General features: G+C 43.0%; 1 protein-coding gene across 1 annotated transcript; it reads left to right on the forward strand.

Moving 5' to 3' along the window:
- The first annotated feature begins 255 nt into the window (after positions 1-255).
- On the forward strand, positions 256-40993 carry MINDY4B (MINDY family member 4B). Its single transcript, XM_068969126.1, has 12 exons — positions 256-362; positions 881-908; positions 2555-2722; positions 13176-13295; positions 14016-14107; positions 16575-16740; positions 17787-17852; positions 24322-24392; positions 26182-26254; positions 26835-26996; positions 38887-39067; positions 40851-40993. The coding sequence occupies exons 1-12, from the start codon at positions 256-258 to the stop codon at positions 40991-40993; spliced, it is 1377 nt and encodes a 458-aa protein (XP_068825227.1).
- Positions 40994-72089: the final 31096 nt, after the last annotated feature.

A 72089-nucleotide genomic window follows, 5' to 3' on the forward strand; every position in this document is an offset into this window, starting at 1 on the left:
CATGGTATCCATACAGTGAAGAAAAACAGAGAAGTATTCCACCCCTAATGAAAGTTTAATCATGATCTGATAGCAAGGTCTTACAAAAAGCCCAGAGCTGCAACTGTGTGGTGTGATCTCCTCATTGGTCAAAAGGTAGGGACTGCACACACGTCACCTGGGCATCTTTGCCAGCCAACTCTTTTCACTGCCAGTCTGCTCTCTCTCCCATTTGAACAACTTCCGTCTTCCAATTCTTTACATTATCTAATAGTTATGGAGCCCTCAGATGAGCCACAAAACTCCCAAGGGCTGGATTTAGAGGAGATAACTAGAAAGATTTTATTTCTTGACAAATGGAGGGAAATCTTTAGTTATCACCGGTAAGATGTTCTCATTTTCTCAACCCTCTAGAACCAGAGGGACTTCTTTTTTTTAATTTTATATATTTATTTTTGGTCTTTTGGGCGTCTTCCTTGGTACACTGGCTACTCTCTTATTGTGGTGCTCAGGCTTCTGATTGCAGTGACTTCACTTGTTGCAGAGCATGGGCTGTATGGCTCCTGGGCTTCAGAGCAGAGGCTCAACAGTTTTGGCGCACAGCTCCAAGGCATGTGGGATCTTCCTGGATCAGGGATGGAACCCCCGTCTCCTGCATTGGCAGGTGGATTCTTTACCACTGAGCCACCAGGGAAGCCCCCCTAGAACCAGGGGGATTTTACATGGCTAAACAACCAGCTTTTACGCTCGCTATATGAGAAGTCTCCATTACAGATTTACATTTAAAATGCTTCAGGTATAACTGTTTGCAGAAAAAGCATCCTAAGCAAAGTGGAGGTTTGAGGGAATAAGGGTTGAATAGACTGAGTAATTTTCTTGATGTTTTCTCTTTCATTTATAGGTTGGGAACCAATAATACAACTTCTCAGGTAATTACTTTTCTCAAAGCCAGAGTGTTTTCCTCTAGTTGCTTCTTCAAACAATCACATTAACAGCATAATCTCCATTTCTTCTGTGCATGTAATGTCACTCGGGCACTTGGCATTTAATGTGTGAAAACACAAAACTGGAAACCCTGTTGGAGATCTTTTCTTGTGCTTTCTTTTTTCATAAAAATCTCTTCTTACTTTTACTAGCTACTTTGCCCATATGGTTATTATTTTCAAAAATAAAAATCATATGAGAATCTAGAGTTCCTACACTTGTGAAATAGCACAGATTCTGACTTCCAAGTGCTTCAGTGATCCTGAAGAAAAGTAGTTCTGAAAATAGTTATCATATTGATTCAGCTCCTGAAAAGTTGTTTTCCTTCACCATCTTCAAATAAGGAAAAGATGACTGAATTCAGATGTTAAAAGGTATTTTAAAATCTGTTATACAATATAAGATGAAAGATGTTTTCCTCTCCTGTCACCTGAAAAGGTTAGAAGGTAATAGGCTTTGTATTTCAGATATTAATTCAATCACTGAACAAACTCTGCACAAAATATTAAGGTGATTTTCCTGGCATTAATGTATAATACAGTCAAACAACTGAATTATTAATATTTTAACTAAAGCACCTTGCTCCAAGTAACATATGATCAAAAACCTTATTATTTCTGCTGAAACTCTCTTAGCCAGTCTACAATACAGTCAGAGAGAGAATACTTCTATTTCAGTCCTAGAAGTATTAAATGGAGCTAGCTATCATTTGGGGGAATAGAAGAGTCAAAAGATAAAACAATCTTTGCAAGGAAAAAAATAAATAAATGTTGAGTTAAGCTTTCCACAAGGTGGGGGAAACCCCCTGCTACAAATGTAAAGATTTTCCATGTGATTTACAAAATGCATCTTATCCCATTAGTAGTCTACGACTGGGATGCTGTGTTTCTGAGATAAAGTATCTTAGCCTCTAGGAATCCAGAAAACAAGGAAGGCAGTTTCCTTCATGTTTCAGCTACCAATTGGTCAGACATGTTTCATGACATTAGGATAGAAGTCTAAACCAAGTGGAAGAAGAACTGATGCTATCTTATATTTAAATGCTGTAAGAATCAGTTAAGAAAAGTAAAAATGGATTTTTTTTTTCTTAAAGATAGGGAGTGGTTTTTTTAAGGAAGAAAATCATTGCACTCACTTGCTAGGGATCAGGAATCTGCGAGACGAATTAAAAGAAGGTAACCTGACTTTGTTTACTGGCCAGTTAACAATATAATGAGAAATACTTTGTATAGACTAGAAAGATTCATTCTTGTTTATAAAATGTTGTCTCCTCAAAACAAGAGACAGTAACATTTACAACTGTCTATAAACATAACTTCAAGTCAAGGTCTTGAAAGCATTAATTATGTTTCCATAGTTACTCTTAACCTCATCAAGTCACATAAAACTTGGGAGAACCCCTTTGACACAGACACTGGAATTTTTCTGCCTCTTTTATATCTATTTATGATCATTTTCAGACATCTCTAAAAGGGAGACAGCATTTTATGAACACTGATATTTCAGGGAGAAAGAGAAAAGAAGGAAAGCAAAGTAAAAGGTCATCACCAGCTGTTTGCTTTGTTTTTGGTGATGGTGGCATTTTACACAGAATCATGAAGGTGACCGTGTATCTGCTGGTGAAACTGAAGATGGAACAGGAAGGCCTCAGCCAAAAGGACAAGGACATTTGCCATCAAGTAGCCTTTGTTCTGTTCCCAAACCCTCTATCATCTCTTCAAAATCGGGCGGCTTTCCTGTCTCCCTAGCAATGGCCACGGTAAGTATAGCTTGTCAATTAAACATGAGACGAAACGTAATCTTCCCCAAACAACAAGGCTGGGGGAATCTAATCGGCTGTCATGTGAGAGTATTATGGAAGATAAGACGACGGACAGTTGTTATTGCTAAAGGAGAATATAATGAACATGACTTATGCATGGTATTTTTCAAGGACACTGGTGATGTTACAGTCTTTCCTTCCCAAACTCTGAGAGTCTCTCTTTATTGACTGCCTCAATTTGACAGCTAAATGTGAAGGCATGAAGGTGTTAAACTCAAATAATTGACCATATGAGGTAGGATGGGGTAGATGATAAAGACGACAAAGGTGGAAAAACGAGGTAGATGTGGGAGACAGGACCCCTGTGCTGTGTGGACAAAAGGAAGATGGGGACCCTTCCCCGGCTCAGTCCTGCAGCAAGCACATGATCCCAAGGAGGAAACACTTGCTGGGGTGCCAACTAATAGCCAGATTTGAAGCAAACCTAAAAGTTTGAGAATCCAAGTGGATCTGGAAGCTGCTGTTGCCAGGGACCACTTGCTCCATTCAGACCTTGACCAAGGTGGGGGCGAGGGGCTGAGGCAGAGACCCATCCATATCTCCTTGTGTGGGCTGGGGGCAATGTCTTGGCAAGTGGCCAAAGAACCAGCTGTTATGGTCAATGAGGCATGGTTGGGACCTGGGGAAGCAAAGCCAGGGATTGAGGAAAGGAAAAAAAGCACCAGTGAGGCTGAGCGATCCTTCCAACAGGATTGTCCTCCAATATCGCCCTTCCAATCACAGTGAACATCAGGGATCATTTCTCCACATTCAGCCCATCCCCTCAGACTATATTCTAGAGACCTAGGCAGAGGCCTCTCCTTGAGGCCCTAAGAACAAAAGTAGGAAGAGGTGCTTTCTTCCTGAGGACACGCTGCCCTGTACACCTGGATGTACTCTGAGAACACACCCAGGACCAGCCTGACCATCCAGGCAAAGACCAGCAAGGCTGCAGTCAGGCCACCATGGACAGGAAGTTCCACAGTCTGTGCCCCACAGGCAGGATCCCTGCTGGGAGGATGGGGTGGGGGCCGGATCCCTTTATGGGGGAACCTCACAGTCCCCACCTGCCTTGTGAGCCCCCAGAGGCCAAGCTGGCCCTTACTGCAGTATTTCCAACCTCGACCTAACCCATAACTGTCCCTCAGACTCCCAGATGGGACATCATCACACACAGACTATAGCCCCATGTTCTTCACCTTCATGCACATCCTCACAGGCTTCACGGAGCAACTCTCTCCACCACCAGAGTTGTGGTACAAACGTGCTGGGAGGCACGCATGCTCTTTCCCATCATCACAGACCTTTCTGCCTCAACCCACCTTCCCCCTTATGCTCGAATGCTGGATGCCCCAGGCAGACAGGCTGGCAGGGCCCTCAGAGATGCGATACTTGGCTCATTGGTGGCCCAGCCCCTGGATGGTGCTTTAACTTGTATCTCAGGCATCTAGCTCATCACTCTCCTTTTGAACAATTAAGACAGGTAAAGTGTCATCCTGTTAGAGTCTCCAGCCTCCACAGTTATTCTGCCTACGATGTGCTATAGGAACAGTAGTTAGGGCAACTGAAGTCATCCCTCAGTATCCTGGGGGATGGGTTTCAGGCACCCCCAGGGGAAACCAACCTCCACCACACTCAAGTCCCCTATGTAAAATTGCCTAGTACCATCGGTCCCCCGGTATCCTCAGAGACAGAGGGCTGAGTATATCTGTATTTCACTGTACAAGGTCTTTAATGAACAGTCTTTGTTGTTGTTCAATCACTCAGTCATGTCCAACTCTGTGACCCCATGAACTGCAGCACACCAGGCTTCCCTGTCCTTCACCATCACCTTGCTCAAACTCATGTTCATTGAGTCGGTGATGCCATCCAATCATCTTGTTGTCTGTTGTCCCCTTCTCCTCCTGCCTTCAATCTTTCCCAGCATCAGGGTCTTTTCCAATGAGGCAGTTCTTCACATCAGGTGGCCAAAGTATTGGAGCTTCAGCTTCTGCGTTAGTCCTTCCAATGAATATTCAGGGTTGATTTCCTTTAGGACTGACTGATTTGATCTTGCTGTTCAAGGGACTATCAAGAGTCTTCTCCAACATCACAGTTCAAAAGCATCAATTCTTTGGCGCTCAGCCTCCTTCTGTATGGATGGTCCAACTCTCACAAGGATACATGACTACTGGAAAAACCATAGCTTTGACTAGATGGACCTTTGTTAGCAAAGTAACATCTCTGCCTTTTTTTTTTTTTTTTTTTTCTGTCTAGGTTTGTCATAGCTTTTCTTCCAAGGAGCAAGCATCTTTTAATTTCAATCTTTAATAAACAAGTATTACTAGCCACCAATGAATTTCTATGGAGAAGGTCATTTTAAAATTTACACATATCAGGAAACAGGAAATAGACTACCTTTTATATGCAAAACAGAGAAAACTATGATTCTATACTAGTACTGTATTTGCCTGCAAATGCACACAGAATTTTCCAGAAGATTTCCTAAAATGTGACAGTGGCGGGGGGGAGGCGGGGGTAGAGGGACAAAAGACTTAGGGCAGGGAGAAGTCTCAGCATAGCTTTTTGTGCTCTCTGGATTTTGAATCATGTGTGTGGACAATCTATTTTTTAAAACACCATTATAGGACTTATCTGGAGGTCCAGTGGTTAGGACTCTGCGCTTCCAAGGTGGGGCATGTGTGTTCCATCCCTGGTCAGGGAACTGAGATCCCACATGCTGTGTGGCACAGTGCACTGTCCCTCCCACCCAAAAAAACAAAAACTGCATTTTTAAAAATGCCTTTATGCATTTTAAAAACAGGAATTAAAAAAAAAAAGAGGCAGTCACCAATGTTTTCAAAGTCTTCTAGTTTCTCCCTATACTGTGGAGGCCAGTGAGCCTGGGTCTGAATTCTCCCACTTGTCTACAAACACAGACATGATGCAATTGGAGACCTCCTCAGTGACTTTTCCAAGATAATTCTCTCCCTTTGGAAGAGGCTTGGAGACAAAAGAATCAGACTTGATGGAGTGTTAAGGAAGTCCCAGAAGAAGAGAGAATTGATTTTTCTTCAAAAAAGCTGAATTTGGACGAATTCCAATTATCAGGACCAAATGATAGTGTGTCCTTTAAACAGCAGCAGCATTAATTAAACACACCCTGGGATTTCAAGATGATGAGCCTTGGGACTCTGAATACGCATGTCCAGGAGTCAGTGTAGAAGCTTGATCAGACCAGTTCTAAAGGACGTTTCGGCAGTGTTGCCGCCTGGCAAATTTTCAGAGTGATTGGATCCTCATTCTCACATGAGAGCGCCTTTTGTCAGCATCCTGCTACTCTCGCTGTCCCCCTCCACTTGAATTGGGATGCATGGGACTTCCTGACATTGGCACACGCTTTTTGCTGGGAATCTGTTGAGAAAGTAAGGAGTGGGCAATGCACACAAGGCCCCTTCGCTGTCTCTAATTCTCCTGTTTCTTGCTTTTTGCTGCCCTATATCCAGTTCCACAGCCTTCTCCCTTCCCCAGCCTCACATCTTACAGTGTGTGTGGTGTAATGAATGGCCGGCCAGGCTGCCGACCAGGGTGCAATCTTCGGAGAAGGTGAGAGTCCTCCTCAGGGCTCATCCCCTCCCCCCATCTCAACCCTCCCCGCCCCCTCCCCACTACTGCTGCTGATCTTCCCACCAGCAGCAGCTTCCATCCTCTTCCAGAGCCAATCCTTCTGCAGAACCCAGCCTGGAACACATTCTTCTTGCCTCTTTGATCAGCAGCCAATAAACAAAACTAGGGGTTTGCCTAGCGGTTATTTGGAATGCCACCCAGCAGGATCATCTAAAAAATGTAATATGGGAGATCAAAATATTCTGGGGGAGACCCAGAAGAGTGAAGCTATAACAGAGGATAACAGGCAATGGGTTGGCTTTGGGTTACCAGAGCCTGGTGACTCCAGCATGTTGTTATTGTTCAGTCGCCCAGTCATGTCAGACTCTTTGTGACCCCATGGATCGCAGTACACCAGGCCTCCTTGTTCCTCACCACCTCCCAAAGTTTGCTCAAGGTCACGTCCATTGCATTGGTGATGCCATCCAGCCATCTCATCCTCTGAGGCCCTCTTCTTCTGCCCTCAATACTTTCCAGCATCAGGGACTTTTCCAATGTTCCAATTGTTCACATCAGATGACCAAAATACTGGAGCTTTAGCTTCAGCATCAATCCTTCCAATGAGTATTCAGGGCTGACTTCCCTTAAGATTGACTGGTTTGATCTCTTTTCTGTCCAGGTGACTTTCAAGGGTCTTCTCCAGCACCACAGTTCGAGGGCATCAATTCTTCATTGCTGTGCCTTCATGGTCCAGCTCTCACAACTGTATGTGGCCACTGGAAAGACCATAGCCTTGACTATACGGACGTTTATCGACAGAGGTCTGGCTGACCTTTGTCAGCACGGGTCTAATAGGTGGTCTAGAGTAGATGTTTATTTAATTAATTAATTCACTGCCTCTGGACAATCTCCAAGAGAAGCATCTCAGTACAGGAGAGTGGATATCATCCGTGTGCCCCTTCAGACACTTGTTCTAACCCCTTGCCACTCTGTTTACTGCCCTGGAGACTGAGCTGCACTCACTTCATCAATAGGGCTCCCTCCTCTGACTTCCTGTCGAGTTTGAACAATGGGAGCCCTGGAGGGAGGGATGGGAATGAAGTCAGCTTGAGCAAGCTGGCAGAATCCCATCCTTTGAAGGCAGCGCTCCCTCAGGACTCTTCTCTTCCTTCCCCACCTCCAGGTCTAGGAGACATTCTCATTCTTGGTAGCTCTGGCACTCTACATTAGCCCTTGTGGTTTCCCCACATGCAGCCATCATCTTTGTAAACAGTCCCTGAATTAAACTTTCCTCAAGTTGATTATCCTGACATGAGTGCCATCTGTTTCCTGCTAGGACCCTGAGTGGTGCCAGCTGAAAGGTTTGCATTTGAGACCTGGCAGTACCATTTACTAGCTATGTGACCTTGGGCATGCCGCTTCACTGTTTTGGGCCCCAAGTTCTTTAACTGTAAAATGAAAGGGCCAAATCAGATTTTTATTCAACAAATACTTCTTGCAAGCCTACTGTGTACCAGGTACTGCACCAGATGTTGAGAAACGGACAGTGAACATGACCAGGTCTAGAGATTACCACTCTACTTGGGGGGCTGATTTACAAATGTCTTAGGACTCACTAGTTCTACATTCCCTGATTCTACAATGGTCCAGCAATTTCTAAAGCAGGAAAGGATTCAGGAAAGGAGGTTCAGAGAGAATTATTCTACTTTAAGTTGTGAAGCATGGTGATGTGGCTGAGCAATGGATAGAGACAGGTGGTCACAGGGAAACTCTAAGCCCAGGGAGAAGGGACAAGGCAGTCAGGGTAAGGAAATGAATCTGTTGGGAAGAATGATCTGTGGGTGTGTGCATGTGTGTGTGTGTGTGTGAGAGAGAGAGAGAGAGAGAGAGAGAAATAATGATCATTATCCTTGTTATCATCACAGCAATCAGGAAAGAGAGGTAAGTATTCCTGGAAAACTAACAAAGTAAAGAGAGAAAAACTACAAACCCCACTGGACTGTGTTAAACAGTAACACTCATTACAGTCATTTATTAGGACAATTTACCATTTGTGTCTAGTTACAAGGCAGCATAAAATAGATGTATTGTTTACTGTGTGTCAGGTTAATCTTGTTGTAAATTATATTGATATGAAAGTCAGTGTTGGGGGGGATAAACTGGGAGAATGACATATACATACTACTATATATAAAATATATATAATATAAAGATACTCTGGGTCAGGAAGATCCCCTGGAGAAGGAAATGGTCTTTCCTTCTCCAGTATTTTTGGAGAAATATTTCCAGTATTTTTGCCTGGAGAATTTCACAGATAGAGGATCCTGGCAGTCCCCAGTCCATGGGGTTGAAAAGACTCGGACACAACTGAGCGACTATCACTCATATATAAAATAGATGTCTAATAAGGGTCTATTGTGGGTTGCCCTGGTAGCTCAAATGGTAAAAGAATTTGTCTGCAATGCAAGAGACCCGGGTTCGATCCCTGGGTTGGGAGGATCCCCTGGAGAAGGGAATGGCAACCCCTTCCAGGAGTCTTGGCTGGGAACTCCTAAGGACAGAGAAGCCTGGTGGGCTACAGTCCACAGTGTCGCAGAGAGTCAGACATGACTGAATGACTAACACACACACATAGACACACATACGGGGCCTATTGTATAGCACAGGGAACTCTTCTCAATACTCTGTAATGACATATGGAAAAAGAATCTAAAAAAAGAGTAGATATATGCATATGGATAACTGATTCACTTTCTTGTACACCCGAAACACAACATTGTAAATCAACTATACCCCAATAAAAAAATTGTTTTAAGTCAGTGTTACATAAGTAAGGTGGGTCATCTTCATTGCCATGCTGGCCAGTGGGGGCTGCCCTGAGGGGCCTGTAGCCCCTCTGCTCTACGCCTCCCCAAGATGCATCTGGATGGCAATGCTCCCTAAGTTGGAAGGGGCAGCTGGCAACATAAACAGGAGTTTGATTTGGCTTACTGAATTTTTCAGTTGAATTTGAATTCTAAGCTTTCTTAGTTCTGACGGTCTCAGTCTGTCACATTACCCACGGTTTCTCCTCCCTTACTCCTGCCAGTCTCTGGTCTTTTTCCATCTGGGCCGAAACTTTCTTCCATGCAGCATAAGACGTTCCAGCATAGACAGACTGTGTTTTCACAGAGGTAATAACAGCACTTATGGTTCCCAGAGTCCTTTCCATACATCTTCTCTTGTAGTGGGATAGCTTTCCATTTTAGGGATAGAGGCTGAGCCAGGGGTTATCCCCATTTCAGAAGAAGCAAAGAAAGTCTTAGGTTTGGCAATCGGTCAGCAAGGAGCAGAGCAGGGCTTCTCAATCCTGGAGTCAGGAGTGAGCCATTTTCCTTCTGTGCTATGCAGTCTTGATGTCAGAGAAACACTTTCCATCCATATGCAGTCCTTTGCCCAGGAGTTGGTGGCCCTTTTTGGTTAGAGTGCACATCAATTCTGTCTTCCAAGAGCAGCCTTTGTGTCGTCTGCTCCCTCCCCTTGACAGACACCGGACACATCATTTTCCCTCAAGGGCAGTTTTGGGCTCTTACTCACTCTGAAACGTATCTGCCTCTTTTTCTCTGTTGTTGTTCAGTCGCTAAGTCGTGTCTGATCCTTTGTGACACCATAGACTGCAGCATGCCAGGCTTCCTTATCTGTCACCATCTCCTGGAGTTTGCCCAAGTTCATGCTCATTTATTGGTGATGCCATCCAACCATCTCATTCTCTGTGGTCCCCTTCTTCTCCTGCCTTCAATCTTTCCCAGCATCAGGGTCTTTTCCAGTGAGTTAGCTCTTCATATCAGGTGGCCAAAGTATTGGAGCTTCAGCTTCAGCATCAGTCCTTTAAATGAATATTCAGGGTTGATTTCCTTTAGGATTGACTGGTTTGATCTCCTTTCTGTCCAAGGGACTCTCTTGGTACATACAGCCTTTGATGGCCTTGCTGTACTCCTTTTTCTCTGTTGAGACAATCTTTTCTTGCAAAGGTAGGAGCAGGGTGGCCAGGAAATAAACTCCAGCCACAGGTGGCACTAGTGGTAAAGAATCTGCCTGCCAATGCAGGAGATGCAAGAGACATGGGTTCGATCCTTGCATCTGGAAGATCCCCTGGAGAAGAAAATGGCAATCCACTCCAGTATTCCTGTCTGGAGAATCCCTTGGACAGAGGAATCTGGTGGGCTACAGTCCATGGGATCACAAAGAGTCGGACACAGATGAAGCGACTTAACATGCACGGACGCGTGGAAGCAGACCCTGGTTGGACGTTGAGAAGACCGTTCCAGATGCACGCTTCTCCTGCAGGTGTCCTTGGAAACCATCACGGTTTGCTCTGCGCACTGCTGAGAAGAGGTACTCTGACTCTGGATCAGTTGTGCTCCATGTTCCATTTGTCCACACTCTTCAGCTAGCTCCAAATGCCTGAGCGAGCTGCTCAAAACACTCCAGAATCAGATTCAAGGTACTTTCCAGTCTGAGCTTCCACTGACTTTCTGCCCCATGACCCTGGAACACACACATACACAATGTTCTAGTCTCACTGAACTGCTCACTGTCCCCAGATACCTTGGGACCAGGTATGTGCATTTGTAGGTCTTCCTCTCTGCCCCGCCTCCCCTCCTTTACAAGTGACAGGCCATTGTGTGGTCTGTTGCAGAGTGTGCGACGTGTCCCTGAGCTAGAGTATGGGGTGTTTGAGGCTGCGGCATTAAGTGACTTTGAATAACATGTGGTTGCATCATGGAGATTCAGGCCCCTCTTCACTCTGGCAGGCCAGGGAGAAGACCAGTTAAGGGGCAGGATGTGTTCACGTCTTCCTTTGTAGCTCAATTGGTAAAGAATCCACCTGCAGCGGAGGAGGCTGGGTTTGATTCCTGGGTCAGGAAGTGGCAACACACTCCAGTATTCTTGCTTGGTAAATTCCATGGACAGAAGAGCCTGCTGGGCTATAGTCCATGAGGTCACAAGAGTCGGACATGACTTAGCTCCTAAACCACCACCACTATCTCCCTTTTTAATTAAAAAGACTGCAGGGTTCAGTCAGAGACTTCATAGAGAATGGTTTCTAGCATGATTCAATAAGATCATTTTATTTCTATTATATATTTATGTATTTACTTTTGGTCACTATTCTGTACATTTTTTTTATTTTTAATTGGATTATAATTGCTTTATAATGTTGTATTAGTTTCTGTTGTACAACAACATAAGTCAGCTATATGTGTATATATATCCCTCTTCCTTGAGCCTTCCTCCCAGCCTCCCCCCATCCCACTTCTCTAGGTCATCGTGGAACACTGGGCTGAGTTCCCTGTGCTATATAGCAGCTTCCCATTAGCTATTTTACACATGGTAGTATATATGTCAGTGCCAGTCTCTCAATTCGTCCCTCCCTCTCCTTCTGCTACTGTGTTCCCAAGTCCATTTTCTATGTCTGCGCTTCTATCCTGCCCTGCAAATAGGTTCACAGGTACCATTTTTCTAGGTTTTGTATATATATGCATTAACATATGGTGTTTGCTTTTCTGTATTTTTTATTATGGCAAGTGACTTTGATTCCCCATTAAGGACATGGTGTAAAGGGTCCTTCTAAATATTTAAATAAACATTTTAAATGTTTTCGAAATTACCAAAGGGTGGCCCAAGCTAATGAGTGACATGAATTCAACAATGATCAGTACCTAACAATCACAGCAGTCATAAGGAAGGCGCATACAGGATTGAAGCTGGGAGGCGGCTCAGTCCTGTTAGACCGGGTGTGCATCCTAGCTCGGCGGCTTCTGGCTGGGTGATCTTCTGCAAATACCTTCCTGTAAAAGGAGGATAATTATAAAATGGTCATTTTATAATGGTCAATTTAAATGGTTAATTATAAAATGGAAACTTTCTCAAAGAATTAAATTAACATAATGAACGCAAAGCCGTTAGCCCAGTCCTGGCGCACAGAAAATGCTCAATAAATACTGGATGCCATTTGCCAGCCTCGTTCAAATGCCACCTCTTCCACGAAGCTTTCACTGACTGCTTCAGTCAGAAGTCTTCTTCACTCCTGGCACTTTGTCTAATGGAATGTCACACATTCTTTATTGGACGTGGTTGCAAAGTTAGACTCTTTACGCATCTATACCCCACATAGGACCTAACACATACTAAAAGATTCTTGCATCTCTGGTTATAAAGGCATTCCCTTTTTGTCATGTGTTTGGTTTACAAAGGCTTGTATCAAGCTTTCTGGGATTTTCTAAAAGGCCCTCTCTAATCTCAACATGCTGCAGAGTACCCAGAAAAGAACATAAAGATTCTAGGGCAAGAACAAAGGCTGCTTGGTGAATACCATTTACACCACTATCACACTCAGGTTACAATCATAGAGGCCTGCCTATTCCCTTTTTCCGGAGCAAGAGAGAAAGACCCAAAGGCAGGAGAGGTAGAGGTTCCAGAGTCATGGCTGGAGGGACAAGAGGCATGAAAACAGAACAGCAGTCTTATCATGGATGGTAAGAGCGAACAGGGAAGATGGCTGGCAATGGAAGGTGAGACAGACACAGGGACAAAACTCAGATGGGGACAACAGGTGCAGAGTTGACACTCTGGGCCTTCAGGATAAAGTGTCCTGAGTGAACCTGATGCAAACCTTCTGCAGAGGGCTGGACAATCACGCTCAGAGGCACAGAGTAATATGCTAACCTGACTCTAGGAAAGGGACAGGCCCACCTCCGTGATTTCACCACCTGGCTTAGGGCTGTTTGCTAAAGGCTGTGTCTAGGAAGAATACCCTTTGAACCATTTGTTCCCCTTTTTTCAGAAACTGCGCCAGACTCTCTTTGGAAATACCATCCAGGTCTTCAGCTCTGACTGGACAAAGGCTTATTTCCAGTTTCATGAGCCTTTTTCTGACCTGGCTTTCACATTGCAAGTGGGAAAGGTAAGCGCAGGTGATCTCTTTTTTAATCCTATGCTCCCTGTGTTTCCTTCCATCCTCCTCCATATAAATGCATGTTTTCATTATAATCAAATGTAGAAACATGTTTATAATTTAAAATGTAAATTTAAATGATAACAGACTTGGTGTGTTGAAAATTCTAAGACGCTATCAAGGATGTACTAAAGTCTCAAACTCCCCTCTACCCTCTTGCAAATTCTGCTTTTCCTAGCTCTTCTTTCAAAGTCCTAAGCATCACTAAGAATTTAGAGGTAGAGAGATCTAGGAATTTCTGACTTGTTTTAAAACCTCAACAATTCATATCATTGATCGTTAGCCACACAGAATTTCAAGAGCTAGCCGACTAGTTCCTTACTTCCTGCAAATCTCAAAGCTGAATGTGAGACAGGAGCCCAGTGAAGGTGGGACAGAGGAAGACAGACAGCCTGGGGTGCTGGCTATAATGCTCCACAGAGAAGCAAGTCACTGCAGGTTCTAGTCTGGCTACGGCACCCAGCCATACTCCATGGAGAGGTGTGGCATTGTAGAGTGCAGCGTCCTTTTGCTAAGCCTAGGGATGCTGTGCATCAAGAGGGCAAAGGCTGCCAAGAAGAATAAATGATGTCGTCCGTTTCCAAGAGTTCATTTTTATAATGTGGTCCCTAAGTGTTCCAATACCACTGTAAAGCCCTGCTCCTCACTATTCATCCACTCCCATTTCAGGGAGGTGTCCGAAGCATTCAGATGGCTGTACAAGGATCCATCATTAAATACCTGCTGTTTACAAGGAAGGGAAAAGACGGTAACTTCCTCAGGTAAGAGGCCTATAATAAGGACTCGAAAAGAATTAACCATTTTATGAAAAACTTTATGGGCTAAACAATCACCAGGGAAAATCCCCTGGGTTGCCTCAGGAAGGAGACTTGACTCAGAATGCAAAAAGTGGGGACTTACCTGGCAGTCCAGTGGTTAAGACTTTGCCTTCCAGTGCAGGGGATATGGGTTTGATCCCTGGAGAGAGAGCTAAGATCCCACATGCCTCACAGTCAGAAAACCAGAACATAAAACAGAGGCAATATTGTAACAAATTCAATAAAGTCTTTTTAAAAACAGTCCATATTAAAAAGAATCTTAAAAAATAAAAAAAGACAGAAATGGCCTTCGTTCTCCTAGAGGGGCTGGATTTCACAACTGGGGAGGGCTCTCCCAGAGTTCCCCTCAATGTTCAGCTGCAGGAATAATGCTGACAGTTTTTATGCTCCACCGCAGACCACCCTGACAGGTAAAATGAAGCACCAGGTCTCCAGGTGGGCTCAACTGACAACATTTGATGGGAAGCCCCAACCTAACAATTCCAGAGAGAGAACAAAAGGGGCGATGAAAAGCCTCATAAATAGAGAATTCACCCTCCCATTTAATCAGGCTGACAATGCACAGTGTTTGGTGGCTGTCTATTTTTTTTAAAGTCAGTTCAAATTATTTTGTTCTTAGATGCTAACAAGCCCCTATCAGGTGCAAGGCTATATGATTGCTATTAGGAGAAACAGAAATAATTAAAAGGCACCTACCTACCCTCGAGCAGGATAAGTTATCACCCAAAACAGGAACTGAATATCTCATCTATCCTAAGAACATGAATTGCCAGGTTCCTTAGAAGCAGAGCCAAAGATGGAAATTCTTTATGCAGATGATTTATTAAGGGAATGAATGTCCTCAGAAGAAACCCGTAAGAGAACAGAGTAAAACAGGCTCAGGAAGGAAGAGAAGTGGAGGAAGCAGGTGGTTGCCAGTGATGGCTAGGCTCCGCCTGAGCCATCGGAGCTCTCGGCGGTGGGGGTCGGAGGGGGGAACTGCACCATTTTCAGATAAGGAAGTGGGGCCTTTTCACCTCTCACCCCCGCTTAGGCATCTACTATGTACCCTCCTATGGGAAGGTGGCACAACTCCTAGTCACTACCAGGGAAGATGGCTCCAGGTCTTCAGAAAGTTCAGAACTATAAGTCACTAGCAGGAATACCCAAAGCAATGGCAGGATGTATCCACCAGCTGAGTAAAAGAGATCCCAAGCAGTCTAGATGAAACACATACATTTGCTATACAAATAGAAAGCATTTAGCACAGTACCTGGTATTAAGTCAATGGTAATGAATAACTGCTAGTATCCACCATCTCCATGAAGCCTTCTTGAATGTTCCCAGGCATAAGTTCTCTCTCCTTCCTCTGTAGTTTCCCAGCACTTTGTTTTAGTCTCATTCTACCTTGCACTGGGGTTTTGGAGTATGAGGCTCTTGTTACTCATTTCGGTATCATCATAGAGCTAGGTGGATTTTATAAATCATGGCTGAGTTCATTCACTAACCTCTATCATGTGTTTCTTCATTAGGACCACAGCTGTCAATGTTAAATATTTAGAAAATGAGCATAGCACAGATCTCTGATGTAAAGATTGGCTCTCATTTCCAGGGAAGTCGGACCCATTAGGATTATTTGACAGGGCCAATGGTTGAGGATAATCTAGTGGTTAAGTCAGGAGGCACACTGCCTGCATTCAAGTCACTGCCCTACTGCTGTAAAGGCCAAAGACTAGGGGCAGACTCCTCGACCTCCCTGTCTTCCCTTCCTCACCTCTAAAATAGGAGAAATAATAGTGTCCACCTCACAGCTTGTTGAAAGGATTGAATGAGGTGATATATGTTAGGTGCTTAGGACAATGCTGGACCCAGTGAGTGCCAGATGAGAGTAAATTACAAGTCACGAAGGGCAACCTGAAGGTGGCCTCAAATGACACGTAGGATGTGATCAGCCAGAAAGCAGACAGGACATGCATATTAAAGGCAGTGCATGAGAAAAAGCATAGAGGTGGAATGCAGAAACAACATCCAGGGGACCGGTCCATCTGGGGCAGAGGGTTTGCAAAATGGAAGTCTGGGAGATAAACCTGGGAGGACTGTTCGGGGTTGCACTTTGGAAGGGCCTGTGTTATGGGGTTAGAGAGTTTGGATGGAGCCTGACTAGAGTTCAGGAGCGAGGACAGTGTGGGGATTCGGTGGGGACCGTAATGCACAGGGTGGAGAACCAAGAGGAACAGTGTGCTGGGATGAGGATGCCCGCTCTGTGGGGACGGAGAAGACGAGACCCCCCTCGACATTCTCAGAGTGCAGGCTGATGAAGGAATCAAACAGAGCCATCCTGTACTCAGAAGCGTTCCTGAAAGTGGAGGCCCAGGCCCTTGGCTAGGTGGTGTTCTTTCCCACATGTTCCTCCCCTCCTTCTGCGTTGAAGTTTGTGCAGGATAAGCAAGCACGATCAGGACCACACGCTGGCGGCGGTACTCGCAGGCATCCTGTGGGCTGCAGGAGCAGCTCAGAAGGCCACCATCTGCCTCATTACTGAGGACACTTATGTTGCCCCAACTCCTGGCTACTCTGGGGATGGTTTCTCTGAACGGGTGAGTGTGCTCCTGCCCGTCCTGCCAGGTAAAGGTGATGGAGCCTAGGTGAGTACTAGACTTACCGTGGCAGTGGAGTTGGAAGCCCACTGCTGCTCTGGGGTGGACCTCTACAGTGTAAGCATCTGATGTGACCAAAGAGGCAAGGATCAAGGCCGTGAGGAACCCAAGCAGCCAAGACAGAGATGCTTGCTGTGAATTTCTCCTTCCAAAATTTACCATGATCAAGAATATTCCAGGGCCCTCCCTGGTGGTCCAGTGGTTAAGACTTCACCTTCCAATGCAGGAGGTGTGGGTTCAATCCCTACTCCAGGAGCTAAGATTCCCACATGCCTCAAAGAACCAAAACATAATAGTATCACAACAAATTCAATAAAGACTTTAAAAACAGTCCACATCAAAAGAAACAAAAAAGTATATTCCATACCTAACAGAAAAGAAGCAGATTCACAGAACACAAAGAACAAAGCAGTGTTTATCAGTGGAAAGGGAAGGACGGAGAGGCAACATAGGGTTTGGGAGTTAAGAGGTGAAGACTATTATGTATAAAATAAGCTACAGAATATATTATACAATATGAGGAATATAGTCAATATTTTGTAATAACTATAAATGAAATATTGCCATTAAAAATTGTGAATTGCTAGACAGTACATTTGTAATTTATATAATACCATGTATTAACTATAACAAAAACATTTTTAAAAAGAAAATCTCATGCCTGAAATTATCATAAACTACACTTTCATAACTAATCTTTTAAACTTGGCTAAATTCTACCTATTAGGAAAAAGATGTGTTTATGATTTTCCTTCTCAAGATACCGTATTGGTTTAAAACTGAGGAATGCAAACTTGAGACCGGCGGCCACCCAATTTTACCATGTATGTTTTACATGACCTTGGATAAGGTAACATGTCAGTTTTTAGCACTGTGATTTTGCAATGAAACAAAGAACTCCCTTGAGGTAATAACAGTGAGCTGACATCTTCTAGATGTGACTTTCATCTTCCTTTTCATTTTTATCTTCTGTTTCTGACTTATAGCTCCAGCTGTTTGAACTTTCAGACAAAGAAGCCACTGAGAAATTCATCTATGATCATTTACAATGTGTAAGTGTTTAAGTATTGAGGTAATTCCTTTATGTTGAACTGATCTTACAGGAATTTTCTTCCTTTTATAAAGTATATTTCTAATGATGCTTGTTAAGAAAACCAGGTCATTTTGAGGACTAAGAGAGGGCGGAATGAGAGAAAGAGAAGCCTGTCTCTCCCTCCCCACAATCTAGAGAGAGGCCAGATCACACACAGGCCTGCTCACAAATGCCTCTTTCTCCTTGGCTAATCAAACCCAAAGAATAATACTATAGAGGGCATATACAGCAAGATGGCTTTTATGGGAAGAGAAAATTTTACAGGAGTCTTGCCTCCTCTGAGGGATAAAACATAAAAATGGTAGTCTAAATTGCCAAAATGACCATTCACATTGGCTCAGAAAAATGACTTTCCATCTGAAAAAAGTGCCCCCCCTCACCTCTTCTAGCAGCCCCTTCTACACAGTGCTCTCCCCTGCAATGAGTCTTCTCCACCCCCTGGGTAGGCATGACACAAAGTAGGAGACAGCGATGGCTGAAAATGGAAGGTGCTTTTGTAAGATTCCTCTGCGGAGAAAGAAAGGATAGTTGGTTTTCCAAAGAATCAGAACCTTACAATGTAGCAGGGTAACTATAAATCCATGTGTATGTGGCTTGTATGGAAAGGGGAAATGTGATTCATGAAACTCAGAGCTCCATGCCTTTCAAAGGTCACAGCGATGGAAAACTTGAGCATGAGTTCTCAAACACACACTAGCAATAGATTCTTGGGTAAACTAGTCACCCCAGACCTACCTCCTCCATCAGTCGATGCAGAAGGCAGAACAGTCTCCTGAAAGATGTCTATACTCTACCACCTGGAACCCATGACTGCTTCATTACATGGTAAAGGGGAATTAAGGTTGCTAATCAGCTAACTTTAAAAATAGGGAGATTATCCTGGATTACATGGGTGGGTCCAGTGTAATTACAAGGGACCTTATATGTGGATGAGGAAGGCAGAAGAGAGGGGAAGAGTGGTGTCATATGAAAAGAGTATTACCCCTGTTGCTGCTTTGAAACTGGAGGCCATGAACCGAGGAATGTGGACAGGCTGCTGCAAGCTGGAAAGGGCAGGAAACACAGACTCTCCTCTAGAACCTCCAGAAGGAATGCAGGGCTGACGACAATTTTTTTTTTCCTTCACTTGGGTATAGTTGTTTGGGGCTTCCCACGTGGTGCAGTAGTAAAGTACCCTCCTGCCAATGCAGGAGATATGGGTGCTATCCTTGGGTCAGAAGATTCACTGGAGGAGGAAATGGCAACCCACTCCAGTATTCTTCTCTGGAAAATCCCATGGGCATGGGATCCTGCAGGCTACATGTCCATGGGGTCGCAAAGAGTCGGACATGACTGAGCACACACACGCACACGCATAGTTGCTTTACAATGTTGTGTTAGTTTCTACTAGAGCTGCTGCTATCTCAGTTTTAGACCAGTAAATCCCATTTCAGACTTCTGACCTCCAGAACTATAAGATAATAAAATAAATCTGTATTATTTAAGGTACAAATTTATGGTAATTTGTTCCAATAGCAATATGAAAGCAATCAAAGCCGTGTGATAGATTTTAAATTATCTGATGTGAAATGTTAGGCTAGAAGCCTGCTTAGGGACTCTCTGTTGCAGAGGGAGATGTCTAAGGGGCCACACAGAGAGGAACCATGTAAGAAATTACTTTCCAGCCCAAGAGAGGGAAACCCTTCCCTCTCTACCTTCCACCTCCTCAACTCAGCCCTGGGAGAGTCTGATTCAATAAGAAGGACTTTCACATCTGCAATGGTTTCTTAAGTGTAGCCAGAGCTGACAATTGGAAAATCAGAGCTAGAGCTATAGATAGGATTTCCCCTCAAAGGCTAAGGGTTGAGCTGGAATAAGTAATAAACAGAAGTGAAATCAGACTGCACAGTGCAAGTGGGTTCTGCACAAGAGCTACCCGTGTCAAGCAGACTCAAGCTGATCATTACCGTAGCTATGCTGGGGAAGGGCCAGCGCCATTTCCTGAGTGAGGAGGGATCTTGCTGCATAGATACCCCTCTCAAGGGCACTCCCAGACCAGGGGCTGCCTGTGTGACCAGCCTCCATCCAGACCTTCATCCAATGTCATTACTATCAAAAAACAACAGTTCTGGAGGTGGGCCGAGGTGTGGGAGATTGGGACCGACACATATACACCACTGATACTATGTACAAAATGGACAATGAATGAGGACATACTGTATAGCCCAGGGAATTCTACTCAATGCTCTTTGGTGACCTGAATGGCAAGGAAATCCAAAAGGGAGGGGATATATGTATATATATGGCTGATTCCTCTTGCTGTACACTAGAAACTTAATACAACCTTGTAAAGAAACTATACACCAAATAAAAATTAATTTAAAAAAAATTAAAAAAAATATCTCTGTGCCTATCTTGAGGCAGGGATCACAACTGAAGAACTGAGGGCTATATGTGCGAGCAGGCCAACTATTATTATGGGTTGAGTTGCATCACCCCCCTAAAAAAATGTGTGTGCCCCAGCAACTGCGAATGTATTCTTACTTGGCTAGAGGGTCTTTGGAGATGTCATCAAGTTAACATCAAGTCATGCTGGATGAGGGTGGGCCTCAATCCAATGACTTCTGTCTTTATAAGAAAAGAGAAATTTGGTCATAAACACTGACACATGCAGGGAAAACACCATGCAATAATGGAGACTAGAGTGATATATCTCCCAAACCAAGGATGCTGAGGACTGCCAGCAGCCACAAGAAGCTAGGAAGATACCAGGAAGGTTCCTTCTCTCGGGCCTTCAGAGAGAGCATGGCCCTCCTCTGACACCTTGATTTCAGACTTCTAGCTTCCAGAACTGTGAAAGAATAAACTTCTGTTGTTTCAAGCCTTTCAAAGAATAAACTTTTGCTGAATTTCTGGCCACTTGTAGGGCAGTTGTAGGAAACTCATACATCTACCATATAGGATGGGCAGTGTCAGTTCACCTGGTGTTGTATTTTTAAAACCTTGAGTCAGTGAACTTCAAAAAGAATCAGAAAATTCCATGTCAAAACCTAAAGGTTTAGCTCCTTCTGGCCAAATCAGAAAATCTGGCTGCACTAGACCTATATTCTATCTAGCATGCCCTCCATTAGTTGATATGGGGAGCAGTGACTCCCATTAAACAAGTCGTGATAGACTGAATGATGTTACCCAACTGGTCAAAAGGAACTGCAGATGAGATAAAGTTCATGGTCTCAGATGGAAGATTATTCTGAATTTCTCTGGTGGGTCTGATTAATCATAATGGTTTTAAAACAGAAAGAGGATGGCAGGAGAGTCAGAAAAAAAGGATGTAATAAGAGAAGCAGAAGAGAAGCTATGCAATGTGGGGTCACGAGCCGAGGAATTAAGACCACTGCTAGAAGCTGGACAACACTAGGAGGCACCATTTCCCATAAAGACTCCAGAAGGAACAGGGACTGACCAGCAGTTAGGATCAAGTCCAGAGATTCCAAGGGTGGACAGCTAGCCTCTAGAACCCTGAGATGATGGATTCCCATTATTTTAAGCCAACGAGTCTGTGGTCATCTGCTAAGACAGCAACAGGAAACTGACCCAACAGTGCTCGCCTCTGCCTCAGGCTCCACCTCTCCCCTTTTCTCTCACGCCCTGCAGTACAGCCATTTGGGTTCCCATCTGGCTCTGGTGGCACTGAAATTTGTTCTCATGCATGAGATTCCAGCCCTTGTTAGCACACAGATAGTGAAGCACAGATTAACTCACAAAAGGGAAAGCATATGCATTTTCACAGAAACCTTCCTGCAACTATGCCTTTAAAGAAAAGGCTTTAACCCTGGGCACTTTGAAAGCCAGCCAAGGAGCTTCTTCTCCTCAGCAGGTAGAGTACTGACACAAAGCCAAGATAAGGCCAACCAGTGGGAGGCCCTGAATGTGGGTGGATTATATCCTGGAGCTCACAGGGCACCTTCAGAAAGTTCAGAGCAGAAAAGTAACCTGGCCAAGAAAAGAGACAGGGAGAAGTCCCTTAGAGAGGGACAGATAGTAATTTTTCTGTGGTTCTATTAATAGCATGTTCTAAGAACCAAGGTGAGCAATGCCAAAAAAAAAATAGAGGGACACAACAGAATGGGAAAGACTAGAGATCTCTTCAAGAAAATTAGAGATACCAAGGGAATATTTCACGCAAGGATGGGCACAACAAAGGACAGAAACGGTATGGAACTAACAGAAGCAGAAGATATTAAGAAGAGGTGGCAAGAATACACAGAACTGTACAACAAAGATCTTAATGACCCAGATAATCACGATGGTGTGACCACTCACTTAGAGTCAGATATCCTTGAATGCAAAGTCAACTGGGCCTTAGGAAGCATCACTACAAACAAAGCTAGTGGAGGTGATTGAATTCCAGCTGAGCTATTTCAAATCCTAAAAGATGATGCTGTGAAAGTGCTGCACTCAATATGCTAGCAAATTTGGCAAACTTGGCAGTGACCAAAGGACTGGGAAAGGTCAGTTTTCATTCTAATTCCAAAGAAGGGCAATGCCAAAGAATGTTCAAACTGCTGTGCAAGTGCACTCATCTCACACGCTAGCAAGGTAATGCTCAACATTCTCCAAGCTAGCCTTCAACAGTACATGAACTGGGAACTTCCAGATGTTCAAGCTGGACTTAGAAAAGGCAGAGGAATCAGAGATCAAACTGCCAACATCTGTTGGATGATAGAAAAACCATGAGGACTCTAGAAAAACATCTACTTCTGCTTCATTGACTATGCTAAAGCCTTTGACTGTGTAGATTGCAACAAGCTGTGGAAAATTCTTAGGGAGATGGGAATACCAGGCCACCTTACTTGCCTCCTGAGAAATCTGTATGCAGGTCAAGAAAACAGTTAGAACTGGACATGGAACAGTGGACTAATTCAAAATTGAGAAAGGAGTATGTCAAGGCTGTATATTGTCACCCTGCTAATTTAACTTATACACAGAGTACATCATGCGAAAAGCCAGGCTGGATGAAGCACAAGCTGGAATCAAGATTATTGGGAGAAATATCAATAACCTCAGATATGCAGATGGCACTACCCTTATGGCAGAAAGCAACGAAGAACTAAAGAGACTCTTGATGAAGGTGAAAGAGGAGAGTTAAAAAGCTGGCTTTAAACTCAAAATTCAAAAAACAAATATCATGGCATCCAGTCCTATAACTTCATGGCAAATAGGTGGGGAAACAGTGGAAACAGTGAGAGACTTTATTTTCTTGGGCTCCAAAATCACTGCAGGTGGTGACTGCAGCCATGAAATCAAAAGACACTTGCTCCGTGGAAGAAAAGCTATGATCTACCTAGACAGCATATTAAAAAGCAGAGACATTACTTTGTCATCAAAGGTCTGTCTAGTCAAGGCTATGGTTTTTCCTGTGGTCATGTATGGATGTGAGAGTTGGACAATAAAGAAGGCTGAGCACTTAAGAATTGATGCTTTTGAACTGTGGTGTTGGAGAAGACTCTTGAGAGTCCCTTGGACTGCAAGGAGATCCAACCAGTCAATTATAAAGGAAATCAGTCCTGAATATTCATTGGGAGGACTGATGCTGAAGGTGAAGCTCCAAAGTTTGGCTACCTGACGTGAAGAACTGATTCATTGGAAAAGACTCTAATGCTGGGCAAAATTGAAGGCAGGAGAAGGGGATGACAGAGGATGAGATGGTTAGATAGTATCACTGAGTCACTGGACATGAGTTTGAGCAAACTCTGGGAAATAAAGAAGGATAGGGAATCCTGGCATGCTGCAGTCCATGGGGTCACAAAGAGTAGGACATGATTGAGTGACTAAACAATGACCAAAAAAAAAAAAAAACCAAGGTAGATACTGTACATTATTTCCTTCAACTTTTGCAATAATCCTAGGGAAAAGGTATTTTTATCTGCAATTACAGATGAGACTGAAACTCAGAGAAGCGAGTTGGAGTTGGTATAACAGAACTGGTTTTGAATTCAGGTTTCTGTAACTCCAAAGCTATTTCTAGAAAACTTCTCTGCTCCCCCTGAGTTTAACAGGGTAATGAGGAGGAATGCAGTGACTTGAGGGAGGCTAGATAAAGGCCATCCAGAGAAACTCCGAAGGGCTGGGCTAGGATGGATGCTGGAAAAACGGAGAGGGAAAATACACTAAGTCTTAGCCATGAGTCAGAGAGTCACGTGGTTTAAGTGGAGGAAAGAAAGACAGGCTGAAAACCAAGAGCATGATGCTGCCACTGGCAGGCCTGAAGCAAGGCAAGAGGATGCATTTGAGGGTGGAGATGACCTAGGGAGGCAGAGAGAGCTTCCACTGTCCTTTCATCGGCTAGAAAAGATCCCTCAGGCTGTAAATCCTTGAATTCGTGCCCACAGGTACACAGAGATGCGCTGCATTTAGACAAATGTGTTTTTCCTTTGTTTTCCAAATAGTTCAAAGGAGAAGGATGCCATGGCGTTATCTTATTTCTTTACAGCCTGATCTTCTCCAGAACATTTGAAAGGTAAATACTACAAATATTTGCACAGATATTTCCGATAGCTCTGGGGTCACATGAACTACGTTCTCCTGTGTTGGAAAGTATTTTCATGCCTTATTGGAAACATGAGAGCTATTTTTTTTTTTTTTTTCTAATAGACACTCTTCTGTTGATGCATCCTTTTCTGTAGCTGGTTTGGCTATATTCATGGGAAAGCGGATGTCATCAGAAAAGTGTGAATCTACTTTTCTCGCACTGTGGGAGGTTCCTTCTTGTGGTTATAAATATTGGCAGATATCATTCAGGCTTATTTGTACAACTTTCATAAATGAAAACAATTCATGATTTCTATATACAATAAAATATATACCCACAAATATTTATTTTGTCCCCATGAAATGCAAAGCACTGTTCTTGGCACTGTGGGATATGCAAATAAAACAGGATATGGCCCTGATCGCCTCTCAGGTTCTAGTTTGGCAAAACCCAGGTATACACATCCAGAGACTGGGCAAGTCCCAGATGGTACTTGGTATGTCAGGTGGTGTGCAAAGACAATGACTCTTAAGGGATGCCAGAGGAGGAAGGGTCCCCAACAGATAGGGCAGTCAAGGAAGGCTTCTTGGAAGGAGGAGACCTTCTTCTGGACCCTAAAAAAGGATAAGCTTTTGCAAGTCAGAGAGAGAGAGAAATACAAGACTTCCAGAAAGGAAAAATTTCAAACCTTGAAGCAGTGTTCCTGAAACTTATCATTTGCATATCATACTTTTATGATACATTATTATTTGCTTAACAATTTCCTTAAATCAACACACATTTGGGATTTCCCTGGCAGTTCAGTGGTTAAGACTGTGATTCCACTGCAGGGAGCAAGTTTTCTATCTCTGATGAGAGAACTAAGATCCCACATGCTCCATGGTGTAGCCAAAAAAGAAAAGAAGAAAAATTCAAAATCAGTACACATTTAAATATCCTCGTCTTAAATTTAATATCCTTCAAATAGTAATATGTTAATATATATGATCTAAATCATTTATTTGCTGTGCTAAAGAAAAAAATGTATTAACACATAAATGTGGAACTTTTTAAATGCTCATATCTATATCAACTAACATCAAGCCATACTTTAGGAAACACTGCCCTGAATTATATCTGATGCTTCACCAGTGTCTTTAGGTTTGATTCACAGAAGCATCTGACCTTCCAACCCTGTGACTAGGTTCATCCAAGAACACATACAACTCACACACTCAGCATCTCACTCTGGGTTACAGCTGAAGCCACTTTCCACCTTGATATTACATTGCCCTGGGTAGAACCCTGATCCCTGGTGCCCGATGAAACAGTGGAAACTGCAACCAAGAAATGGGATTAATGCCAAGCTGGTGTTTTCCCCTTAAACAGTCTGTTCAGCTCTGCCTTGGGCCAGCACTCTCTGGAGTGGTCACAAGTCACCACCCTAAGCCAAGCATCCCCTGGGATTCAGAGCAAACAGTTTCTCTGCTGAGTCCAGCATCCCCACAGAGCCCATACCGAAAGATTGTCACACGTGAGGTCTGTCACTTCTTCCTTCTCCCTCATCACTTCTCACTGGCTTCCCTCAATGGCATCAGAATTTCCCCAATCATCTCTATGGCCCCAGTCCTAGAAGCTTTCCAGGGGACAGATGGAAACACACCAGGCACATGGGAAGGACAGTGACCAGATGAGCTCATGTTAGTGCTCCTCTGTGTTGGGGGGGTGAAGGCAGGAAAGGCTGTGGGTCCCTGAAGCAGTCATGGTCTCTGAGTGCTGATGGTTCCCCATTCCACAGGCTTCAGAAGGAGCTGGACGTCTCCACCACTCACCTACTACAACCAAATGCTGGAGGTTTCCTGTGCAGGCAGGTAGGTTGTAAGACTACCTTTTTATTGTAGAATCTGTTATTTATTTTATTTTAAAATAAGGCTTTTATTTTTTTCAGTTAAGTATATTCTCTCCTTAAGTGAAGGGTGATCAAATTATCTTTGAAATACTAAGATGCCCCCCCTTTTTTTTTTCACTTTTCCACTTTCCATTACTGTCCTTTCTAGCTTACCTCTGAGAGTCTGCCATCCCTGAGAGTCTAGAAATGTCAGAAAATATCTTGACAAGACCCTCCTCCCCTCCAGAAATCCCTCATAACTGAAAGGAAAGCACTATAAAAATATCTTAGTTTCATGCATCTTAAATCACAATTATAGAAACCAAAGTTCAAGAAAATATTAAGGGCCCATGGGGAGTTATGGGGCATGGCTCAAGAAAAAAATTAATAAACTCCTATTTTAACTCTACCAAACATTTATAACATATGTTTTTCCAGAATTATATACTGTGGGATTTCATTCTTTTCACTAAAAATGGTAATCTTTGTGATTATGAAAATAAAAAAATTAAGTCCTTGTGTCAAGGTTATCTTTACACATATTTGTCAAATATGTCATCTAGGCAGTTTTGAACCTGATTTTAACTGGAAGAGCAAGTCCACACATCTTTAATGGCTGTCAGAAAGGAAAGTCTCAAGAAATATTACATGGGGTCCTGACCCGCAGCGACATCGGCTATTTGCAGTGGGGTAAGGACACTTCAGAGGATGACAGGCTTTCACAGGTAAGTGTGTTCCAGTTCTCAACCACACCACCAGTGTCTCTATTTGGGCATTTTGTGAAGTCTCTAGATTGCATGTGTCCATACTCAGCTGTGTCCAATTCTTTGAAACTCCGTGGGCTGTTACCTGTCAACCTCCTCTGTCCATCCCCGTGGGATTCTCCAGGCAAGAATACTGGAGTGGGTTGCCATTTTCTCCTCCAGGGGATCTTCCTGACCCAAGGATCGAACCCACGTCTCCTGCACCAGCAGGTGGACTCTTTACCACCAGCTCCATCTGGGAAGCCCTCATTCAAATCTGAGCTTACTTTTTCCTTTACTGCTTTACTGCATGCCTCTCACAAGCACATACAGACACACACAGAGATTTTTCCAGGTCTAAATGGAAATACATGAGCCCCTTGCTTTATATTTTGCTTTATCAATCTTTATGTACATAGAGTACAGGTGATACAAGTAATATGAAAATCATTTTTTAAAACAATACTTGAAGTATACAAATAAAGTCCCCTAGCATCCCCACTCATCAGAAATCGATACTGTCAGCTGACAATGAGTATCTTCCCAACCCTTTATTTAGGCAAATACAAATGCATATATTGTACCTATTACTCAGAGCTTTAAAAATCACTGAAAAAAAAGGGAACCTCACTTATGAATGCCTCTCAAAACACTTTCCAGCTCTGAGGATTTATAACCTCTGACAACCAGAATGTAGACTGTGCTGTTGAAAAGCACAACCAGAGAATTGAGTAAGATGTGATTCTACAAAAACAACCAGTAAAGAGAGTGAGGAAGCAAGTACACCCACCCGAACCACAAATCAAAGATGCTTCTGTGATATTTTCACAAAAAGTTCATCCTAAAACCTAGGGAAGGCAAGGAGGTTCTGTGAGAAGCAACGCTTCTCTGGAGCAACCCTGAAACTAGCTGGGATGGAATTCAATACGATGGTGATAAATGCTCCCAGGTTCAAGGCCTATCAGCGCCAAAGAGCCCCACTGCTCAGAGCCTGTCCTGTCCTTCACTCTGCTGGTTCAGGCTCAAAGTCTCTTTCACATGTACGGGACTTTACACTTAAAAGGTCTTTTTACATCTATCTCTTCATCTGGCTTTCCACCTACTGTTGGGTCCAGCTACAACGTGTTGTTCGTGAAATCAGCACATCACAACACACACAAATCATGTCTGATGGTGTTGGGAACGTGGCATCTGACTGTCACAGAATGACTGTATCTTTCGTACAAGTATGTCTTCAAAGTTTACTAAGTATTCCTTGAGTTTGAAATCTAGTCCATCATAGAAAAATGACAACAGAAACTAACATAACACTGTAAATCAACCACACTTCAGTTTGAAAAAAGAAAAAATGAGAAGTGACAGATAAACTAAAACAAATGAACCCAATCCATCACCCAGGGTCAGTTCTCTCAGAAATGCTTCCTTCTCTTTCTCATATAAATACGTCCTATTTTACTTCTGAACCCTGTCTTTCTCATGTAATACAAATGTCCTTATATGTCAATGAATATGTGTCCTTCATCATATTTAATGGATGCAAACATTTCCACTATATGAAACTGAAAAACTGTACTTTGAATATGTCCTAAACAGAGAATGGATCTGTTATTACTATAAAATTCCTAATTGCTTGTCCCTGATAATTTGGGAATTCATCTTAGAATTTGATGTATACAATAACAAGGAAAACTAAGCCAAAAATAGGGGACTTATAGATTTCATTATACATAGTTTTCTTTCAACCGCACAAGGTCACTTAATGTCCTTGGTTAAGCACTCTGTATCTATTAGAACCCAGGAGTAGGACAAGACTCAGTCTGGTAGGATACACTGGGAGCAAGTTTCAAGGAGTGAGGTACAAATTATTATAAAGTTCTTTCACAATATTATTTCACCATATCCTCACTACAAACGACAAAGATTTAAAACAGTGTTTCTCATAGTTCTGTTATCTGAGTAGGTAATTCACAAGCTCTGTCATATCTTCACACCACCTCTGTTGTTATTTGCTTAATATTTTCCTTTAAATGAACTCACTTTTGAAATTTGAATCTAACCTTTGCTATAGTGGGCTTCCCTGGTAGCTCAGCTGGTAAAGAATCTTCCTACAATGAGGGAGACCTGGGTTCGATTCCTGGGGTGGAAAGATCCTGGAGAAGGGAAAGGCTACCCACTCCAGTATTCTAGCCTGGAATCCATGGGGCTGCAAAGAGTGGGACATGACTGAGCGACTTTCACATACATATATACATTTTCTATAGCAGTAACATAAGCAATGGACTTGATACACTATTTCTTTCTAACACATATTAAATAAATAGGTAACCAGTTTTAGGTCAGTTAAAGCAGTTGTTGGAGAAGACTCTTGAGAGTCCCTTAAACTGCAAGGAGATCCAACCAGTCCATCCTAAAGTAAATCAGTCCTGAATATTCATTGGAAGGACTGATGGTGAAGCTGAAGCTCCAATACTTTGGCCACCTGATGGGAAGAGCTGACTCATTTGAAAAGACCTTGATGCTGGGAAAGACTGAAGGTAGGAGGAGACACCTGATTGAAGGGGACGACAGGGGATGAGATGGTTGGATGACATCACCGACTCAATGGGCATGAGTTTGAGTGAACTCCAGGAGTTGGTGATGGACAGGGAGGCCTGGCGTGCTGCAGTCCATGGGGTCGCAAAGAGTTGGACACGACTGAGTGACTGAACTGAGATGAAAGCAGTTTTAGGTTTATAGCAAAATTGTGTGGAAAGCACAGAGGTTTTCACATATTCCCTGTCCTTACACACGCATGGCTTCCACATTATCCTCCACCCGAGTGGTACATTTGTTACAGTTGATGAACCCACACTGACATGAACTAAGGTCATAGTTTATGCTATGGTTCACTCTTGGTGTTTACACTCTGTGGGTTTGGACAAATGTATAATGACATATATTCATCATTATAGCATCATACAGAGTAGTTTCACTGCCCTAAAAACCCTCTGTGCTCTGCCAAGTCAACCCTCCATCTCCCTCAATGATGGGTCTTTTTACCGTCTCCGTAGTTCTGCCTTTTCCAAAGTGTTATTAATACATAGTTGGAATCATAGCATGTAGCCTTTTTGGATTGGCTTCTTTCACTTAATATTAATAATATGCCTTTATATTTTTCCATATATTTTCATAGCTTGATACCTCATCTCTTTACAGCACTGGATAATATTCCATTGGAATATTGTGAATAATATTTCTATAAACAAATATTATTCCACTGATATATCATGGTTGATTTAGCCATTAACTTATAAAAGTACCTTGGTTGCTTCCCATTTTGGCAATCGTGAATAATGTTGCTATAAACATCCATGAGCAGGTTTCTGTGTGGACATAAGTTTTCAGCTCCTTTGGGTAAATATCAAGGCGGGGTGCAATTGCTGGATCACATGGTAAGAGTATGTTTAGTTTTATAAGAAGCTGCCAAACTGCCTTCCAAGGTGGCTGTACCATTTGACATTCCCACCAGCAGTGGATGAGGGTTCCTGTTGTTCTGCATGCTTGCCAGCATTTAGTGTTGTCAGTGTTCTGGATTTCAGCCACTCTAATAGGTATCACATTGTTTGCTTATTTGCATTGCCCTGAAAATAAGCATATTCTTATTTGCCATCTGTCTATTGTCTTTGGTGAGATGTCTGTTACTCTTAGGGAGCATCTAAAATTATTGGTGCTCAGGTCATCCTCCAGAACAGTGTCAGCTATATGTGTGTAGGACCTGTGTGAACACACAGCCCCATACTTAAGGCTCTGCTGTCACTGCCTTAAAATTCTTAACATTTTTTGAACAGAGGCCTCCAGTTTTTCATTTTTTACTAGACCCCACAAATTGTACAGCTGGTCCTAACCAATGACTCTGGTTTATCTGGCCTGGAGACTGTCTGGTAATCAAGGTTTTTTAACCCCTCAGGTGCATCCAGAGTTAGAAATCTCTGTTCTAGAGAAAGGCTGCTTAACCTCAGCACTACACACTAATATTTTGGAATGGATAATTCTTTGTGGTGGGGGCTGGCTTGTGCATTATGGGATATTCAACAGCATCCTGGCTTTTACCCACTAAATCCCAGTAGTACTGCCCCACCCCATGTGACAACCAAAAATGTCTCCAGATATTGCCAAATGTTCCCCATTGGACAAAACTGTCCCAACTGAACCACTGCTCTAAAAAAGGTGTGTGGGGAGAATCTCATTAGACTTAACTGATTAAATCCATGGTATACAGAATTAGAAAACTATCATTTCAAGTGAAATTACAACAAAGGGTATCTTCTTTCAATACTGATATTTCCTTCAAGTATGAGAAATGTTGACAGCTTTCCATTCCTTTTTACCAAGGTGTCAGGGGCAAGTTTCAAACCTTAAAATTAAACAGGCATTTGCTAAACAGTGACTAAGCTGCTCTGAGAAAAGGGACTATATCAAAGGCTATGCATCACAGCCCCAAAGAAAGTGAGATTGAGAGAAAAAGAGAGCTTCAGAGAATCAAGAATTCATAGCAGTCCAGTGCCACCATTTTCCCTGGATCACATATCTTTCAATACAAGTTAGCTCTGACCAACAGTGCTGCTAAGTCATGTTCTAAAGAAAATTACCTGCAGAGCCTAAAATATCTTCCAGTAATAAAATGGATGTTTGCTGGGACCTTAAATTCTGTCAAGAAGCCAAGGTCTAAGGTTTTAAAAAAAAAAAAGCAAAAGCTTTCTTGCTGGGAAGAGGGCAAAATGTAGCCAACCTCAGGACCACCATCCAAATGCCTGCTCACAAACTGGAAGTAGGGCAAAGGATGGTGAGATGCTGGGTTAGCTTTAAAATCTACATAAAAATCACATCTACAAAGCTTCCATCTTTTCAAGAAGTGACTAATGTGGCTTTTCATCTTTCCTTCTTAGAGTCAGTGTTCTCTCCCCAGGGAGATGCCTATGAATCCTGCCCTCAGTGAAAATTGCCTGAAATTGTACACTAATGGCTTGAAACCCAGAGGATGTTTATTATGTTGTCGCTGACGTGCACTTGAAGTTTGGTTTCAGAACAAATGTATTAAAGAGCAAATATAGGCTGGCAGGTAGTTTTACTTGAACTGCTGAGATATATGACTTTGTTAGGCATCTACATATGTACATATAAAGTTTATTTAACCTGAAGGTGCTTTTTTATTCTTTCTAAGGCAGCTCATTATATTCTGGGAAAAAAGCAATCTATAACTCACCAAATATTATCAAAATAATTTTTATATATAATGATTTTATATCTATAAGAATTTTATATTTTCCCATCACTCCCAAAGCTGGCAATTAAAGTATTTTTTAAAGCTCAATCAGTCCTGAAGACGGTATCTTTTAAAGCTCATTTAGTCATTATAGTCTAACAGCCACTTGTGCAGAGCACATACTGTGTGCTGGGCTCTCTCCAAGTCATTGGTAATAATATCTTCTTTCATTTAAACCTCATTTCTACTCAGAGTTACAATCGGTGTTAGTTCAAGTACAGGGGCTGTTGCGTGATCATTCATTTTTTTTCTTTTTATTGGGAGTATAGCTGCTTTACAGCGTTGTACAATGAAGTGAAACAGCCATATGTGTACATATATCCCCTCCCCCTTGACCTTTCCTCCCCTCCCCACATCCAACCCCTCTAGGTCATCACAGAGCACCAAGCAGCTGTTTGTTTCAGAGATGAGAAATCCCAGACTGAGAAAGGTGTAAGAAGGCCACCAACTAAGGAGGTGTCAGGGCCAGGATTCTGAGCCCAGATCTATATATGTTCCAAGGCACTTTCGGCCCACTGCCTGTCATGATCATCTCTACTTGTTTCTGATAAATACAAAACGTTTGTTCTGGGTAGGATATCTTTCAGAGGTGCTTCTGTAATCAATGTGCTGACATAAACATGTATGTTTGTATATAAGATCTATTACAGATCCTGCCCTCAATCTCCTCAGCATCAGGGTCTTTTCCAATGAGTCAGCTCTCTGCATCAGGTGGCCAAAGTAAAGACCAGGGACAGGAGAAGAAGGGGGCAACAGAGGATGAGATGGTTGGATGGCATCATTGACTTAATGGACATGAGTCTGAGAAAACTCTGGGAGATAGTGAAGGACAGGGAAGTCTGGCATGCTGCAGTCACGACTAAGTGACTGAACAATAAATTACAGATCCTCTGACGCTGGAGTACACATGGTTAGATAGTGGCAAAATCATGGCTCGGTCTTAGAATGCATGATGGTTGTACTCAATATCTAAAACTTTATCCACTGACTACTAGGTTAAAGCAGTGGTGAGTCTGAGTTGATTGTGAACTGCGGGTACTGGTGGCACACACCCTTTCAAGTATCTGTCACCCTTCACCTGTGGTTTGGCAGACTGTGTCTGTCACTATGCGCTAGGAGAACAAGCTCAGTGGTGCTCAGAGATGCGCTAACCAGAAGACTTATCTGATGGTAGTGCATACAGATACCTAATATTTCATAACCTTCTATCATAAAGCTTCTTGCAGCACAGCTGTTGGCTCAAAAAAGAACCAGATGTGGTTCGAGGGCAGTGCTTTAAGCATCATTGGATTGAGGACTTCACAGTTACTCCCTGCCCTTTCTGCTCTGAGGCATGGTGACTCTGAACAAGGATACGCCAAATGCATATAGGTATTGGAGCTAAGTGGTAAGAACCTGCCTGCTAATACAGGAGACATAAGAGATGCAGGTTCAATCCCTGGGTCAGGAAGATCCTCTGAAGAAAGGCATGGCAACCCACTCCAGTATTCTTGTCTGGAGAATCCCATGGACACAGGAGCATGGTGGGCTAAAGTCCACATGGTCAGAAAGAGTCGGATATGACTGAAGCGACTTAGCTCGCACATAAGCATTTTTTGGGTATTTAGGGACTCCTGCCTCGGGTAGGCCGGAGAAGGCAGTGGCACCCCACGCCAGCACTCTTGCCTGGAAAATCCCACAGATGAAGGAGCCTGGTAAGCTGCAGTCCATGGGGTCGCTAAGAGTCGGACACGATTGAGCGACTTCACTTTGACTTTTCACTTTCATGCATTGGAGAAGGAAATGGCAACCCACTCCAATGTTCTTGCCTGGAGAATCCCAGGGATGGGGGAGCCTGGTGGGCTGCCGTCTATCGGGTTGCACAGAGTTGGACACAACTGAAGTGACTTAGCAGAAGCATCAGCAGCCTCGGGTGGGCATTCTAAATCGGAAGATATGTAAGCACTGGTAAGAGAAACCTAGTATAAGAAGTTTTCTGAGTTCAAAAGAAAATCAATGTGCTGCTTGGCAGAACCTGCTGTCGCCATGAAACCCCCTCATCCGCCACTGCATCTGTCTTCCCTAAGTGAATCTCTTCTAACTCGGTGATAAAATTGCAGAGATTGCAAAAACGCACGTCTTTCGGTCCCAATGTCACAGCCCAGTAGGTGAGATTGAAAAAAAAACAACAAAAAAGGAGCTCTCATTAGATGACATGCAAGCCCCCCAGAACCCACCAGACTGACAGTTTGTGCAGCACACAGCCAGCTCCCTGCAAGAAGAGGCACTATTTTGAAGCCTCCCATCACTTTTCTATTTGAAGATACAGGTTTGAGTGTGCAGTTCCAATACCTAAGTGAGAACATAAAGTAGTTTGAGTCTAACACCATCTGGAAAACCTTAGGAGGTTCACATTATCTTTGCACCTGCCACCGAGAAGAAAAATCAACTCTGATTTTTAGAAGGAACGGAAGCCATTTAGGTCTTGCTGGAATTGTTCCCCCGACAGCCCTGGCAGAGCGCATCACCTCTGAGTTCTACCTTCTTCCCTCTTTACATTTTTCCCTTTAAAGAGACTGACAGGAAGAAATCCAACACTGAAAGTACCAGATGAAGCTCCACCCACTGTTCTCTACCCCTGAGTCGCTGGGGTAGCGCCTGGAAAACACGACAACAGCCCTGCAAACTGGCTAAGAGAAGCTACATCAACTCGTGTTCCGGGTGGCAGAGATGAGAGCCAGACTGTGAAGAGCCACGCGTGTGAATCGTCACCAGGAATCGGTGAAGAAAGCACAACATTTCCACACCTTTCTCCCAATCAGATCACCGGATGGGGGTCCTGAGACTTCACCACCAAGCTCCTTACGCAGAGGCGCATTCCCGGAGCCATTGTTCTGGAGCCGGCCTGCGCCTGCGCTCAGTCACTGTCCTGTCCTACTCGTTTGCGACCCCGTGGATTGTAGCTCACCAGGTTCCTGTGTGTATGGGATTTTCCAGGCAAGATACTGGAGTAGTCTGCCGTTTCCTCCTCTAGGGGAATCTTCCCTGACTCAAGGATCGAATCAGGTCTCCTGCATTGGCAGGCGGATTCTTTACCACTTAAGCCACCACATGGACAGATGGATCCTCACTCTCTGGTGCTTAAAATTTGTCCCTTCTTCCTATCTTTGTAACTTTACCTTCAATGACACCTGCTATGAAAGGTTTGATTGCCGCATGGAAGGCTGAACTGACTGGGCTTATTACACAATAAGTGAATTTAAGGAGAAAGGTGTTTTATTTATAGCACCACTCTATCACAATTTAATTTCCTTTTTACCATGGCAACTTGAGGCAACACGCACAAATTCTGCATTGATGACATCTCACCAGTAAAACATACTTAGAATTCTCTTTCGTGGGGAGGTTAGCTGATAAATTGTGTCTATCCCAAAGCAATACAAATTCTTAACTGAAGATGCCAGTCAAACAGATTCCATGGTGCATTGAGGAAAGGGCTTTGATATTTGATTGGGTTCAGTTGGGAGGTGCTCAGTTTTGGTTCTGCAGGACTCCGTTTAAACCAAGCATGTTCTATGCTGTAACCTGAGGCTCACTTCTTGGAGTTAAAACCCAAAGTGCTGTGACAGACATATTTCTCTTGACCAGAATCTCTCAGGGCAAGTGGGACTCTGCCTGCTCAGTGTAGGGTCTCCAAATGGTCACTCTGAATGCTGGAGATTGTTATATTTATGACTCCTTTGTTTTCCTCCTACTTTAGTAAGATCATGAGTAGCTTTGAGTTCAGGAGAGAAAACTGTTGCACTGTTGCATAAAATCACAACAGTGCAGTGGCCACACCTTACAGAGTATGAATCTGAGCTCCAGCTGAATTTTGCCAATGTCACAAAGATTTTGTGAAACAATATCATGTATGTCTACAGTCAATTACATCCACCCACACATCACTTACAGGAACTTTCGCTGATTTAAAATCAGCCAGAATATGCATCTGCAGTTAAAATGGAGTGGCATTTTATTACAAACAGCCCTCAGTTTCCTAATTAGCTTATCCATATTTTCAAACTTAATAATTCCAAGTCCTGTGAATCATATTTTGATTATACATAACCTTAGTACTATCGCAAGAAGGCCTAAGAAAGAGCTTATTTTATAACTAATGAATGGTGATGAAGTTCTTTGGAACTTGGGGGGTGGATTCTGGGATGTAAATACATGGGGTTGCTTCAATGGCACATCCTCTGTGTTTTATTTCCAATGTAGCCAGTGGGAGACTTGCCCCAAGTTTGGTGTATTATACTCATGTTATACTCAGTCCAGGGAGGGCTGGTGTTGATGTGAGCAGATGAGCATGCCCACTATCAGTGTGTCCAGACTGGGGTGCTGGGCTTACACCCCTTTTTTCAACTATAAACTAAAACTGAGGTCATTTCTTTTAAACACAGTAGTATAATTTTTCTCCAGTAGCTAAAGAGTAAAGTTTAAAGACAAAAGCACCTCTGATTCACCCACTCACCCACAACTGAAGAATTTCAACTCTAGAAGAAGGAAGGGATTTGAATAGAATGATTGAGAAATCAAAATGTCAAGTTACTAGCCTTTATTACTTGGGTTGACAAAACTCGCAGTCATTTTTTCAAAGCTGGATTTTCCACGCAACAGACTTTGTTCCTGAACACACAGTACAACTCTGAGGACCGAGAAGAAAAGAAACAGAATAGAATTCTTTTGTTATGGGAAGATATGCCACAGCTGAGGGTCCAGAGCTCTCCCTGACATCGTGGGGAATGATGGGGGTTTCCATGTAGCTCACGTTAATCTCTTTATGTGTGTGTGTGTTTTTTTTAAGTGTTTTCTAAAAAACATTAATGAGTTTCAATGGCATTAAAAAAAATATGTGCTTCCCTGCCTCTTTAAACAAAATGGGAGATATCATCAAGCAAAACACTATAACCCTGATTCCCTCATGTGTTTGGACTGCAAAGAAATCAAACCAGTCAATCCCAAAGGAAATCAACCCTGAATATTCACTGGAAGAACTGATCCTGAAGCTTCAATACTTTGGCCATGCAAAGAGCTGACTCATTGGAAAAGACCCTGATGCTGGGAAAGATGGCGGGCAAGAGGAGAAGCTGGCGACAGAGCATGATATGTTTAGGTAGTATCACTGATTCAATGGACATGAGTTTGAGCAAACTGGGAGATAGAGAAGGACAGGGAAGTCTGGCATGCTGCAGTCCATGGGGTCACAAAGAATTGTACATAACTTAGTGACTGAATAGCAACAACCAACGTCAGGGGTTACTGGAGTATGCAGGATCCTTTACAAGTGAGCCTCCCAGAGTGGTGCTTTGGTGAATCTAATTCACTGGCCTGAGAATTCAAGGCTGAATTGACAGTTGCCTGGAAAAACCAGAAAACAAGCAGATTAAAACACTGAACTTAGGCTTCCCTGGTGACTCAGTGGAAAGAATCCACCTGCCTATGCAGGAGATACAGGTTTGACCCTTGATCTAGAAAGATCCCACATGCCACAGAACAACTAAGTCCATGCACCACCACTATTGAGCCTGTGCTCTAGAGTCTAGGGGCTGCAACTACTGAAGCTCATGTCCCTGAGAGCCTGTGCTCCATGAGAAGCCGCTGCAAAGAGAAGTGCATACACCACAACTAGAGAGAAGCCCCCACCTGCCGCAACTAGAGAAAAGCCCACGGAGCAACAAAAATCCAGCACAACCAAAAACAAATAATTTTTAAAAATAAGGAACTTAATATTATACGTAATATTGAACTAGTACACTCAGCTCTAAGTACATCTTCACAGTTGATCTACATGTTAACATGCAGATATGTGTATATCTGTGAGCGTGTTTGTGTGCGTTCCACTCATCTCCCAGAAGCTTTTTTCTGTATTCAAAATATCCTCTCTTTCCATATTCTAGGCTCTTTTTCCTATCTATGATCTAAATGGTTAGTGCTGCCAGAATGACCACCTGCTGAATGAAATACTGTCCTATCTTGGGAACAGAAATAAGTACACTAGTCAACAAAAAGACCAGTTCAAGTTCTCATATTCCATTCCACACTTCTATTTCAGTCTATTTATTCTCCATCTCACTAACAAACCAAACTGAGATGGTTCCACCAGCTCCATAAACCCACCCTCAAAATGTTTTAAAATAAAATCCATGAAGAGAAAAACTGGAGCATCACCACCACACCATTCATAAATGCAAATTCATTCATGAGAAAGCCTTTGTTTGAAATCTGCCTGCATGCACAGTACCCTGCCCAGCTACAAGCGCAATGCCAAGTCTCTGAGCTGCTTTTAAAAAAATTTTTTTTAAGGCTTTATTGAATTTGTCACAATACTACTTCTGGTTTTTGTGTTTTTGTGTTTTGGCTATGAGGCATGTGGGATCTTAGCTCCCCCTTACCAGGGATCAAACCCACACTCCCTGTATTGGAAGGCAAAGTCTTAACCACTGGACACCAGAGAAGTCCCCAAGCTGCTTTTTGATCTTGGTGACATGTGTTTTCTCGTAGGCCGCCAAATCTAATGTTCATCTGCGTTCCTTTCTCCTCTTGCAGGTGGGCAGCATGCTGAAGACTCCCAAGTTACCTGTCTGGCTGTGCAACATCAACGGAAATTACAGTGTCCTGTTTAGCACAAACAGGCAGCTTTTATCAGACTGGAAAGTGGAGCACCTCTTTGATCTGTATTTCTACAGTGGCCAGCCCGCACAGAAAAAGCCTGCGCACCTTACCATAGGTGAGCGCTCCAGACCCTAGTGCTCTCAAGCTTAATGTGCTCAGAGAGCCGAGGCTGTGCTGGTTTACAGCTCTGTGGATGCTTGGGCTAGCTCTGCAGGAGGATGTGGAGGCTTGATCTCTAAAATGAAACCTAGGCTTCAACGTCATGGGTCTAACCTAAGCATTGTAACCTTGGGGTTCCAACTGATGAATTCTAATCCCAAGATAGAGTATCAGATGACTGATCATCCCAGAACACAGCAACTAAGCTGAGAGTACATTTGCATTCAGATCAGTTCAAAAAGCATTTTTGAGGCCTACTAAGCACCAGGCATGTGCCAGACACTAGGAAGGCAAGAAGGTACAGTCTTGGCAGAGGTTCTAGTGTGATCATACAAGCCATTTCATTTCAATTCCCACCATGTTTAAAAAAAAACCAAAAACCATGAGAAAAAAGATTAACCGTAAGATGTCTTTAAACACTAGCCTTTTGGACAAGGGAATAAACATGATGAAACCAGGAGCCCGTATATGCTACCAAGGCACCATGCATGGAGCCTTGCTGATTTGGTGTCTGACTCTTTGCATTTAGTATCACAGGTCTGCCTTTAGCCAACTTTTCATTATTACGACTGCATTTAGAAGAGTATTTTAGTGACTGTTTTGTCCGTGTAGCTCCTCTTTTTCTTTAATTATGAGAAATTTATATTTGTGTGTATTTGTATACACATACATGTGCTTAGTCGCTTAGTCACGCCCAATTCTTTGCGACCTCATAGACTGTAGTCTGCCAGGCTCCTCTGTCCATGGGATTCTCCAGGCAAGAATACTGGAGTGAGTTGCCATGCCCTCCTTCATGGGATCTTCCCAACCCAGGGATCAAATCCAGGTCTCCCTCATTGCAGGTGGATTCTTTACCATCTGAGCCACCAGACAAACCCAATACATACATACATACATATATATATATATGCACAGGCACGTGCGTGTGTGTGTATATATGTATATATGACCCCAGAAAAATGTATATTATATATATACACACCCATTTCATTTAGTGGAACATTGCCAATACATTCCTTAAGATACATTATTGTTTCTACTTTTCTACTATTATCGCTTCTACTTTACTCTCTTCTTTGAGGAAAGCACTGGGATTTTTTTTTTTTTTTTTTTTTATTAGCTCACACACACAGCAAGCATTGTGTTCCAGGCACTGTGTTGAAAGCCTTACATACATTATTCCATTAAATCCTCCTAAGAGTCATCTAAAGTAGACACTATGATACTTATTTTACACAGAGGAAACTGAAGTGGCCAAAAAATGATTTCTAATGGATGAGGTTGAGAGATACTAAGTACCTTTCCAAAGGTCATTTGCGACAAACTTGGGCCTTGAACTCAGTTCTAGATCTACTCACGAGAATACTTGCACTTCACCCCAAAATGCAAATGTACTCTTAGCATTGAGAAGGTCTCTCTTTCCTTATTTTTCCCTGACAACATTTGGTGATTTATTGATACACCTATCTCTATGTGTTCCATCACGGGGCGGGACCACACCATTACATGACATCAATACTGAGTTTTCAAAATCTACAACAACCCAGACTATCATGGACACGTCTTGTATGGGGCATATCTACACACCATCTACTGGAATCCCCATCAGCTCACTCACTTCTAGGAACACAGCTTGCTGAGCCCAACTCCTGCCCACTCATCCTATTTTCCTTCCTTCCTGGCTGCTTCTGAAATGGTATACATAGGCTGGGGTCTAAATGTTGACTATTCCTTCTCAGACACTCACTCCCATCACTGGGAAAGTGTCCAACACGAAGATGAACACAGACCAGGAAGACAGTTTTCCCCACTGGAGATGGTGATCAGAACCAAGTGGAGAGATGCCACCATCAACTGGAATGGATCTGTTCCCTTTTTCTAAAGAGGAAGCCAAGATGTACAATGAAGTCTGAAGCATCAGCACTATGGGGACACAAAAGCCTAACTTGGGGAAGGCCATTTTAAGCTTATGTTCCTTATTCAGAAGCCCCACCCAAAACACCCCCATAAGCAGTATGTTTTTTCTTTTGTCGCTATGAACTCTCTGCAGTTGCTATTGGTATTGTTGGAGACACACAGAACCCTTACTTCAGGGTCTGGAAGGTGTATCCTTTATGCTCATATAGACTGGTTCCTCATTTTTATTCAAAAGAAAAACTGAAGTCTCTTTCCTCCAAGTTATTTCCAAATTCCTCTCTCCTCAGTGTGATTCTCCCTGGGGATTACGGAAGGAGGGGGCTAGCTTTCATCTGGGGATGAAGTCATCAGTAATAAATCATTGGATTTTTAGTTATGGCAAGAACTCAAGCCTTCTCAAAGATTTCCTGGTATGAAGAGCATTCCTTTCCAAGGTTACATTTCAAAGTGCCCACATTAGCAAGTTCTTGTCATTAAAATAGTAAATGGGCTTGAAGCGGGGGCTATTCCTGGTAGGCTGGCTATTGTAGTTGGCTGTGGGTGCAAACCATCCTGTGAGCACACAGGAGACTTTCTTTCCATCAGTGCTATGTTTGCTTAATTTCTTTATAAGTTGAATGTAAATAATGGGTGTGTGCTCAGTCAGGTCCAACTCTTTGCGACCCCATGGACTGTAGGCGGCCAGGCTCCTCTAATCCATGGATTTTCCAGGCAAGAATACTGGACTGGGTTGCCATTTCCTTCTCCAGAGAATCTTCCTGACCCAAGGATCAAACCCACGTCTCCTGCATTGGCAGGTGGAGTCTTTACACTGAATCGTCTGGGAAGCCCCTGGATATAAATATACAGATGGACAAACATACACTGAGAAGCCTGATTCCTAACCAAAATAAAGTTATATACAAAAGTAAAATCTCTTCTTCTGTCAGTGTTCAAAGGGAAACCATTTCTTTTTAGAGCTTGATCTTTCCCTGTTCTGTTGAATGCCTATACTTTTTCTGAAGAAATACACAGAGCAAGATATATATTCTTTCTAAAAGAAGCCCATGGGAACCATTTAGACCTTTCTCCTACCCACCCCACTGGTCTACTGACTCACAGATGTAGGGTTTCTTATTCACAAGCCAAACTTTAGTTTGCAAAGAACAACTTTTCTGCGCCCATTTCCAAATTAATTTGCTAAATGCATTTTCTTTTGGCCCCAAGAACAATGTTTTAACTTAGGAAGCATGTAGAAAATGAAACTTCAAGGTGAATCATAAATTATGTCAAAAGAGAAAGCCAATTTGGCTTCGATTGCCGATTTCAGTATCCTTATCACTGATGCTTCTATTTGGGATTTTAAATACATCAGACAAATGAGTGGATCCTAATAGATTCTCAGCATATTTCTTAGTCTTAGCAATGTTGTGCTTTTCCTGAGGTGCAGGCCTGTTACGGTTTTATGAACACTGACTTATTTCTAATTAAATCTCCCTTTCGGTGTGGACTACTGGAAAACTTAGAGCCTAATGAGAACCATGGCGAGTATATCAGTCAGAAAGCTCCCAGCCACAAGTAAGAGAGCTCACTAAAACTGTCTCACGCAGTGAGGACATTCCTCTCTAACAGGAATGAGCCAGTTAGGGATACATGTGGCTCTCCCAGGTCAACCGTGGTTCTCCTCCAGGCCTGAGCACAGAAGTCTCAGTGCCAGGACATAATCAGAGCTCTATAGAAGGAAAAGGGGCAGGATGCCTGTGGTGTAGACTGTGGTGTGGCAGTGTTGCCTGGCAGTGTATTAGTCCTTACAAAAGGTGCTTTGTCGATTGGCCTCATATCTGAATCTACTTTCTATTTCTACTCTATTTTTCTTTGGATTTCTTAATTGATTTACGTGTGCATGCTCAGTTTTATCCAACTCTTTAGGACTCCATGGGCTGTAGCCTGCCAGGCTCCTCTGTCCATGGGATTTTCAAGCAAGAATAGTCGAGTGGGTTGCCATTTCCTCCTCCAGGGTATTCTTCTGACCTAAGGATCGAACTCATGTCTCCTGTGTCTCCTGTATTGGCGGGCAGATTCTTTACCACTGAGTCATTGGGAAATTGATTTATAATTTATGTATTTAGCCATATTTTATATGCTGTTCTAATGTCTTATTATTCCTGGAACAAACTTATTAATAAGCAAACTAATAAAGATTAAGAACATGTTTTATATATAGTTGTATAATCATTTTGACACAGAAAGGTGTTAATCACTTTGTATGTCAATGTTCTGTGAAATGAGTATTTATTTCATCTTATAAACAATATTTTTACTTTTTTGGTAAGGTGGAAACATGTTTGTTTTTTTTTTAAGTAGCTAGAAATTTCCTAGGACCATCAGTTCATCTTTGAACTCTCTGTGTTTTGAGATAAATGACTTTAATTGTCTTGTCAGCTACTAAAACATGAAGCAGGAAAATGCTATTCGCTTGAAGACAGAGATGATAATTCTTCTGAATAGTTACTAAACTGAGTGTCTCCTTAGTGAGACCATGTCCCTGAGGAGATGGCAAATCCTTTCGGTTTGTCCCTCAAAATTATTGTTTCTTCTTGGCAAAGACGTATGTATCATTTTGTCACGTGTAACTTCACCAATGTCACAAGACTAGGTGGGACCAAGCCAGGTCGCAGGCAGGCCTGAAATTCTCTGGTCATCTCCAGGTTATGTGCAACCCTTAGTTACACCTGAGCCTAATTTTATCTACGAGTGAGTAACACAAACTATCTGCTTCATTGATCACAGCTTTGACATGGCAAAGAGACTGTGTAACTCAATGAAGCTAGGAGCCATGCTTTGCAGGGCCACCCAGGCCATACGGGTCATAGTGAAGAGTTCTGACAAACTGTGGTCCACTGGAGGGGGGAATGGCAACCCATCCAGTACTCTTACCTGGAGAACCTCACAGACAGTATGAAAAGGCAGAAACATATGACGCTGGAAGACGAGTTCCCACAGGTCGGAAGCTGTCCAGTATGCTACTGGGAAAGAGTGGAGGGCAATGACTAACAGCTCCAGAAAGAATGAAGTGACTGGGCCAAAGCAGGAATGATGCTCAGCTGTGGATGTGTCTGGTGGTGAAAGTAAAGTCTGATGCTGTAAAGAACATTATTGCATAGGAACTTGGAATGTCAGGTCCATGAATCAAGGTAAACTGGACATAGTCAAGCAGGAGATGGCAAGATTGAAAATCAACGTGGGAAAGATTGAAGGCAAAAGGAAAAAGGGGTGGCAAAGGACAAAATGTTTAGATGGCATCACTGACTCAGTGGACATGATTCTGAGCAAACTCCAGGAGATAGTGGAGGACAGAGGAGCCTGATATGCTACAGTTCATGAGGTCTCAAAGAGTCAGACAAGACTTAGTGACTGAAAAATAACACAGACTATGGGTATACGCTGTGGACTGTTGTGATCGCCTTGTCAGGGCCTTAGACATACAACTGTTCACTCATTCAGGGAACTTTTTAAACATCTCCCATGTACCAGACACTCACCTGGGTGCTAGAGAGATACAGTGAGCAACACCAGCCACAGGCCCTCTTCTCTCTGGAGCTCTTCTGAGGTGAAGGCACTCATCAAGAAACCACTGTGATGAATAAAACTTGAACTGAGATAAGTGTTCAGAGGGAGGGGATTCATGGCATGCAAATAGCTTGTAACAAAGGCCTGGAAGTTCAGGGAAAGACATCTCTGAGAAACAGACAGTTAAACTGAGGTAGGCAATGGCAACCCACTCCAGTACTCTTGCCTGGAAAATCCCATGGATGGAGGAGCCTGGTAGGCTGTAGTCCATGAGGCTGCTAAGAGTCGGACACGACTGAGCGACTTCACTTTCACTTTTCACTTTCATGCATTGGAGAAGGAAATGGCAACCCACTCCAGTGTTCTTGCCTGGAGAACCCCAGGGACGGGGGAGCCTGATGGGCTGCCGTCTATGGGGTCGCGTAGAGTTGGACACAACTGAAGTGACTTAGCAGCAGGGAGGCTAAGTGGTGAGAAGCAGGAGAGGGGCAGAGGGACGAGCAGGTGCCAATCCCTGCCTCGGACGAGTTCAAGAATCAGAGAACCAGTGGGACTGCCATTTGCAGAATGCGAGGTGCAGCGTGGCTGAGAAGCAGCTGGAGGGGCAGGGAAGGACACACCCTAGGCATTGTAGATGAGGAGGCATGGGCAGCCTTGGAAGGTTAAGTGGCCTGGGAAGATGTGCGTTCTGAGATGTCTCTGTGGAGAGTGGAGAGTATAGAGAGCCCACAGTGGACATAGAGACTAGTTAGAAGACTACAGCGGGGATCTAGACAAGAGGTGACCAGAACAGAGTGGTGGCAGTTAAGGCAGACCAGAGTGGGCCACTCAAGAGAAACGACTTGTGGGTCAAGCAGAGAAGGCCGAGGCTGAACTGGGGCTGGGTGGGGCAGGACATGAGGGAGAAGGAGGCATCAGGAATAGTTTCTTAGTTCCAGGCTTGAAAGTTGGATGGATGTTTGTGCCTTCATTGAATTTTAAGACACACTAAAAGAATAGCAGGTTAGGAGGGAAGAAATCCCAAGCTCAGTCTTGGATGAGAAACCATGATTCACGTGGAGAGGTAGAACAGCCGGTTAGAAATAAGGTTATGGATCTCACAGGAGCGGTTTGGACCACAAAAATACATTCGGGAGGCACTGAGGGTGAGGAACATGGTGGTAGGGAGGGAATCTGCCTGAGGAGAGTATTTAGAAAGATGGCCTGAATCTGAGCCCGGAGGAACCCCATTGTTAGTGGTCAAGTAAGTTCCAATGAGCCTGGAAAAGAAGCAGAGAAGCAACAGCTAGAGACACAGGAGGTGACCCTCAACTGATATCTAAATAAAAGGTCTTTTCAGTGACTCTTTATGTCAAAACTCAACCAGAAAGAAGGGGGTCAGGAAGATCCCTGGAGAAGGAAATGGCTGCCGCTGCTGCTGCTGCTAAGTTGCTTCAGTCGTGTCCGACTCTGTGCGACCCCATAGACGGCAGCCATGGCTACCACTCCAGGATTCTTACTTGGAGAATCCCATGGACAGAGGAGCCTGGCGGGCTATAGTCCATGGGGCAGCAGAGAGTCAGACATGACTGAACTCTTACGTGAGGTTCAAGGCTGAAATTAATTCTGTTGAATGCATTCATATCCCATCCCTTTCCAAGAAGGACACGGGGTGGCTGATAACTAGGAAACTTTCAGGAGAATTTGGTATGTCCTGTTTTTTTTTCAGTTATTAAATCCAATTTTAAAAACGTCTCACCACTGTCCACAAGGTGGTGCTATGAGAGTGACTTTTTCAATCTCCTCATCAAAAATAATTATCAAAGTAAATGTGGTCAACTCAGGTACCATGTTAAAAAAAAGGCAAACAATTAAAAATGGTGTAATGGGTATTAATCTTTGTGATACTTTGAAGTGCTGTCACTAAGCATGGTGGGTAGTACTGCTCTTGTCTTCCTTTCTCTTCCACTCCAACGGGGGCTGAAAGCGGGTGGGTAAGGCACAGCAAGAACTGTAAATGTTAGCTCTAAAATACCCCCATTTGCATCACCACCTTCTTGGTGCAGACACCACTAGACTATTAAATAGCTGCCCAGGTGTTACCCTCACCTTCTTTTTTGTCCCCTTCTATTAATAATTGTTTTTCAACACAATAGTCAGTTATCTTTTAAAATTTTGACTTTGATCATATGATAGAGCCACTTTTATTGACATTGGACAAAAATGCCAAAAGTCTTAACATGATCTCCAAGAGCCTGTGGGATTTAGCTTCTGACTCATCTCATGCCCGACTCCTGGTCATCACCATGTTCTCACCCAAGCCAAGCTCACCGCCAGCGGAGGGGCTCTGCACATGCTTTTCCCTGTGCCAGCAATGATGCTCACCCTGATCTCACTCTGCAGACGTCTACTTGAAATCCACTTTCTCAGACGGGCCTTCTCTGACAGTATTCCCATCTAACATCCCCCAATTTGCCTCTCTTAGCCCCTTGTTCTACTTTTTATCACTCTCTGTGGGGGGTTATAATTACACACTTATTTGTATGTTATGTGTTAAAATGCCTGACTACACCCTAGCACAGTGGTTCTCAAATTTTTTGGTCTCAGGACCCTTTTATGTTCTTAAAAATTATCAACAACCCTGTTTATCAGGGTTATTCTATTAATATTTATCCTATTAGAAAGTAAAGCTGAACATTTGTTTAAAAATCTATTCACTCATTTTAAATAACAATAATAAAGCTATTATATGTTAACCTAAAATAATATCTTATGAAAGTGAAGTGAAAGTCGCTCAGTAGTGTCCCACTCTTTGCAACCCCATGGACTATACAGTCCGTGGAGTTCTCCAGGCCAGAATACTGGAGTGGGTAGCCTTTCCCTTCTTCAGGGGATCTTCCCACGCCAGGGATCAAACCTAGGTCTTCCTCATTGCAGGCAGATTCTTTACCAGCTGAGCCACAAGGGAAGCCATCTTATGAAAAACAACTATATTTTCCAAAGGAAACAGCAGCATTACTTTACATTTCCATAAATCTAGTCAATGGCTAGCTTAATGTGAGATGGCTATATGTTCTCATATCTACCTCTTATTTCAATCTGCTGTGATTTGCTTCTAGGCTGAAACACATGAAGAAAATCTGGTCTTATGTATTTAGCTGGAAAACAACAGAAAATGTAATAGCCTTGTGGTTATTCTTCTTTGATACTACACCAAAACTCTACAAGTAGTTATTTCTTTAAAAGTTCGTTGCAATGTGGAAAAGGAAACTGTATTAATGAGCTTTTCAAACTCTGTTATATTAGAATCTATTGGTGTATCTTACACTCCCAATCCATCTTTCCCATGCATTAGTCATTTGGAAAATACTGGCTTGTTGAATTATGAAGATCATGAAATGTGGTCATATTTTATAATGCCATATCAAAAACTCATATTAGTTACTAATGAACTATTGCCACATGAAATAACATGGATGGAGCTCATAAACATAATGTTGAAGGAAAGAAGCCAGACAGGAAATACGCTATATGGTTACACTTATATATAGTTCAAAAATGGACAAAAAAATTAGTCTGTGGTAATAAAGGTCAGGAGGGTGGTTACCTTTGGGAGCAGCAATCAGGAGGGGTACAGAGAGTTGTGGGGTGCTAGCAATATCGTGAAGATTCAGACACGACTGAGTGACTTCACTTTCACTTTTTGCTTTCATGCATTGGAGAAGGAAATGGCAACCCACTCCAGTGTTCTTGCCTGGAGAATCCCAGGGACGGGGGAGCCTGGTGGGCTGCCGTCTATGGGGTCGCACAGAGTCAGACATGACTGAAGCGACTTAGCAGCAGCAGCAGCAATATTAAATTACCAGGTCTGGGTATTGGTTACACAACTGTGTTCACTTGCAAAAATTAATCAAAACTATACATTTAAACTTATGCTCTTTTCTATATATATATTGTAATTAATAAAAAATATTTTTTCTGGACTAGGACATTTGAGGATAGACAAATATATCAATGGAAAGGAATTATGAGTTCAGAAATAAACCCTGAATTTCATTATCAATTGATTTTTGACAAAGAGGACAAAACCACTAAATGGAAGAAAGAATAGTCTTTTCAATAAATGATGGTGGGACAACTAGATATTCACATGGAATAGATGAAGTTGAACACCTGTTTCATATCTCACACAAAATTTAACTCCAAGCAGGTCACTGATTTAAACGCAAAAGCTAAAACTATAATTCTCTTAGAGGAAAACATAGGAATAAATCTGTGATTTCATACTAGGCAATGGTTCAGTTCAGTTCAGTCCAGTCGCTCAGTCGTGTTCGACTCTTTGCGACCCCATGAATCGCAGCATGCCAGGCCTCCCTGTCCATCACCAACTCCCAGAGTTCACTCAGACTCATGTCCATCGAGTCAGTGATGCCATCCAGCCATCTCATCCTCTGTCGTCCCCTTCTCCTCCTGCCCCCAAACCCTCCCAGCATCAGAGTCTTTTCCAATGAGTCAACTCTTTGCATGAGGTGGCCAAAGTCAATGGTATCTCAGAAAAAAACTGGCTTAAAACTCAACATTCAAAAAACAAAGATCATGGCATCTGGTCCCATCACTTCATGGGAAATAGATGGCGAAACAATGCAAACAGTGACAGACTTTATTTTCTTGGGCTCAAAATCACTGCAGATGGAGACTGCAGCCGTGAAATTAAAAGATACTTGCTCCTTGGAAGAAAAATTATGACCGACCTAGACAACATGTTAAAAAAGCAGAGACATTACTTTGCCAACAAAGGTCCATCTCATCAAAGCTATGGTTTTTCCAGTAGTCGTGTATGGATATGAGAGTTGAACCATAAAGAAGGCTGAGCACCGAAGAACTAATGCTTTTGAACTGTGGTGCTGGAGAAGACTCTTGAGAGTCCCTCGGACTGCAAGATCCAACCAGTCCATCCTAAAGGAAATCAGTCTTGAATATTCATTGAGAAAAGATTGATAAATTGGGCCTCTCAAAATTAAAAACATTTGTTCTTCAAAGAACACCATCAAGAAAAGTCAACCACAGACTGGGAGAAAATATTTGCAAATCATGCATCTAATAAGAGACCTGTACCCAGAATATATAAAGAACTTGCACTGTATAACTCAATAATAAGAAGACAATTCAATTTTAAATGTGAAGTGATTTGAATAGAGATTTATCCAAAAAAGATGTACAAATGGATAAATAAGCACACAAAAAAAGATCTTTAACATCATTATCCTTTAGGGAAATTCAAATCAACACCACAAGAGACACTACTTCACACCTACTAGAATGGGTGTAATTAAGTGTTGGTGAGCATGTTGATTGCTTTATGCTAGTGGAAATGTAGAATGGTGCAGCCACTTTGGAAAGTAGTTTGCTAGTTCCTCAAAATGTTAAGCATGCAGTTACCGTGTGTTTGTGTGTATGTGTGTGTCTATGCTCAGTCGTGTCCAACTCTTTGAGACCCCATGGACTGCAGCCCACCAGGCACCTCTGTTCATGGTGTTTTCCAGGCAAGAATACTAGTGTAGGTTGCCATTTCCTACTCCAGGGGATCTTCTTGACCCAGGGATTGAACTCACATCTGTTACATCTCCTACATTGCCAGGTGGATTCTTTACCACTGAGCCACTGGGAAGATCCCACTTTACAGTATTAGTTAGCAATTTCAAATTTCACCCCTAGATATGTACCTCAGAAAAACAAAAGCCTATGTCCACACAAAATCTTGCACACAAATGTTTATATCAGCATTATTTATTATAGTCAAAAAGTAGAAACAACTCAAAGGCCCATCAACTGACAAACACATAAATGATACATTGTGTTGATAGATCATACCGTGGAGTCTTATTCAGCCATAAATAGGAATGGCATACATAGATAACCACATCACAGTTGACTATCACATAGATGAACGTCAAACAGTTATGCAAAGTGAAAGATGTTAGTCACGGAAGACCACATACCGTATGATTCCATTCATATAAAATGGCCAGAATAGGCAAATCTATAGCGGCGGGAAGTAGCTTAGTGGTTTCCCAGGACTGGGAGGGGCTTCCTGGTGGCGCAGATGGTAAAGAATCAGCCTGCAATGAAGGAGACCCGGGTTTGATCCTTGGGTTGGGAAGATCCCCTGGAGAAGGGAATGGCAACCCACTCCAGTATTCTTGCCTGGAGAATCCCCATGGACAGAGGAGCCTGGCAGGCTACTGTCCACGGGGTCGCAAAGAGTTGGACACGACTGAGCGACTAACACTACCACACACTAGGGCTGGGAGAAGGAGAAGGTAGGCTAGGATGGGGGGAGGGTGACTGCTAAAGGGTACAGGTTTCATTTCAGGATGATGAAAATGTTCTAAACTTAGGTCACAGTGTTGAATACATACTCTGAATATATACTGAAGAACAGCTAAACAGGTACACTTTAAGGAATGTACATTATATCTCAATAAAGCTGTTTGTAAAAAAAAAAAGAGCTATTTATAAAGGGTACTATTAATAACATCATTTATTTGAAAGGGACCATAGTAAAAGAATAAGGATCTGACAGGTCTGCAAAGACAAAAAGCTTTTACCTCTGACCAACACGTTTTGAGAGGCATGACTATGTCTAGGGAGGAAGACGGTGAAAATTTCAACATCACTCCCTCCCCAATATAACCACACAGCTCGCTAAAAACAAACTGGCATTTGGTCTGTTTCACACCTGAAATCAGACCCTCCCCTACTTGATGAAGCTGCTTCACCTCTAATTAGCTTTTATTTTGCATAAAATTATAAACCCACTAGGAGGCGGGCAACCATGCAAATGGTCCCTTCCTCTCCCAGAGGACCCCAGCTTCACTGCACTCCTTTCCCTTCCTGCCCTGGGTGTTTGAATGGCTGACCACCATCCATGAGAGAAGTGCTGCAGGGAACACACAGGTTACCCCTCAGCCCAAGAAGCCACAGGGTGCAAGAACTAATCAAACTTGACCAGACAGAAAGACAGGGCCGCCTTGACGGGCAAAACGAAAAGTAGCAGGTGAGCAACCTGCTTGACTGCTGCTTAGAGGTAAGAGAGAGTCGCTAACTAAGCAACTTTAAATCACCAGGGAGGACAGAGATACGCAAACGAGCTGGCTTAAGTGAACTCAGCTGTCACCATAGAAAGTATAATAGCCTCTGGCTATGGGCTGCCTCCCAGGACAGTCTCGGGGTGCACTCAGCACCAGGTCACTGGGGAGGTAGGGTGTGAGCAAGCGCACTATGAGTCACTTCTGAATGCTGAATGCAGCCAAGAGGAACATCAGAGATACTTCAGAGCCTGAATTCCCAGGGTAATAAAAAGGCAGAAAGTTGTTACATGCCCATAGCTGTAATTACCACTTAAAGTCGTTAGCAGCTGCCCCGGCTATTGGTGTGTAAAATGAAAAGCCAATTTGGAGTCTTTTCCATAGAATGAGATTTCCTATTTCAAAAAGGGAACAGTGCACCACAGAAAATACATTGCTCCCTGTAATGATCTAGGTCACCTTGCCCTGTGTGCTCAGGTTGCGGCTGCCAGCATAATGGAGGAATGAAATCAGTATCCAAGAATTTAAGAGATTCAAGGATATAAGGTGTGATGGGCCTCCTTGCTCTGTCCCTCAGTGTGCTACCCCTTCCCAGGAACAGTCAAAGAAATTTTTGCAAACAACTGCCAATCCGATGTACAGGCCATACCTGCCCTGTTTTTATTTTTCCACTTTGTATTAAAATATATATTATTTTTCTGATTTTTTTCTACTGTAGGTTATTACAAGACATTGAATATAGTTCCCTGTGCTATCCAGTATATCCTTGTTGCTTATCTCTTTTATACTTAGTGTGTATATGTTAATCCTGAACTCCTAATTTACCTTCCCCACTTCCCCTGCTATCCCCTCTGGTAACTGTAAGTTTGTTTTCTATTACTGTGAGTCAAGAACCCTTAAAGCCATCTATCCCCTCCCATTCTTCTCTTTTCACACACTGCCTTATGAGTCATCTTTGCCCTAACAGACAGATACATTCAATCAGTCATTTGATGTTGATAGAAAGGCATCTTTCAGTGGTCTAATCAAGACAGTTCACTTTTTGGATGAAAAGAATAGGGAATAAAGCAGGGGTGCTGCTGATGGGGGTGTGTGTGAGAGACAGAAAAACAGACAGAAAGAACCTCCGGGAGATCTCAAGACAGACTGGTAAGGGGCAAGCTGCCCAGAGAGCTAAACTGAGAAGAAAGAAAACAGCAGAGCCACTGAGTGCACGTGTGTCTTTTAGAAAAGACGCAGCAGATACCTGTTTAGTCAGAAAAGCTGACTTCTTGTAATTAGTCTGCCTTGATATTTTATACCAGAAGAAAATAGTATTCCCTCCTTGAGCTCCAGTTTTCTCATTTTTAAATAACTACAACCCACCTTCTACATCCAAAACCAATAGGATGACAGCAATTACAGTAACTACTTTACGCTCCTTCAGACAATAGTGAAACAACCACCAAAATGAAAGTCGCCCAGTCATGTCCGACTCTTTGTGACCCCATGGACTATATAGTCTGTGGAATTCTCCAGGCCAGAATACTGTAGTGGGTAGCCTTTCCCTTCTCCAGGGGATCTTTCCAACCCAGGGATCAAACCCAGGTCTGCTGCACTGCAGGCGGATTTTTTACCAGCTGAGCCACAAGGGAGGCCCCCAAGGAAAGGAAAGAAAAAAAAAGATTCACGCTTTAGTGGAAGTTTAATAGTTAAGAACTTGGCATACATTTTAAAACACAATGTGTCTGTACTTTAAACACAAGGTGTTAAAGAGCATAGTGCTTCCCTGGTGGTTCAGTGGTAAAGAACCCATCTGCCAATGCAGGATGGTGCTGGAGAAGACTATTGAGAGTCCCTTGGAAAGCAAGGAGATCAAACCAGTCATTCAGGAAATCAACACCTAACATTCATTGGAAGGACTGCTGCTGAAGCTGAAGCTCCAATACTTTTTGGCTACCTGATTCGAAAAGCCAACTCATTGGAAAATACCCTGATGCTAGGAGAGATTGAGGGCAGGAGGAGAAGGGAGCAACAGAGCATGAGATAGTTGGATGGATTCACCGACTCACTGGACATGAATTTGCGTAAACTCCAGGAGATAATGAAGGACATGGAAGCCTAGCATGCAGCAGTCCATGGGGTTGCAAAGAGTTTGACACAACTCACTGACTGAACAGCAAACAAATGCAGGAGATGCAGGTTCAACCTCGGAGTCAGGAAGATTCCCTGGAGAAGGAAATGGCAACCCATTCCAGTGTTCTTGCCTGTAGAATTCCATGGACAGAGTAGCCTGGCGGACTACAGTCCACAGGGTCACAAAACAGTCGGTCACGACTCAGTGACTGAACAACAAATTATTAAAGACTATACATAATGTTTCCTAACACTGACAAGTCCACACTCTGCCAGTTGCTTTCTCTCTCCTCCCCACTCTTGCCTTGCCAGGTATAAAGAGTGTTTAACAAATTTAAAAGTAACCATTTTATTCATGCAAATGCCTTGACATAATTTGGATGTTTTTAGAGCATCAATAAACACTCCGCACTGCCCATGAAATGATACTAGCATTGTGGTAATGGGAACATGATGATCCAAAATTAAGTTTGTTATGAAGTTACAACAAGGGGCACCTTGTGCGTGCAATTTACAACTGGAGGAAAGGGCTTTTCCCTTAAACTCCACGGAATGGAATTTGATGCAAGACAGCAGAAAGGTTGAGACTTATAAAAAGGCCACTGTCCACATGGACCGGATACTTCCTCCAACACTCCTGCACTTGAATCTTCTGCAAACACACCCCACCTCCACCAGAGTCCCACACCCTGGGAACACCTCCCTTCCTTCTAGCATCCAGGAACAAAGAAATACCCGCTGCAACCTTCCTACTAGGTCAAATTCCAAGAGTCCGCTGCTAGAACTGGAGGTTCATACTCAATCAGAAGTCTCATACTCCCACTGGTTACTATATACATTTCTTTAATCTCTGCTTTAAATCCCCACTTGAAAAGAACTTCAGAATTTAGTGTTGTATTGGAAATGCTGTTTACAGGGCAAGGGAATCACAAAGAAAGCACATGGTGAATTTCCAGACTAACTAATCTCGGCACTATATTTTTTTAGTTCATAATCAAAATGATATCAAATGGATGACATTTAAATTGTGTTAGGTTTTCAAAATGCTTTCCCATGTATCAGCTATTGTAAGCTTCACAGTGATCTTGAAGTTAGATTTAATATTCTGTTTTCCAGTTGAGGAAGTAGATTCTGAGAAAGTAAGCAAGCTAACTGAAGCCTTAACATCTAATGAATTGCAAGGCCAGGACTTAGAGCTTCCGGTTCCCTCCAGGACTCCCTTCTTTATCCCTCCCTCTGCCCTCTAATCTATGTGCTCCATTAGTTCAAGGTACATGATTCACAGGGTAAGGCATGGGGACGAGGGGCTAGCCCATCTTCTCTAAGGACCTTTAGACGAGGGTACCTGGCACTGCTCTTGAATCACTAAGTCTGAGTCTTGATGGCTGAGGGAAAAAGGGGGACTTCAAAGCTGAGTGCTGTTCTGCCAGCTCCCTGACCTCAAACAGTGCCCTCCAAGAGGACAGGATAAACAGCAGGATAACTGGCGTTTGGAACTCTTCTGAAAGATGCCAGGACTCCTCTGATTCCTCCAGCAAAAAGTGAATGCTGCCCCAGCAGGCTATTGGTCCTTGTTTGCACAGACCTCGCTCACTCACTGTCTGCCTCTCCTCACTAGGATGTTGATGCCATGAGACGGGAATCTTGTCTGTTTTGTTCAGAGACAAATCTCAGCACTTACAATAGTGTCTGGAACTTCATAAACTCTTAATAAAAATATGTTAAATCAATACACAGATTATATAGTTATTTTGACTAAGTTACATCTTACCACCATGTCTTTTCAAGGCCATGAGCAAAATCTGCAGAAGGAAAACGTGGTGGAGGGCGCTTCCCCAGAAGGGGGCGCTCTCTGTATAGGAACCCCACTAAGGGGGCGGGGGCGGGGAGGAGAGGAGAGGAAAGGAGGTGCTTCAAATGATGGGCAGACTTTTAATTAATTACTTTTAATTGGAGAATAATCACAATATTGTGATGGCCTCTGCCATACATCAACATGAATCAGCCATAGGCTTACATCTAATAAATGAACACAAAATAATCAACCTCCTCTGAGATATTTGATAAGTACAAAAAACAAACAAACAAACAAACCCTGGATACCAAAAGCCTTATTTCAATAACATTTAGAGAATATATTTTTGCTATGATCTCAGTTTTAAAGTATATAATGTACTATACTTTAGATAGAGAAGGACAGGGAAGCCTGGTGTGCTGCAGTTCATGGGGTCGCAAAGAGTCGTACATGACTGAACGACTTATAACAACAACATTTTAGTCACTTATCTACTTACTGACTTAGAAAATGCTTCCAGCAGCTCTCTGTAGGCAAAGATGAAAGGTGGCCTGAGCATCTTTCCTGGAGGATGTGGCGTCCCAAAGCTGGCTAGACTCCCAGGGCAGAGTGTGCCAACTGTGTGTGTCAGCTCCCAATGCCAAGTCCAGTGGCGTCACCTGGATAGGTTGAAAATGGTAAGAATCCCATGGACAGAGCAGCCTGGTGGGCTGCTCCATGGGGTCGTAAAGAGTTGTACGTGACTGAAGCAACTGAGCATACACACACAAGCACACATAGAAGAAAATATACTCAGGTAGTAAGAATGAGTCTCAGGAGATGACGGTATCGCGGATGACTTTCTTTACACTTTATTTTTTACAATTCTATAAGAAAAGTAAATCACAAACGCACGTGTGTTGCTGTTGTATCATAAACATTCAAGTTCCTCCTAATAGCAAGAAAATGCTCCCACACCAGAGGGTTGCCCTTTTAGGGCTAATAAGGGAACCACCTGGATTGGACCCTCCAGTTCAGACCTTACCAGGATCTGCTCCATTGCAGGCAGAGGGGAGAATGGCAGTGTGTGGGTGGGTTGGGGGGCTCTGCTGTGGGCAGACTGTGGGCCTTGGGAAGGGATGAGCTGTCACTGGGCCTCAACAGGATAGAGAAGAGAAGCAAAATCACAGCCAAGATCCACAGGCTCCTACATGCGGGCGACACCGTGAACGTCACCCACCCTATATGCCCCCTGACACTGCATTCAGAGGGTGGGACTGTGGCTGATCTTTGATCGTCTACTTCAATTTCTTTAATGTCAAGTTCTCACAATTAAACGAATAAAAGGCAAAATCAAGATTGGTCAACAAGTTAACCTTAATAACATTTCCTCTGGGTATTAGGAGGAAATAGAGGCCAGGACAGAGGAAAGGACTCTAAGGAAAAGAATCTGAAAAAGAATAAATATATACATATATATATAACCAAATCACTTTGCTGTACACCTGAAATTCCAACAACACTGTAAGTCGACAATGCTTCAATTAAAAAAAACAAAAATTAAAAAACTTTTTTAAAAAGTAGGGAGATTTCTATGGCAGTTCATTGGTTAAGACACTATGCTTCCATTGCAGGAAGAGCATGGGTTCAAGCTCTGGTGCAGGAACTAAGATCCCACAAGCCCTGGGGTGTGGCAAAAAAAAAAAAAGAAAAACAGGAACTCCACAGTCTAGATGAGACTCTTGCGCTTTTCTGAGTCTCTGCAAGAGATTTTTTTGTGGGTATGGGGTCAGGAGGAGGGACTTTCATCCTCACATTAACTTGACTCTAGAGAAATGTCTCCTATTGCTGAAAGCCATGATGCTCCACCTCCCTGCCTGCTGGCTCCCCGCCCCATTGCTATGCCGACAACAGCTCTTCCGTGAGAGACAGAGGCCAGGGCAGGAACCACTCAACCGCAGACTTTAATAACTTTCTCTCTCTCCATGCTAACATGGGATCAATGAGATCTAAATTGAAATGTGTGGTTGAATGGCGTTCTGAAAATGTCCCATGCCTCTAAGTCTTTGCAGAAGTTACAATCTCCTTTGGGGAAAGGGGGAAGGTGGCAGCGGGGGGGGGGGGGGGGTGGGGAGGGGGGTACTCATGTGAATGGCTATTGTGCGCCTTTCACAGAGATAGCACAGAGGAGAGTGGTTTAGGCTGTGGATGGAATGGCAAATGGGATTAGAGGAAACAAGGTATTCTCCAGAAAGCAGAGTCTGGCAGGCAAAGGCTTCTGAATTTCCCCTTTATCTAGGAGTGGCAACTCCATGGAACAGGAGTGAGGGACACGGGCTGGGGGTGGGGAGAAGGAGGAGGGACACACGAGGGTGTGACACATGGGGGGACACCAGATGCTTGCCCTCCTGCCACTCCTCTGAGAAGCTATTTACAGTGCACCTCAGGACAGTTCACCTGGGCGAGAAAGGGACAAAAATGTGTCCAGCAGCCCTCACCTCAGGTTAAAGGTCCACTCTGGTGGGGAGCATTATCTGCCCTTCTGGTTGTGTATGTGTGGGGGCTTCATAACCTCCCATGCCTCCTCGTCAGCAGGGAGGCAAGAAGCCTGAGGAGCAAGCATGAAGCTGTGGGTGGGAGGGGAAGGGTGGCATAGCTGGTCACCACGGCAGCTGCTGGACCTGCAGACATGGTTTGCTCATCACCTGGCTAACTCCTACAAGTGTCTCAAATATCAAGTCAGATGCTCCTCCTCCAGGAAACCATCCCTGACAGGCCACTCCTCCGTGGTTCCACTAAATTGATTCACTTAATAATACATACACTGACCAACGATTCCAACCAGAGAATCACTGAAGGTCTTAGAGTCCATATAGTCAAAGTTATGGTTTTTCTAGTAGTCATGCAGTGATGTGAGAGTTGGACAATAAAGAAGGCTGAGCATCGGAGAATTGATGCTTTTGAACTGTGGTGTTGGAGAAGATTCTGAGAATCCTTTGGACTGCAAGGAGATCAAACCAGTCAATCCTAAAGGAAATCAGTCCTGAATATTCGTTGGAAGGACTGATGCTTAAGTTGAAGCGCCAATACTTTAGCCACCTGATGCAAAAAATTTGACTCATTGGAAAAGACCCTGATGCTGGGAAAGACTGAGGGCAAAAGGAGAAGGGGTAACAAAGGATGGGACGGTTGGATGGCATCACTAATTAACTCTGGGAGATAGTGATGAACAGAGAAGGCTGGTGTGCTGCAGTCCACAGGGTCACAAAGAGTTGGACACGACTTAGTGATTGTACAGCAAACAAGAGTCTGTATATTCAGTAAACTAAAAATTTGGTACTCCAAGTGTTGTTTTAACTTAACATATTCATGATAGACTCTCCAGTGATTTTAAAATTCTTGTTCACTGTGACAGAAATGATAATTATCTCCAAATATTCATTTCCCTCTCTGTATAGTAGTACAATTTTACTAATAGTTTTGTTGTTTTTTTTTTTTTCCAAATATTTACTTATTTGGCTCTGCCAGGTCTCAAGTGTGGCATGTGGGACTTTTAGCTGCAGGATATGGGACAAAACTGGGCCCCCTGCATTGGGAACATGGGGTCTCAGCCACTGGACCACCAGGTAAGGCCCACGCTAATAGTTTTCATCCAGGCAGACGACCTCCCAGAATATATTTCCCAGGTTCCCCTGCAGCAAGGTACAGCCACATCATTCAGTTCCGGCCAATGGTATGTGAGCCCAGGTCAGTAGTGCAAATACCAATTTGGGCCCTTGAAAGGAAAGAGTGAGGGCTCCCTTTATCCCCTTCTCCCTCCCCACTGGTTTGAATGCAGGTGAACATGGTGGAGACGGTCCATGTAGGCCACATGGATGAGAGCAGGAGGGTGGATCAAAAAGATACACAGAGACTGGGCCCTTCACTCTGGTGCTGCTGCCCAGCCCTGGATCCTTATATCCAGACTGTTAGGTGAGGAAAAGGTATACATCACGGATTCATTGCCTAAAACAAAAAGCAAAACTGTCTTACTATATACTTAGGACTTTCTAAGTTCTGGGAATGCTGAGTAGGGCTATGGAGATAAAAGACGTTGTTCTTACCTAAAATAAGCTGTTAGCCTAGTGACAAGGGAGACTATAAAAAATATCACACACAGGCACACTCACACACACACGTGTGACAAGTACATGACAATTGAGCACAGGTGCCAGGAGAGTGTGTGTGAGAGGGCTTCCTGAAGGAGGTGATGTCCATATGATTTCTAAACAAGGAGAGGCAGCTATGAGGAATGAACAATAAATGGAACAGCATCAACAAAGAGGGTGACACAACAAGAGCGTGGAGCCCAGCAGTGATGGATGTGGGCTCAGTGGTCAATTTGTTTGAGTTCCAAACCTGGTTTAGTACTAATGAGCTATGGGACCCTCAGTTCAGTTCAGTTTAGTCGCTCAGTCGTGTCTGACTCTTTGTGACTGCAGGGGGGTGCTCCGCAGAAAGAGAGAGGCAGTGGAACTTCCCTCAGCAAAGCGAGGGGTCCCAAGGAGAAGTGAGCCTGCTGTCCGCCAACCCAGCCCCTCAGCAAGTGAGAGACAGTCAGACGCAAATCACATTAAAGGTCAAGTCATCATGCGCTTCATTGTAACAGGAGTCTATGGTGATCACGCGCTGTCCACGTACAGGGAAATCAAGAGAGCCATTCAAAAGTTTTGACAAACAACTTATGCCATGCCCTCATCTCTTCCGCCGGGCGCCATCTTAGCTCTAAACCGCAAAGCTAGCCCTTCTTTTTTAAGGTTTCCCATTTAGGGCCCCACAGCGACCCCATGAATCGCAGCACGCCAGGCCTCCCTGTCCATCACCAACTCCTGGAGTTCACTCAGACTCATGGCCACAGAGTCAGTGATGCCATCCAGCCATCTCATCCTCTGTCGTCCCCTTCTCCTCCTGCCCCCAATCCCTCCCAGCATCACAGTCTTTTCCAATGAGTCAAATCTTCGCATGAGGTGGCCAAAGTATTGGGGTTTCAGCTTTAGCAACATTCCTTCCAAAGTACACCCTGGGCTGATCTCCTTCAGAATGGACTGGTTGGATCTCCTTGCAGTCCAAGGGACTCTCAAGAGTCTTCTCCAACACCACAGTTCAAAAGCATCAATTATTTGGCATTCAGCTTTCTTCACAATCCAACTGTCACATCCGTACATGACCGCTGAAAAAAACAATAGCCTTGACTAGACGGACCTTTGTTGACAAAGTAATGTCTCTGCTTTTCAATATGCTGTCTAGGTTGGTCATAACTTTTCTTCCAAGGAGTAAGCGTCTTTTAATTTCATGGCTGCAGTCACCATCTGCAGTGATTTTGGAGCCCCCCAAAAATAAAGTCTGACACTGTTTCCACTGCTTCCCCATCTATTTCCCATGAAGTGATGGGACCGGATGCCATGATCTTAGTTTTCTGAATGTTGAGCTTTAAGCCAACTTTTTCACTCTCCTCTTTCACTTTCATCAAGAGGCTTTTTAGCTCCTCTTCACTTTCTGCCATAAGGGTGGTGTCATCTGCATATCTGAGGTTATTGATATTTCTCCTGGCAATCTTGATTCCAGCTTGTGCTTCTTCCAGCCCAGTGTTTCTCATGATGTAGTCTGCATAGAAGTTAAATAAGCAGGGTGATAATATACAGCCTTGACGGACTCCTTTTCCTATTTGGAACCAGTCTGTTGTTCCATGTCCAGTTCTAACTGTTGCTTCCTGACCTGCATATAGGTTTCTCAAGAGGCAGGTCAGGTGGTCTGGTGTTCCCATCTCTTTCAGAATTTTCCACAGTTTATTGTGATCCACACAGTCAAAGGCTTTGGCATAGTCAATAAAGCAGAAATAGATGTTTTTCTGAAATTCTCTTGCTTTTTCCATGATCCAGCAGATGTTGGCAATTTGATCTCTGGTTCCTCTGCCTTTTCAAAAACCATCTTGAATATCTGAAAGTTCACGGTTCACATATTGCTGAAGTCTGGCTTGGAGAATTTTGAGCATGACTTTGCTAGCATGTGAGATGAATGTGTGGTAGTTTGAATATTCTTTGGCATTGCCTCTCTTTGGGATTGGAATAAAAACTGACCTTTTCCAGTTCTGTGGCCACTGCTGAGTTTTCCAAATTTGCTGGCATATTGAATGCAGCACTTTCACAGCATCATCTTTCAGGATTTGAAATAGCTCAACTGGAATGCCATCACCTCCGCTAGCTTTGTTCATAGTTATGCTTCCTAAGGCCCACTTGACTTCACATTCCAGGATGTCTGGCTCTAGGTGAGTGATCACAGCATCGGGATTATCTTGGTCGTGAAGATCTTTTTTGTACCGTTCTTCTGTGTATTCTTGCCACCTCTTCTTAATATCTTCTGCTTCTGTTAGGTCCATATCATTTCTGTCCTTTATCAAGCCCATCTTTGCATGAAATGTTCCCTTGGTATCTCTAATTTTCTTGAAGAGATCGCTAGTCTTTCCCATTCTATTGTTTTCCTCTGTTTCTTTGCATTGATTCCTGAGGAAGGCTTTCTTATCTCTTCTTGCTATTCTTTGGAACTCTGTGTTCAGATGCTTATATCTTTCCTTTTCTCGTTTGATTTTTGCTTCTCTTCTTTTCACAGCTATTTGTAAGGCTTCCCCAGACAGCCATTTTGCTTTTTAGCATTTCTTTTCCATGGGGATGGTCTTGATCCCTGTCTCCTGTACAATGTCACGAACCTCAGTCCATAGTTCATCAGGCACTCTATCTATCAGATCTAGTCCCTTAAGTCTATTTCTCACTTCCACTGTATACTCATAAGGGATTTGATTTAGGTCATACCTGAATGGTCTAGTGGTTTTCCCTACTTTCTTCAATTTATGGCTGAATTTGGCAATAAGGAGTTCATGATCTGAGCCACAGTCAGCTCCTGGTCTTGCTTTTGCTGACTGTATAGAGCTTCTCCATCTTTGGCTACAAAGAATATAATCAATCTGATTTCAGTGTTGACCGTCTGGTGATGTCCATGTGTAGAGTCTTCTCTTGTGTGGTTGGAAGAGGGTGTTTGAGTAGTTGAGTAGTATGAGTTGAGTAGTGAGGGTAGTATGACCAGTGCGTTCTCTTGGCAAAACTCTATTAGCCTTTGCCCTGCTTCATTTTGTATTCCAAGGCCAAATTTGCCTGTTACTCCAGGTGTTTCTTGACTTCCTACTTTTGCATTCCAGTTCCCTATAATGAAAAGGACATCTTTTTTAGGTGTTAGTTCTAAAATGTCTTGTAGGTCTTCATAGAACCGTTCAACTTCAGCTTCTTCAGCATTACTGGTTGGGGCATAGACTTGGATTACTGTGGTATTGAATGGTTCGCCTTGGAAACAAACAGAGATCATTCTGTCTCTTTTGAGATTGCATCCAAGTACTGCATTTCGGACTCTTTTGTTGACCATGATGGCTACTCCATTTCTTCTAAGGGATTACTGCCTGCAGTAGTAGATATAATGGCCATCTGAATTAAATTCACCCATTCCAGTCCATTTTAGCTCGCTGATTCCTGGAATGTCGACGTTCACTCTTGCCATCTCTTGTTTGATCACTTCCAATTTGCCTTGATTCATGGGCCTGACATTCCAGGTTCCTATGCAATATTGCTCTTTACAGCATCGGACCTTGCTTCTATCACCAGTCACATCCACAGCTGGGTATTGTTTTTGCTTTGGCTCCATCCTTTCATTCTTTCTGGAGTTATTTCTCCACTGATCTCCAGTAGCATATTGGGCACGTACTGACCTGGGGAGTTCCTCTTTGAGTATCCTGTCATTTTGCCTTTTCATACTGTTCATGGGGTTCTCAAGGCAAGAATACTGAAGTGGTTTGCCATTCCCTTCTCCAGTGGACCACATTCTGTCAGACCTCTCCACCATGACCCACCCGTCTTGGGTTGCCCTGTGGGCATGGCTTAGTTTCATTGAGTTAGACAAGGGACATTAGGTCACTGTAATCTCTGTGTGTCTGCCTCCTAGAGTTGTCATCAGGACTAAATGAGAAAATCCATGTAAAAATCCTTAGCACCACGTTAGACTGTGTAGTACAGAACAAGCTCAGTGAATGTTACCTTAAAAATAGAAAAAAGTAGTTAGGTATGACTGGCACCCAAACTGCGGAGTGAGGAGTAATCAGAGTAGAGGCTAGAGGGATAGTCTGTGACCAGATCATCAAAGAGGTTGGGTATCTTCCAAAAGCCTAAGGGATTTTAAGCAGGAAGTTAACAGGGTCAGAAAGATTTCTACCTTCCAAGAGCTCAATCTGACAGCAGAGTGACACAGGGAATACAAGGGGCCAGGCCTCCTTTCTCAATGAATCTCTGCTTTGCACAAAGAAAAGCATTACTCTACACATTGCACCCTTGGGCAAATTTGTGTGTGTGTGAATTGTAGATGGTGAAAATGAGTGGACCAGGTAGTACAACAGAGGGCCAATCTGGTAACGACAATTCACCACACCTTCAGGCAGCCTCACTGCCTTGTCTCTGTCTGAAAGAAAAGTTTCAGTGCTTTTGCCACATTAGTAACAGCCTGAATCCATTTCCTTTCTTGCTAAGAAAAATCTCCAGGGTCAGATGACCAAGAATATAATTTTCCACCTGAACAGGTTTAAGTTATTATAGGGGGCTCCCTAATAGGTGGGGGTAAATCACTAAAGCTCTTCTCAAGATAGAATCTGACTTGCTTTCTTAGTCTGATTTTTCCATGCAAGCATATCCAAAAAATACTCAGGGTTTGGCCCAGTTGTTTATATCCTTTAGACAACTGAATCGTATCTGAGCTCTCAACAGGGCTCTGGTCGCAGGGTGCTTTCTCTGAAATTTCTCCACCTGATACTGGATGGCCCAGCCTCTGCCATATGATGACTTTTCTCCCTGCAAAAATTGAATGCTGACTTCCCTGGCTGTCCAGTGCTTAAGACTGTGCTTCCAATGAAGTGGGTGTGAGTTCGATCCCTGGTCTGGGAACTAAGATCCCACATGCTGTGTGGTGCAGCCAAAAAAAAATTAATATTGAGAAATGGTGAATACCAACAAAATTGTGGTTCTTTTCCTGAAATGTGTGTGTTAGTCACTCAGTTGTGTCCGATTCTTTGCAACCCCATGGACTGTAGCCCATCAGGCTCCTCTGTTCATGGAATCCCCCAGGCAAGAATATAGGAATGGGTTGCCATTCCCTTCTCTGGGGGCTTTCCCTGACCCAAGGATTGAACCCAGGTCTCCTGCATTGCAGGCAGATTCTTTACCATCTGAGCCACCAGGGAAGCCCTTTCCTTAAATAAATAATGCCAAATAAGTTCTGCACAGCTTCTTATAAAATATCTGCATATCTGCACTAAGGGGGAATAACACATGCAAATCTTTGTTGGAAGGTGAGGGGAAGGCTCTCTTTCCCAAATAAAATAATCCTGAACCAAGATTTAATGGGATTTTCCCATGAGTAGTGAGTGTAAGCAAATTTACCAACATCTTATAAACTTCTCCAGAAAGACCATAAAAAGCACTAAAATATTACCTCCATTTTCTGGAAGGGTAGCCAGTTAGGTCCGCAGAGCCTCCACTACAAAGGCATAGGTGACCCCTTGTCTCTGGGTCATATCTTTTATAAATAATGGGGATGAGGCGCAAAAGAAGAAGAAAATTACATGAAACACACCAGGAGACAGGCCAGGAACTCTTTGCCTCTGAAAAGGATACATTCACCCGTGATAGGCTCACATCTGTTCTCCCAGTCCGCTCCTATCTGTGAGTCTCGCTTTTTAGATGGGAATTCGCTGTTCAGTCTCTGAATTGCTTGAGACTGGGTCTTTTCTCCTCGTTGGCAGGGGCAGTCTCCCGCTGCGTCACATGCAAGGCTAGCATCCCATCATGGCTTCTCCATTACTTACTCTTAATTATTCTAAATTAGCATTTTCCCATGGCACACCAAGGAGGGAGAATCAAAGTCTCTTCTCCCTCTTTGAATGTCACCTCCACTCCTCACCCTCAGAACATTCCGGAGACAGGTGACGGAGCTGCCCAGGACTTTAACTGCCTCTGACAAAACAGAGCCTCGGCAGAATCACCTTTCAGAGGTGGGGAACGATGAAAAGGAGACGAATTCTGTTGATTTCAGCATCCCTTTGTCATGTGTTCACCAAACTTTTCCATGATTTCTACATTTGAAAAGCAAAAACTGTTCGTTCACAGGGGAGGAGAAGCTAGGATTATTGTTAGAGTTCCTCAGTGTCAGCCACTAGAACAGAAAAATGCCCAGAACATGAATATATAGATTCATCCCATCCCCAAGTTATCTCTGAGGAATTCATGATTTATTATATGCTGCCACTGTATTGAAGCTGATTACGTATAGGTATTATTTCTTCTACTAGATTGGAAAGTCTAGGAGAGCAGAGATAATATCTATTACCTATTTACTTTTGGAAACAATCTGAATAACATAGTCGTGCGTATATAAGTTCATACACACACATACACATTGTACACCCTACAGCCTCGCACAGTGCCTTTCCTAGTACATCCTTTAATTATTTTTTTAAATTGTTTAGGGACTTCCCTGGTGGTCTAGTGGTTAAGACTCCATTCACCCAATGCAGAGGGTCTGGGTTCAATCTCTGGTCAGGGAAATAGGTCCTGCATGCTGCAACTAAGGGTGGGCACAGCTAAAAAAATAAATGAAAAAGCAATATGTAAAACTGTTAATACAGGTAATTCCTAACATCGTCAAACAGACTCACATAGAGATCTACATGTGAAGAGTAGATAATTAGAAAACACCAAAATGTTAATACTCATTCTGCATGGTACAGTTTTTTGTCTTATTCAGAAAATCTCCAATTTTTATGATGAACATGTATAATTCTCATAATCAGGAAAATGTTATTCTAAAGATATTTCTGTAGCAAGCATTGTATATCCAAGTTGTTAAAAGGATCTCTGTATAATTTTCAAGATGCTGAAATCATCTGAGTTTGCAATGAGGGCGCAAGAGTTTAAAGGAGAAAAGGGAGGATAAGATGAAGATAACTTTAGAGTCTGTGTTTCCCTGAGACTCCCAAGATTTGCTGTTCTCTGAATGCTACCGAGTGAATGATACAAGAAAGATCCCTACTTCTACAGTCAACACAAAGCCACTGAAACCTTTAAGTACAGATGATTCAGAATTCCTACCAGCAGAAACCTAAAGATCTGATACTGAGAAGGTGATGGAACTGGAATAAGGTCAGGGATGAACCCCCAGGGTCTGGGTCTCCATTAGCACAGATGTCACCTCTGTGCAAGACACAGAAAACTCCCCAGTGGATGAGTTACATGAAGGCCCTTCCTTGCCAGACTGCAGGTTTGGCAAGTATAGAGATGGACTTCCTACTCTAGTGCTCTGGCACCTTTGTACAGGGCACAAACTGCCACCCTATGCCAAGACCTGCCAGAGAAGCAGAATGTCAGGGGATGCTGAGGACTCATGCCAAACTAAGATAAGCAGTCTTCACATGAGTGCATGGACCTTTGTGGATGAACAAAGACCTCTGCAGAGAAACTAGTACAGGGATTATTTTAAGGCACCTGATTTCTAGGTCTTGTGCTTGCTTATGTACTCTGCTAAAACCCACCCACCTAGGAGAAGGGCTGCATCAAAATAGACTTTCTCCCACACTAAGCCATCATCTACTCCAAATCTCATGGTTGTGTTGTTCCCCAGTGTATAAAAACCTTTGAAGATACAAAGAGTGTATTCTGTTTACAATAGCCAAGACATCGCAGCAACCTAAATGTCCTTGACAGAGAAATGGATAAAGAAGACGCGGTACATACGCACAATGGAATATTACCTAGCCATTAAAAAGAGTGATTTGGGGGGACTGATGCTGAAGCTGAAACTCCAGGACTTTGGCCACCTCATGCGAAGAGTTGATTCATTGGAAAAGACTTTGATGCTGGGAGGGATTGGGGGCAGGAGGAGAAGGGGACGACAGAGGATGAGATGGCTGGATGGCATCACTGACTCGATGGACTCAAGTCTGTGTGAACTCTGGGAGTTGGTGATGGACAGAGAGGCCTGGCGTGCTGCGATTCATGGGGTCGCAAAGAGTCAGACACGACTGAGCAACTGAACTGAAAAAGAGTGAAATAATGCCTCTAGAGATTGTCATACTGTGTGAAGTAAGTCAGACAGAGAAGTATAAATATCATGACATCCCTTATATGTGGAATCTAAAAAAAAAAAAAGATACAAATTAATTTACAAAACAGAAAGAGACTTACAGACTTAGAGAATGAACTTATGATTGTCAGGGGGGATGGATGGGGCAGATAACTAGGGAGTTTGGGATGGACATGTACACACTGCTCTATCTAGAATGGATAAGCAACCAACAAGGGGCTACTGTATCATACCTGGAATTCTGCTCAGCGTTACGTGGCAGCCTAGATGGCAGGGGAGTTTGGGGGAGAACGGATACATATACATGTATGGCTGTGTCCCTTCCTGTTCATGTCAAACTATTACAATATTGTTAATCAGCTATACACTAATATAAAATAAAAAGCTTTTTAAAAAATAAATAAAAGAATATCTTTGCTAATTAATCTGGAACCAATAATCCTCCTACTTCTCTGTCTTGTATAACTCTAAAGCTAAAAGCAAAGCTCAACCTTTAAACAGGCCAGCTGCTGTTGGGGTACATGAGATTCAGAACAGTGAAAGCCAATGGGTTAGGAATTCTGTTAAATAAAACTATCATTCTGAAATGCAATTGAGTATTTTGGCTTATGTTGGGACATTGTGTATTAAAGTATATGATCAAGTAGAGGGTGGGAAAAATAAATTTTATTTAGCAACACTCTCTTTTCTTGAATTTGAAAATAGTTAACTTATTATGGAAATTTCCAAACATGTACAAAAATAGAATAGTGTGATAAGCCAAGTACCCATCATCCAGCTTCAACAATAATCAGCATCTTTCCACCCTTGTTCATGTATTTCCCTACATACACACAAAGACACACACACACATTTTATTATTAGTGGGGAAGGAATATTTTAAAGCAAACACTATACTTTACAGATCATATTACTGATAGCTATTTCTGTACATATCTCAGCAGATACATCTTTTGATACCTCTCCCAAAATATAACCACAATGTCATTATCACAGCTAACAAAAATGATACTTTAATACCTATGCCATATTTGAAATTTTCCTAATTATCTTAAAAATGACTTTTTTCCAGTTGATTTATTGAAATTAGGATTCAAACAAAATTCATGCATCACATTAGACCACATCTTTTCTATTTTAACCTATAACAGCTTCCATTTCTCCTTTTTTATTCCTGATACTTATTGAAAGAAATGGGCTGTTTGTCCTGTAGAACTCCCTTCCTTTTATCACTATCTAGTATTCCATTGTGTGTCTACCATAGTTATTCAGCTCTCCCTTCATTTGCTGGCTTCTTCATTCTTCCCATTTGCACTCAGAGTCTGGTGCTACAATGAGATGAGTCTTTGCATGTTTATCATTTTGTATTTTTGCCAGTCAATCTTTAAAATGGTTTTCTGGGATCATAGGTAAGTGTGTAAATATTGCCAGATTTTGTCAAATTCCCTTCATAGGGGTTGTACCATTTTACATTCCCCCCAGCAATATAAAGCAATTTCTTTTCCCATGGTTTTGTCAACAGAATTGTCAAAGTCTTAAAATTTTTTGGTCAATTCTGCATCTTGGCAGTTTGGTTTTCATTTTTATTTTTCTGTCCTGAGTTTTGTCTTCTGCCATCTCAAAATGTAGCTGCTTTCTCCCCCACATAGCTAACACCTAGAGGAGGTGTCCTCTTTACACATTGCTGCCACTTGAGGGCCAGTGTTCCTCCCTCTTCCCTGAATCTCTAACTCAGAATCTCATCCATCAGTCTCCATCACCTATGAATGCAACACTCCCAGGTCTCTGCTCCTCACATCTCCATGAGTTCTGTTTCTCTTGGTGCAGTTTGCATTTCTCTTATACCTAAATATTTTTCCTTATGAATAGCAGCAATTTGCGATTATTCTGTGAAATGTTAGTTTATATCACTTGTCCATTTTTTTCAGCCCATTTTCAAAGGATGAATCATCCAAGGGAGATTTTCATGACAGCAAAGAGAGCATCAATCAGCAATCCTTAGTACTAAAAAATAACTTCTTTTCATTTATTTAAACACAAGCAAATATTTCCTGCTGTTCTCAATACTCACGCCTAAAACTTGTCATTAGTTGGAAAGAAAAGCAACTTTGAGCCGCCAAAACAGTAAAGATTAGTGATGCTGATTCTTTTAAATGTAATAAGAATATTTTTCAGATTTGCTGGTAGCTCAGCTGGTAAAGAATCTGCCTACAATGCAGGAGACCTGGGTTCAATCCCGGGGTTGGGAAGATCCCCTGGAGAAGGGAACGGCTACCCACTCCAGTATTCTGGCCTGGAGAATTCCATGAACTAGTCCATGGGGTCGAAAAGAGTCAGACACGACTGAGTGACTTTCACTTTCAAGATACAATGGAATGAACATATAGGTAACATTTTCTGAGATTCGGTGTGTATTGTTAACAGTCTACTTAAAACATATTATATTACACATCATGAAATATTTATTTTAGAGTAAAATCTCATTTATTTCATTTTATTAAATGTTTACTATTATAAATCTCTTATTTAAAAGAATAAAAATACTGGCTGTTGGACCAATTAGTATTTAGTGTTATTTACTTTCTTCTTTTACAAAATAAATTGAAAAAGTTTGATTAGGGTGTCAAAAAATTAAGTTTTTTCAGATTCTTATGCTAACTTCCACTATAATTATTCTCTAAGACAGAACACCAGGATTCCTCTGTGCTCCCACACTCAGGAGAAATACTCTGCCTTATCAAACTACATACTGGCTTCAACAATAAAATAACTTACAATGTGAGCCACAAATTGCATTGCCTTATTGCAAATTTTTAAAAATGGCATATTGGTTTTAATTCATTTTTATAACCTACTACATCAATCAGGGTTCTATCAAAGAAACAGAACCACTAAAATGGGGTTTGTTACAGGACTTGGACCCATGCAATTTGGGGAGCTGGTTAAGTAGTCTCTAAAAATGTATTTGAAGTCTCCAAAGAAACAGAACTAATAGGATAGATGCAGACATATTGTAGATAAAAGGAGATTTACTGTAAGAATTGGCTCGTGCAGTTCCGGAGCCTGACAAACCACCCATAACTTCCATTTACAAACTGGAGAAACAGGAAGTCTGCTGGCAGTATCTAGCCTGAGTCCAGAGACCTGAGTATCAAGGGCTGTGGCTGCTGCTGCTCCCAAATTGCTTCACTGGAGTGGGTGAAGCCTTCTCCATCAAGGGCTAATTGTATGAATCCTAACCTAAATCCGAAAACCTGAGAACCAGGAGCACCAAATTCCCAGGGCAGAGGAAGGTGAACGGTTCAGCTCTGAGTAAAGAGTGAATTCGCCCTCCTGCCACTTCTGTGTTTTATTCAGGCCCTCAGTGGATTAGATGACACCAGTTCCCAGAGGGGAGAGCCAGCTGCTTTCCTCAGTTCACTAATTCTAATCTCTTCCAGAAACCACAGACTCCCCACCCCCAACCCCCGCTTCAGGGAAATCTTAATTTCCCAGCTACCTGGACATTACTTAGCTGAGCTAAACTGACTCAGAAAATTAACTGTCACAGTAAGGGTTCGTCTTACCGACTGATGCTGGACAGGAAATCAGGAAGGGAAGATGGATGCAGAGCTGGGGAGACCAAGAACAAGCTGGGACCCACAAAGGCAGACCGAAACCGACATCAGCTCTTGTTGCCTCTCACAGTGGTGTCCTGCAGAAGCCAGGGCCTTTCTCCATGGAAGTGAACCCATCTCCCTGCCTGGGAGTCAGAAGAGCTAAAGCAGACCCAGCTGCAGCCTCTTGCCATTGAGGTGAACCAGCAGATAATGATGACCACTTGTATGAGCTGCAATATGGCAGCTGCTTCACCTTCACCCTCCAAGTCACCACCCCCCACCCCATCCCCTGCCAGGATTCCCCCGGGCAGTGCACCCTAACGAGGAAACGTATATACAAAAGGGGATTCTAGGTGATGTTTTTCAGCCTGGCCAAATTGACATGCTTCAAAGCCATGCAATCTATGCCTTGTCAACTCTGCACCCACACGTGTGTCCTTAAACCAAACTCAATCTCTAAAGGCCAAAGCAAAGCCATGTGTTTGCCGAACATCATACAACTATCTCTCACACACCAAAATCCCACTGGTCCTTTCTCCAAGAGAAGACACAAAGTCCTTTGTTTGTGGGTGATGTTCACTCTTCTAGCTGATTCACACACCCCTTTTGAAAGAAAGTGAAGTGAAGTCACTCAGTCGTGTCTGACTCTTTGCAACCCCATGGACTGTAGCCCACCAGGCTCCTCCATCCATGGAATTTTCTAAGCAAGAGTACTGGAGTGGGTTGCCATTTCCTTCTCCAGGGGATCTTCCC

Source organism: Capricornis sumatraensis, chromosome 1 (assembly GCF_032405125.1).
Source record: "Capricornis sumatraensis isolate serow.1 chromosome 1, serow.2, whole genome shotgun sequence".
In the NCBI taxonomy this organism is placed as follows: domain Eukaryota; kingdom Metazoa; phylum Chordata; class Mammalia; order Artiodactyla; family Bovidae; genus Capricornis; species Capricornis sumatraensis.

What these genes read in the sequence shown, in the direction of transcription:
- MINDY4B (XM_068969126.1), top strand. Translation starts at nt 256, where the DNA reads ATGGAGCCCTCAGATGAGCCACAAAACTCCCAAGGGCTGGATTTAGAG. An exon ending in GAAATCTTTAGTTATCACCG is followed by an intron (nt 363 to 880) that starts GTAAGATGTTCT and finishes TTTCATTTATAG; the next exon opens with GTTGGGAACCAATAATACAA. An exon ending in TTCTCCAGAACATTTGAAAG is followed by an intron (nt 24,393 to 26,181) that starts GTAAATACTACA and finishes CCCATTCCACAG; the next exon opens with GCTTCAGAAGGAGCTGGACG.